This window comes from Talpa occidentalis, unplaced genomic scaffold, assembly GCF_014898055.3.
Source record: "Talpa occidentalis isolate TD23 unplaced genomic scaffold, MPIMG_talOcc4v2.1 talOcc4.7, whole genome shotgun sequence".
Taxonomy (NCBI): domain Eukaryota; kingdom Metazoa; phylum Chordata; class Mammalia; order Eulipotyphla; family Talpidae; genus Talpa; species Talpa occidentalis.
The window spans coordinates 31,320,340-31,392,428 of NW_023605083.1; the positions used below are offsets into that span (position 1 = coordinate 31,320,340).

General features: G+C 36.5%; 1 long non-coding RNA gene across 1 annotated transcript; it reads left to right on the top strand.

Annotated features, from left to right (window-relative positions):
- Positions 1-22,686: 22,686 nt before the first annotated feature.
- LOC129144813 (uncharacterized) lies at positions 22,687-43,158 on the top strand. The gene is made up of 3 exons (XR_008549473.1): positions 22,687-22,746; positions 23,592-23,678; positions 43,070-43,158. It is a non-coding gene; the product is annotated as an uncharacterized LOC129144813 (long non-coding RNA).
- Positions 43,159-72,089: the final 28,931 nt, after the last annotated feature.

The window sequence follows — 72,089 nt, forward strand, 5'->3', positions numbered from 1 at the left end:
CCTTTCTTTTTTTAAATTTCTTTTTATTTTTTATATTAATTTTTAATTTTTTTTACATCATTGTTAATTTTTAAACAATATTTGCTTCCCCCCACCCCCTCAGGTGTAGTCCCCATAGAGTTTCCTTCACCAAGGCACCCGTGCACCATCACCTCAGTCCCCTGTGCTCCTCCCTCCCTCCCTCTGATCCCTCTCCCTCCTCCTCCCTGCAGTATGTCTCTGGTTTATAATTGTCCATTTTTGCTTTGTTGTGTTTTGTATTGTTGTTATTATTTTTTTACACTGAGTAACAGGCTCTCTTTCCAAGTGGTGGTTTACTGATATTTCTGGTCATGTGATTACCTCTGTTCCTGGGAAGGAGGGTGAGTGAAATAGAAAAAAAAAAAAAGGTATTTGATATTGGATGAATTTATCTTAAAAGCTTCCCAATGGATTTTTATATCAAAATAGTTTAATTTGGTTTTTACCATGTATTTAAAATAATAGTAACAGTAAATTTTTATTATATCATTTTACTAAAAATATAGTTTTCCATAATGCAAATCCAATTTAGTTAAATGTTTACACTGGTGAGGTGATTGCAGTAGAGTCAAAAAAGAGTAAAAGAGAAAAAGAGATAAAGGGATTTATAGTAAAAGGCAGTACAAAAATAAAACACTACGATATGGTCATATGGGTTAGCAACTAAAATCATTGCTATAAAAATAAAGATATTTCAGTAGTTTGTTTTGGAACAAGAGGTAATTGCAAACAATTCATAGAGGTCAGGATTGTTAAATATAAATACTGTTGACCATAAAATAGAAAATATTCAATCTTTTTGTCCATTCATTCATTCATTCTTATTAGCAATCCGTTCATCATGCTTCAATAAAACTGCTGAAGAAAAATATTGATGTCTAAATTCTGAAAAAAAAAGATGATAAACTAAACTTAATATTTGATTGTGTGTCCATTAGAGTCTTCTGTATATTTGAATAATAACAACTCTACCACCCTAAAAATAATCAGGCCTATGAAACTGTAAAACTCCTAAAAGATAGCTCAGAAGAAGTCTACATGATATTAGGTATGATTATTCCTTTCTATATAGAAAGCCAAAGATACAATCCATGAAAGAAATAGTTGATAAAATGAATAATATCAGAATGAAAACATATATTCCCTGAAAGACAATATTAAGAGAATTAGAAGATAAGAGACTGAGAAAAAACACTGCAAAAGACACATTTGATAAAGCTCTGTTATTCAAAATATACAAAGAACTCTCAAAACTTGAGAACAAGAAACCTAAGAAACCCAATTAAAAATGGGATAAAAGACCTTAGCAGTCACTTGCAGTGTACTTCGCCAGTCTGCCTGTTTTGCTCCCCGCTCTGGTAAATTCTCTCACCCTCCCGCACTTCTGACTGTACCCACTGCTTGTATAAATAAATAAATGTATCTTTAAAAAAAAAAGAAAAGATATTCAACATCATAAATCATCAGGGAAATCTATTAAAACAACAATGAGATATCAGAGCACACCAGTTAGAATGACCAAAATCTGAATATTGACAACACCAAATGCTGGTAAGGGTGTGGAGCAACAGGAACTCTTATATATTGTAGTAGAAATGTAAAATTATACTGCCACTTTGGAAAACATTTTGGAAATTTCTCACAAAACTAAACATATGGTTTATCATTTGATCCAACAATAGTTTTTTTTTTTTTGTATTTACCCAAAAGAGTTGGAAATTTATATCCACACAAAAACCTGCACACAGATGCTTATGATAACTTTATTCATAATTGCCAATTCTTGGAAGCAATCAAGATTCCCTTCAATAAGAGAATGAATAAATTGTATATTCAGACAGAAAATATTGTTCAGTGCTGAAAATAAATGAGCTATCAACCATGACAAGACAAAAAATCCACTAAGTGAAGAAAAATTTAAAAATCCACATTCACTGATATTCTGGAAATGACAAAATATGGAGTCAATAAAAATATAGTGGCTGTCAGAAGTTGGGGAATGTTAGGAGTTGAATAGGCAGAGCACATAGGAGTGTTTTAGAGTTATGAAGGTGTTCTGCATCATGTTATAATTTTGGATATATGCCATCATATTTCTGTACAAACCCATAGACTATACCACATCAAGAGTGAACCCTAAGGTAATCTATGGATTTTGTATAATCATCATATGTCAATGAAGTCATCCTTGGGAAAAAAAATCTAGCTATCTATCTTTCTGTTGAGTGATGTTCATAATAGGGGAGGCTATGCATGTGTAAATGTGATAATGTGGGGACAGGGTTAATGAGTAATTTCTGTATCATCCTCTCAATTTTGTTGTAAACCTAAAACTGCTCTATAGTATTTTTTCAGAAAAATCCAGACCCTTGACACCAAGAATTCTTTTCTTTGTTTTACTTTTATCTATGGCTAATGTGGTCAGTGTGGATTGATATGTGCTGACTATAAGTGTAAAACATACACAGATTCCAAAGTTTTAATAATAATAAAATAATATAAAATAGCAGTAATTTGTGTGTCAGTTGTATTGAAATAGTATTATTTTAGGTATTTTAGGTATATTGGGTAAAATAAAATACATTATTAAAATGAATTTCAGTGGTTTGTTTTAATGTGGCTACTAGAAATTTAGAATTATAAATGCAACTTAAATTATGCATTCCATTAGACAGTACTCTTCTAGACCATTTTGTCCTCAAATAATATTTGTTAGAAATAATACAGGGAATTAAAATACACATATAAAACATTTAAGAGAGTTTATGATTGAAAGTGCAATCCATACCTTCTTAGGTTAGATATTGTTGGGGTAGGTGATTGAGAGGCTGTGACTACTGGTTGACCCATCTGCTGGACCTGAATAATCAGTTTGCCTCATTCCCTCCCCTTTTCTTGGAATGTGCATTACATTTCCCTTTTTCAAATTAGAATCTCCCCAAGGACATAGACTTGAGCCTGTAATGTGTTGAAACTGTCTGTATGGTTTCTATGTAAACCTTTAGCATTTGGCAGGTGGGCACAGAGATCTACTCATCTTGCAGCTGCCCCAAACAAAACTCATACATAACTTTCCTTGATCATTAAACCTACCAAACTACCAACCCCGAGTTCTTTGCAGCCTTCCTCAGTCTCTCTCTGCCCTCTGTATGGGAACCAGTTTGCAAACCAATAGCTGTATTCATAGAGTTAGTCTGATCTAGAATCTTGTTTCTTAAAGAATATTCACCACATTGATGGTGTTGACTTTGTTTTCTTTGCTTTATCTTTCCTATGAATTAATAGGACTTATAATTTTTCTTTGAGTTTCCACTATATCTCACATCATTTCATTTTGTTATCTGCCTACTCACATGTTTAAAGGATTTGAGAATGACCCCACATATGTCACTTCACATGGTAAATTCTGAGGATTTGACAAACTGTGATTCTACAGTTTGGATGTCTGTTTCTTGCTGCTGACTTGTTTGTAGCACTCCATTTATAGCCATTTATTAAACATTTCGATTCTGTCTCATCATCTACCTCTCTCTCCCTTCACTCTATTTCGTGTGAGAATGTATAGTTTGAGTTTTGTAGATTTTCAGAATATGATGTTTAAGAATGAAAACTAATCTAGGTTTTTTTTAAAGCTCTAATAATGAACAAGTTATCAGAAAAATACTGGAGAGGATTTTGTTGAGTATTAGGAACTCTTATATTTGAAATGAAGTTACATCTAGCACTATTGACAAGAATAAAGTTGGAATTGCATAAAGAAAATTCACTGAATATAAATTTAAATATGAAAAAATAATGAGGTTATAAGTGTATGAAAGATTGCCTTTGCTCATGCCCAGTAGAATTTCTTATGTGCATGGAATTATGCAACTAACTATTCCTGTGTCACTGTAACATTATTACCAAAGTTTAATTGATAGCTCTATGATTGTGTTGACTTTTTGGTGGCATTTACTATAGATTTAAGTATTTAATATTGCAAAATATTAATATACATATATGCCAAAAACCCACACAAAAATGGAAACCTTATTGCTATACCCCCAAATATAAGATATTAGTAAATCTTTAAGTGTGGAAAGTCTTTTAACTATGCAGAAATGTTAATACATTTACCCTCTACTTGTATATTTTAAATATGAATACAGTCCGAAGTTATATCACAAATATAGTTACAATTTACAATCACATATTTAGATTATGTATATATATGTGTTTCTCTATGTATATGTAGCCCATAAAGTAAGTGACAACATATATTATGGCATTATTTTCATATCCTTGCTTCTATATCTTTATATTGTAAAACAAAATTAATTTTGAGGGTTACTGACTCAAATAGTTACATTTGAATATACTACATAGGCTTTCCATCAGTATGTTCCTATATCAATGAATAAGTCCTTGTGAAGTATTCTTTTATTGCTTTATTGTTGTTCTTAGGGTGACTACTCGTTATACCTAAATTCTAGAATGGATATATTTACACTTTACCTGTCTTTTTATTCAGATGAATTTGCTGAATATATATTATTTACAGTTACTTGTTTCCATTTGCCTAATGGAGGCAGTGGTGTTGATAGTTGCTTTGTGATTGTGCATGAAGATGTTCTTGTTTTAAAGTATTTGGTGTATGAACAACCGATCAACAAACTCTCAGATAGTTTAGGACTCACTTACTTAGAAACTAAAAACAGAGCATAGTTCTGGAAATTGAAAAAGGTGAAACATATAAAATGCCTATAATAGCTGTTGTCATATAGTAAATACTCAATAAATGCTATTAAAGTTTCCTCTCTGCAGAAAGGAGAAATTTGAGAGCTTCCTCATGCAAGAGGAGAATGAACATGGAACTGTACATAAATTTGAAACTATACACTTTTACAGATACTTTTGAAGAAAATGATGGCCTAAATTTTTTATTTTCTTTGAATACTAAACAAGAATATTGAGGGTTTCACTTTAAAGCAGTGTTTGGTTTATGTTTAGAGACACAGAATTTCAGGCAGTAAGTCAGTAGATGTTGAAATGGGTTGTTAAGGAGCTTATGGGATCTCCTATCTCTACAGGTCTTTAAACTAAGAAATAATATTTTGTGTTCAGTAAAACCTATTCCTGATTTTGCCTAGAGGTATGAAAGTGTAGCGAATTATAATTCACCTATGTTCAGTTAATTTTATCTCTTCTGTTTCTTGAGAATCTGAACAAGAACATTAGAATTTTATTTTCCTCACTATGCTCTTCTTTCTCTGTAAGAATATGTTTTTTAAACTAGAAACTTATTTTTTTTTTAAAAAAAATTCCGAGGGTTACCCCTGCCAACCACCTATGAATAGAGCAAACAACACTTTAGGTTATTGCTCCAGTGCTTGTTATCACAGACACCTTTTACAGGTGCTGCATCCTTTGTAACAAGGTGGTTCTTCTGGGATTTTATAATAGTTTTATGTTACTGCAAACCACTGTCTGGAGGTCTACCCCGTGATGTCTGAAAATGCCTTTACCCAAAGTATACTTTTCTTTGTTGTGATGTACTGATACAATTTAAACATTTTAAAATCATAAAATGGTATTATTACAAAGATGTTAAGAAAACACTTTCAAATAGAAATAGAAAATATGGAACAATTTGAACATCAAAGTGAATAATGAGAGAAACAAATTATAGGTCACTGGATAAAACAGGAAACTATAAATCTATAATTATTTATAATCTCAATCCTGAAAACAACTTTTAAAGATAAGCTTTAATTCTGGGCACAGAGACATTTAGGCAGTGAGTGAGATCACTGAGTCCTAACCAACCACAAAGAGACTGGTGGAGCTTTAGAGTAATAGGGCAAGAAGGTGCATATTCCCTGAGGCATCACTCCACTTCGCTTCATTGCCCCTCCCTAGTCTATTCCACTGGCCTGGGAGTCCCACTTTATTTCTGTTCCTCTTCTCCTCAACAAACTTTTTCTTTCTCTAAACAAATCTGCCTCTTTTCTCTTGCTTGCCTGAGCATCTGCGAAGTTCTTGCTGTGGCTTTGTGAGACACCAACCCATGGCGGTCTAGTGGCGGGGACTCAGTGCTGCCCCTGCAGGCTGGGATCCATTCCTGGCTGGGAGACTAGGCCTGAAAAACGTCAATTTCAGTATCATTTGGATCACAGAGATTGTGCTCTAGGTTTGCATGATTGGGCTTGATAGTTAATTTTATGTGTCAATTTGACTGAACTGCAGGGTGTCAGAGCAGACCCTATTGTAAGGATTCAAATGCAAAATGATGTATTAAGATGGCACTCCTAGGAGAAACCAACCAGTGCTTGGACAGGGTAGGGGACTAAGCAACACAAGAGTGTGAATTTGGACAAGGACACAGAGGGTGACTTCAGCTTGATCTCACAAGGACCTCTGGAGTGTCAAGTTTGCCTAAGGGTTTGTAGGGTAAGGAAAAATGTCAGGCTTTTCTGCCCTCCTGCCATCAGGATAGATGATGGATCCTTGTGGTCCTGAATGCATGCCTGATGGCGGGCACCTGGAATAGGGTGTGGGCATAGGTAGATGGGATTCACCTGGGCTGAGACTGGGCTTTTAAGGGCAGCATCACGGGGACGCCAGCAGAAGCCGAAAGAGAAGCCAAGAGAATAGCAAAGAAGCAGAAGCAGAGATCACCGGAGAGCCCAGATAGAGTGAGGACTTGCTGGGGGCTGGGAGGCCTGCCAGCCTCCCGGTCCCCCAGCACCCTTGCCTGCTGTGTACCGGGTAAATCCCAATAAAAGCCTGCAAAAAGCCACTGAGGACTCCGATTGCTCCTTTACCCGGTCTGCATGGGATCAGAAAACCTGCACTGTGCCCATTCCTAACCCCTACAGGTTTATCCCAGCCTGAGCTTGAAAGCTGGTTTCTCCTCTCCTCCCTCCCCCGCCCCCAGGCACCCATTCTGTACTCTTGGTAAGGGCTGTGCTAGGGTTTCAGCAAGGGGGAAGTTCAACTCTCAGACACTAATGAAGCTCTGTGCTTGAGGACAAGGAGCTCTAGCATTCTGAGGACAACCTGAAGAAGAGTCACCTGTGTGGTCAAGTTGGAGACAAAACCAATAACAAAACTGGGGACTAGTGCACAGGCAGCAGAGGATTTGTGGGGTTCTGAGTAGAGCCTTGATGTTCTTGAGAACAACTGAATTTGTTTTATTTTTAATTATTTAAATTTTTTTACATCACTGTTCATTTTTAAACAATATTTGCTTCCCCCGCCTCAGGTGTAGTCCCCATAGAATTTCCTTCACCAATGCACCTGTGCACCTCACCTCAGTCCCCTTTGCTCCTCCCTCCCTCCCTCTGATCCCTCTCCCTCCTCCTCCCCTGCAGGATGTCTCTGATTTATAATTGTCTGTTTTTGTTTTGTTGTGTTTTGTACTGTTATTTTTATACACTGATGTCTTATTTGGTCCCCTATATTCCTGCTATAAGTGAAACCATGGTGATTCCTCTAGGCCAACACCTGTGTGCTTCTCTCACTACCCCATTTTATTTCTTCTTTCCCTTAGCACTCTTCTGCCTCAGATTATTCCTGTGCTGCTCAGCAGCCACAGACCTAAGGGCTGATATACCCTGCAGCTTGGGAACCAATCACATACCTAAGAAAATGAATAGATCCACTTTCTTTTCCTGGAAGGTTTAGTAGCCTGCTAGCTTAGAACCCCACACTAGAGGTTTAGGAAGGTGATTTCTGTTGTGCCCAACATCGACCAGTGCAGCCCCCAAGGACACAGACAACTGATGCAAGGGCACAAAGGAGTTTATTACGGGCTCGAGTCTGGGCCCTCGACACGCACTGATGCAATGGCAGAGGCCGAGAGCCCCAAACAGAGGAAGCAGGGGTATCTTATAGGGTCACTAGTGGCGCGGATTTTGAAAGAAGCTGGCAATTACTCATTGGCTACTACAAAGGCATTTTGGCGTGCACAGTTATAGTTTCAAACTGATTGGACGGTTAGTGATGCTGTCCCATTTATGGATAGGACTGACCTCATTGGCAGCTGGGGTGGTCTGCTTTTTCGTCACCACGTGGAGTGAGGGTTGTGACTGCTGAAACTATCTCCGGAATGAGGCTGGACAAGGACGAACATATCAAGGTGGTGGATATACAAAATGGCGAAACCTCGGCTAAGTTTGGTTCCACAATTTCATGTGTTATAATTTGTAAAACATTTAACATTTTTATAACATTTTTTAATTATAGAAACAAAGAGCAGCTTACAAGCTGACCATACCTCTCTCCTCCAGGGGAGCTGTGCCCTTTGTGTGTTCTTTGGGGCCCTCTCTTTCCCAGACCTCACTTCCTAGCTGCTCTTACCGGATCCTGGTGGGAGCAGGTTCTGGATAAAGATAAGTCACCCACTGCCATAGGGGACAGATATTATATGGTTTTCTTGCACATGAATGCACAGGGAAAAAAACAGATGGCATTCTGAATTTTGGTTTTCTTTCTGAAAGTCACCATTATTTTTCTCTGACAAATCAGATTTATGCTTTTCTAAAGGCAAATTATGTAAAGCTGTGGTCCTGTGTAGGCTGCAACTTGACAAAGAGAGACAATAGTGCTAAGCAAAGGTGTGAAGAACAATTTTACATTTTTATAGCATTTTTCACAACCATTGTGTCCTGAGACACTTTGGAGGAAGTAACAACAACAACTATAGATCCCCTTGGGGTGTGAATTCTGAAACCCAATTCTGACCTTCTAAAGTTCATTTGATGGGCTGGGAGACACTGGAAATGACATTTTTTTTTTTTTTTTTTTTTTACTTTGTAGTCCTTTGGATCTTTCTCTTTGATGTTTTCATACATCTCTCCTTTAAACAAATATTTCACATCCAGCAAATCACTAGCTATAGAGGATAAAGTGGGAAACAGATAATTTGAATTCCACTTTTGCCACTTGTTAGCTGTGTATCTAGGTTTAGTTTTCTGTAAAACAGAAATCACTTATCTTCTTTTGTACTAGGGTAATCCCTAGGGCAAGGTTCCCTGCCCCACCCTAAGGAAGGTAGAGCTGAACTGGGAGGGAAAACTAGAAAAAGGTGAGAGAAGGACTGGGGGAGAGAGAGAGAAAACCTGGCTGAGGAGAAGAGATGAGCTGTGTTGAAAGAAGACTGGCCTGGCCGAGGGGCATGGAGCAGAGGCATATGAAGAAACTGCTTTTGCTTCTCGGCCTTGCACTTGTACCAGGGACTTGGGAGACATGGAAGAAGACACTTGAAAGACACTTGAAAGAGACAGAGATGTGGGTGAGAGGCCTGTGGGGAGACTGGCGGCCACAGCCTTTATCTTGATTTTGATTTTATTCTTTTCCTCCAGACTTGCCTGGCTCTTCCGTTCCTTTCCTAAGGTTCCCAGCAGTAGGTGCCTTAGATTTCTGCAAGCTTTGGGGCTGAAGTGGGCCTGCTTTGGGCCAATCCTGTTTGGCTGGGCATTTACCCATGAGGGGATGCTTAACTGTTTAATTGGAAACTATTTTAACTATATTCTTTCTCTTTTCTTTATCACATACTAATTGTATTAAAGTTTCTTTCCATTGATGGTCTTATGCAATAGAGTATATTTGTCTTTATGTGGTGGATGGCAGAGCCTATTTAGAGCAGGCAGGTTTGGGGGTCCCCAGGTGCCCCTCACTCTGCCTGTTAGGGGGAAAAGGATGTCCCAAAGCAAATTCCATACAGGCTTTGTGGACTCCACCCCCACCCCAGGTCAAAGCCAAAGACACTGGGAACTCCAAATCCCATCACCACCAAAGGGAAGGTGCCTGGGACCTGAGGGTGGGGTTAAGCAGCCAGGTGGATACAAAAGGCAGACACGTGAGCTTTGGGGGGCTCTCCATTTTTGGCCTCTCGGCCAGCTCGCAGCGTCCGGCCAGCTCTGAGAGTGACTTTGGGTTTCCAGGTCGTCGGATCGGGTAGGACGCATTAAAGACTTTATTTCCCTATTTTCTCCCTGAGTTGTACATTTTCCTTATTTCTTTTTCTCTTGTAAATAAACCTTTTATTAACCCTTTTTGCGTGTGTCTGTAGTAGAGTATTCATAAGTCCCTTTAAAGCGCGCGGGTGAGGACCCACAGCCAGGAACCCGTTTAATATCGGGGTTGCTCTATAACATGCCCTGTAACACTTTGGAATGAAAGGCTCCATAGACAGGCCTTAAAGTAATAACTAGCTATTAGTCAATGATTAGGCTTGGAAACCATTTGTATGTGATGTGTCAGAAACTGTTCTAGGCAATATAAAAATGATACTGTTGTCCTCAGAGGGCTTTCTTTCAGTAGGGCAAAGACATAGGGTAGAAGCAGATATGTGGAAATTTTAAATACTGATGAGTATAATTAAGAAAATAAAATGATATTCAGTTTGAGGTGGGGCAGTTTTAATTAGTGTAGTCAAGAAGACGATCTCTGATGGAGGTGCCCTTTAGAGATAGGATTTGAATAATAAGAAGGAGGCAGGCAGGCAAAAATACGGGGTTGAGTCATTCCAAACCAAAGATACAAATGCTCTGCGGTAAAAATGAATTTCTCAGTTTGAGACCCAGAAAGAAGGCATATATGGCTGTAGCATAGTTACTGAGTATGGGTTCAGGAAGAGGAGCTTGAAGTAAGCTGGGTCCACAACTGCCAAGTCTTGTTACTCTGCAGGAAGGAATTTGAATTTTGTGTTAGCTATGGGGAGACACAGAATGATTCTGAGCAAGCAGGCATAGTGATTGTATTCCTAATGAATTGGGAATACAATTCTTAGTTCTGCAAGGAAGGAACACACAGTCGGGTCAAGAATGGAGTTAGGGACCAGAGTTGAGTCTCAGTGCTGATGATCCAGGTGAGGAGTAGGGATTGCTTACTCAGGTTGCTTACTGGGGTGGAGTAGGGAGTAATGAACCAGATCTGTGGTAACTTTTTGAGACAGAACTTACCAGTTTGTGTGGGAAAGAAAGTACCCAAACGAATCCAGGGTGATGGGTTTTTGTTTTAGGCAAATTGCTATGTGGTGGTATCATTTTCTCTGAGGATGAAAACTTGGATAGGGCTGATGGTTTTACTTGGGTCATGCTAAGTTTAAGATGTGGGTCACACAGCTAAAAATGAAGCTGCAAAATAGAAAACAGGTGGGTGAGTGCCTCTGCGTGGTGTGATGAGGTGGTGGGGGGGTAAGGTACTTCCTCGGTTTGCTTTTTTTCTGTGATGTTTGAAGTGGAGTCATTGGGGGGACAGATTGTTGAAAAAATGAAGGAAGAGGGGAAAGTGTAAAAAGAAAATTTTTAGAGAGTTGGGGAATGGGTACTAATACTTGTTGAGATATTAATACCCCCATATAAAAGAAAAGAACAATGCTTAGGAAGATTAAATCAATTTGTTGAAGCCCCATAGCTTCATGGACATGACAAAGCTAGGATTCCCCCACAGGTTTGTGTCTTAACTGCAGTATGTTTTCTCCTATGCCTCAGTTTTGGAGAGGCAAAAATTTGCTTCTTTCTATGAATCCTAATGATCCCTGGAATTTTTGGGTACCTTGGAATTGTTTCAAAGATCTGCCTGCTCCAGGCACTTTTAGGGAGGTCTGATACTTATTTTTGAACCTGTAGCAACACTGATTTAATTGACTTATTTTTAATATCTTTTTTGACTTATTTTTGGAAAGAAAATAAGCAATGAATGAATGTTTGTTCAAGGACTTTTATTTTCATTCACATTAATTTGAAACAGAGCACCTACTGTGTGCTTTAAAGTAACTATGTACTTTAATATATTTATGAGGGCCTATGTGTGTTTTCAATATTTATTCATTGAAATATCAAGTATTTATCATATGTGGTAAATGCTAGTGTGGGTGGTAAAGAAGGTAGATATATTGCATGGTAATAATTTCTCTGGAGATTAAGCACAGTAAGGGGGCTGAAGGAGAAACACACACACACACACACACACACACACACACAACTTGGAAGCTCTGGTAAAGAGGGAAAGTTGGTGATTCTGGAAAATGACAATTACTGGTGCAGTATTCATGATGAACTGAGAAGATGTGATGTCTGATTCTCAGACAAAGAGGTTATATATAGATCATTCACATAAAAACAAGAAGTAAGGAAACACAAGCGCAGGTGCGGGTATGTATATGTTTGTTGGGGTGATTGTCTGCACTTGGGAAGTTCTTTTAATTGCCTACATTCTTTCAACAAAATAGAAAGTTCCATAACTGAATGTGAGAAGGAGATGCCATTGTTGAAAATTTGATAATAGGAGTATAGGTATACATTTGAACAGTAAACAATTTTTTTTTTTTTAAAGATTTATTTTTATTTTATTTATTTATACAAGCACTGGGTACAGTCAGAAGCGCGGGAGGGTGAGAGAATTCACCAGAGCCAGAGCAGGGAGCAGAGCAGGCAGAAGGACCGAAGTACACTGCTGAGGGGAGCAGCGGGCGGCAGGAGAGGTCTGCGCGCCATGTGGGACCCTCCTCCGGTGGCCGGGGAGCAGCCGGGGATCGAACCGGCGTCGCAGAGGCTGCGGGCAGCTTCGCAACCCAGCGCTCAACCGTTGCGCCACTGGGGAGGCCCTGAACAGTAAACAATTTTAAAGTAAAAACTGTAGCAGCAAACAGTGCATCAAGTAAAATAAATTATTATACAATTCTAAAGCCTCTTTTTTTAATATTCATGCTAAATTCCTCATTAGCCGAACATTTTAAAATCAAAATCATATAGCAACTGAGAAAATTAGACTTCATCCTTTGTGTAGAGTGTTTTGAAAAGGTTAATGGAGATGGTAAAAAACAAATCAAGGATGTCAAATAATCCACAAAGTGATCACTCTCTCCTGAATACTTTCTTTTCAGAAAGAGATTGATTTAGTAATCTGAAACTGGACTATGGGACTTGACAACTTTTTATTTTTTGAAAGAAGCTTGAGCATTTTGCCTTATACTTCCATTTTTTTCTAAAGTGAGAAATGTTTTAACATTAATCTATGTGCAAGCATTTCTCTTATAATCCTAGGGGGTTACTGAGATGCGGGTTTATCCATCACATGGCTTTCATTTGCCCATGGGTGGTTTTACCTTGTGTATACTCAACATTTCTAAGTAACCTACTACTTCCAGATGGATAATAACCTATTTTTTTATTGATCTCCAACCTTGACCCATGTACCTTTTTCCCTGACAAAAGACCATGCCTGTGTATGATAAAGTTCTCATGTTGAAGAACATAATTCTAATTTTTGTCATTTTAAAACACTAAAACTTTAACTTCCACGGTGCTAAGGTGTGGGGAGAATAGGGTGCTGAGTCATAACCAGGTAGAAACAAGTAAGAGTGGATAAATCTAGGTGGAGAAATCAAGCCACCCACAGGAATTTCCAGAAATAGAGTAGGGAGATTCTATTTTTTTTTTTCTCCTTTTCACTTCTGTCTCCCTTTCAGCTTTGTCTATAAGATTAAGATTTGAAATTTGAGCATGAAGAGCTGTTTGCTACAGTTTTATTGTAAGTTTTGCTCATTCAGGTGAATCTTCTAATCCAAAATAAACTTTCTGGCTTTTATTAACTTCTAGCAGCCTCATTCTTACAGCCACGCATGCCCTCTTATTATAGAAGACATTAGCTTAATTTGAAAAGTACTTTCCATAAGTAGATTTGGTTTCAATGATGTATTCGTCGATTTTTTTTTAAACCTTTTTTTTTTTTCCAGAGGTGTGTGTATGTATGATTAGCAATTGTAATGTTATTTTTGATTTGGTAGAGGCTGTTCTCTGGGATGTGAACTGCTCTTTGTATGCCACTGTGTATGTTTTTGTGCTATGTGTATATGAAAAGCAGACTTATAACTACCACCTATGAAATTAGTGGTAATAGCACCTCAAATGATTTGTTTTGGTGTTTAATTTTATTTTGCATTTATATTATATATGAAAATTTTATATAAATCCTGCCACAACACATTTCAGTGGAATTGGAAATGGTATCACAGGAATAATTGCCTGGTGTGGATCAACAGGCTTTGTGGCCTGTTTTATAAATGTGCCTTTTGTTGTTTACTTTATAAATCATGTATGTAGAAAGAAGAAAAAAGAATGATTTATTAAATGTTTATGAGAAACGCCAGTACGCCCTGTTTTCAAAGTGCAAGGAACAGACAATTAGCTTAGGGATTTGTCATTCAGGTTATTGATCACCATGGGAGTCTAAATGGAGGAAAAACGTGTATTTCTCCTCAAGTCAACAGTCAGTGTAGAGTTGAAATAACTCTAATTTTGAATTCCCTTTCCTTCTCAAAAGTGTATTATCACTCAGCTCACAGCATTGATACCTTTAGCCTTTGACCGAGAGAGAGAAGAATTACTGAAGGAGACTATACTTATCCTCTTTTATCAGTTTCTATGAGGAAGGAAGACATGTTTTTGTCTCTTTTCTTGCTTAAGAAAAAGGCGGGCATAGCTTTATAGATCTTGTTTGCTGCAAAAGAAGAATAACTATATCAATTTGATTGAAGTTGTCAGAAATGTTTTGGGAAACAGCAGAAGCAGAGTTCTGAGGTGGGAAAGGTTTGACATATAGCAACAACACAGCCTGCTTTGTTTTTGTTTTGATTTAATACACCCACTGGGTTCTTAAGCATATTATGCTAGAAGAGCAAGTTGTTATTTGCAAAGCTGGCTAGAGTGTGTTTTGTGGACATTTGTCCTTGATTTACCTCCACCTTAATATAAATTAATAAATCTAATTTTTGGATTTTTTTGAAGGATTGCCTAGACTTTTCCCACCAATTAAAAGTCTTAGGCATGTTACGTGTTTCTCACTTAGAGGAAAGGGATGGATAGAGGTGTTTTAGGTGCCCATAGAGAGACTCTGTTATGTGCATGGCTGTTCCTGGAAGTATTGGCGTTTTAATGGAAATAAAAAGCTAAAAATCAGGACTTACACTAGAGGAAGTGACTCACACCCTTAATTATCTTTATATTCCTAATTTTTTCCATTTGTTTACTTTTGTGCTTTTGATGAGGCACTTCATTTCCCAGTACCTTAGTTTTCATATTCACATAGTGGGGTCCATAATGTGCTTTTATAACCCCACTGAGAGGATCAATGGGTTCCATGTACATGAAGGGGCTTAATAAATAGTATGTGATTCAAGCTTTCTGGATGAAAGGTGCTACGTGAGTATAAAGTAGAGCAGCCTCCCACAGGTAATGCCTTTGCCTGGATAACTCTGATTATAGGCTTTCTTTATCTCTTCAAAGCAGAGATTTTTCTCCTTGATTCCTTCCTGTATCTTCATTGCAGAAGCTAAGATGCCTATTTACTCAGTACCATTTCCTTTTGTGCATGCACACACTAATCAAGGAACACACTTGCAGAAAGATTTGTTTACTTAGTGCACACATGGTCAATCACATAAATGCAAATAGGAAAAAGGAACAGTATGAAAGGAATGTTCATATCACATCAAGCCCCAGATGGCTCTCAGAACCTCTGTCATCTCAGGTGGAACTGAATTTCAGAATATGAACTTTCAAGTAAAACAATTGTATCCCGGGAACACTGAATGAAGTATTGTTAGAATTGCTTAAATTTGTTTTTTTTTTCTGTTTTTTAAGATTTATTTTTTTTATATCCCCATACAATTGCACCCCCCTTATTTTGACCCCAGTCCCTCCTCTGCCCACTCCCCCCCCATAGTGTGTCTCTGGTTTACAGTTGTTTGTTGATTTTGATTCTTTCTTTATTATAGTTACTCTTTTTCCTGGTCACTTATTTAGGTTTTCTAGATTCCTGCTATGAGTGTGACCATCCGGTATTTTTCTTTTTCTTTCTGGCTTATTTCACTGAACATAATCCCTTCCAGCTCCATCCATGTTGCTGCAAATTGCATGAGTTTATCTAGAATTACTTAAATTTGACTTCATTATATTCCCACTTTTTGGCACATCTAAATAAAAGTGATAACAAGAAATAATAAATAAGTGTTTCAAAACATTTTCACAAACATTATTTAATTTGTTTTTTACAACAACCTTGTAAGGCAGGAAGGACCTATGTGCTCAGAAACATTATGTAACTTGTCAAAAAATACCCTGCTGTTAAGTGGCTGTATGTAATTTAGAACAAACACCTTCAGTGCTTTTCCACATTTCCAGGATAGCAAGTGAGTTGCATCACACATTCCGTATGGAGTCAGTATTGTGCTTAGAATTTGTAGACTATAACCATTATCTGAGGGAAGGAGAACAGTAATTGATTAGTGATGTCTGCTCTGGAGTGGGTGGAGACCCATGTCATGTGTAATGCATATCTGCTAACCCAGAAGTGCACTACAATATGTGCATGGCATATTATGGACCAAAAGTTCATGTGTGCCCTAATTCCCACGCATATATTGAAACCCAGTCTGTAATGTGACAGTTTTTGGAGGTGGGGCCTTTGGAGGTAATTATGTTAGAGTGTGCACTCACAAATGGGATTAGTGCCCTGATGGAAGAAGACCCTAAAACTAGCTCACTTTTCTTACCATGTTAGGACACAGGATTAAGATGGCCCTTTATAAAACAGGAGAGGTCACCCACCAGAACCTAACCATCTGGCATCCTGATCTGGAACTTCCAGGCCTCCAGAGAGATAAATTTCTGTTATTTATAGGTCTATGGTATGCTATTTATAAGTCCATGGTACTTTGTTGTAGCAGCTTGAATTGGCTTAGGGGGATTTTAAAAGTGTTTTTTTTTGAATAATGAATTTTTCCATAGTACTTACGGAAAATAGGTATCTCTGAACAGTTAGTACCAGGGGTGTGGATTGAGTCTGTTAATTAGCTATGGTAAGCAAACATTGATACTTGATGTAGAAGAAGTTAATTAAATTATTCCTTTTACCAAGATTTGAAATGTGGCAGGTGATTATGCTGTCAGTGTAACTTTCCTTGACCTTTCTCTCAGTCTGTCTATCTATTCATCTATCCATCTTATCTTTGCAATACTCATGCAGCATTTGGGTTTGGTAAAATCTATTTAGAAGCCTAATACACAAGAATGAGAATGTAAATCCAGTAAGTAACAAACTTCCTTCTAAATATTCATTGGTAAATGAGGAAAGAGGGGGAGATAATTTGAAATAGAAGTAAAATGACAGGGAAACTTTTTAATTTCCTGAAATTCCATTGGTGAGGTGACAATCTGTCCTTAGTATTGGTAAGGATAGCTTTGATTGCTGAAGAAAATTATCTGGGGAGGGCATTAATATTATGGTAAATAATTTAGTTCTAGCAACCACAGGAATTATCCTATCTTAAAATACACGTCAGAAGACATGTCTTTTGGCTTTTATGAAAATGATATAAGACTTACACAGTTAAAACTATTTTTGAAGCCAACTGTCCCTGCGTGAATAACTGTACTGATATTTTCCCATCAGTTTGCAGACAACTGGCCCACTTTGGTGATGAGTCATTCAGTTCCACTTTCAATCTTGGCATTGAAAAATACATAGATAACACTAGTGTGAAGAAAAGATATTTCCATATTTTGCTTAAAATTAGATTTAGAACTATATGACCTGATATTTTCTCACCAGAAGATTTTTACAAAGAAATTTTTGTTAAAATAGTTATAATATGTATTTATAATTGTGAAGAACCATTGAAAATATGAATGGGGGGGGCCTCCCTGGTGGCGCAGGAAGTTGAGCACAGCACTGTGAAGCTGTCTGCAGCCTCTACAGTGCCGGTTAGATCCCTGCCAGCCTCGAAACAACCCACATGGCGAGCAGACCTCTTCTATCTCGCTTGTTGCTCCCCTCAGCAGTGTATTTCATCAGTCTGTCTGTTCTGTTCCCTGCTCTGTCACTGGTGGATCCTCTCACCCTCCCGCGCATCTGGCCTGTACCCCAGCTCTTGTATAAGTAAAATACATCTTTAAAAATAAACAAAATATGAATTGGAATTATCACTGTGAATCTCCTGCCCAGACATACTTCTTTTGAGTTCTAGCGCATATATCCTTACATAAAAGGAGATTTGGAGTGGAATAAGCAAGAAAAAACATCATTTCCAATTCTTAATTCCCCTGATTTTACCTTAACCCATAACCATATTCCACAATTTTACCTTCTAAAAGTCTCTAAAATCTGACCATGTCATTGTAGCTCCATAATTAGCAAACTTAGGCTTAACTTTAGGCCAACCTACCAGTCTCTCCCTGGACTTCTAATGATATTATAGCTGACTTCTCTGTACTTACCTGTAGCCTACTCTTATTCATTCTTCAGAATGAACCTTTAAAATGAAGGTGGTATAGCTTCCTCTCTACAATAGTAGTATATAGGAACACTTTTATTTCTCTAAACAAATTGAATCTGCTGAAGACTCAGCTACTATTGCCTTGGGAAATTCAGTCTTGTACAGGACAATGGGTTTAGATCAGGGAGGCCAGAGTTAACTATCTGAGCCCAAATACATGCCACATGATGTTGAGCAAATTGCTTAACCTCTTAAAACCTCATATGTAATATAAGAACAATAGTCTTTAAGTTACAAGTAGTTGTCAGTATCAAATGGGATAATTTCAGTGAAGCTTTTAGGTCAGTGCTAGTCTTGAAGTAGCAAAGACTATTCCCAAGGCTGCTATGGGATCCCTCACTGCCTGACCACAAGCTCCATAGCCACTGTACTTGGCCATACCAACCCTACTCTAACCGTAGTGCTCCTAATCATGATTTGTATCGCCCACCTTCTATAGGCATCCTGCACTGAAAAATCAAGAATTGGGATTCCACTATACTTAAACTTCTCACCTTTACCCCTTCCTTAGTCTAATAAATGATAGAATAAGCAGGTGATAGAATGGGGGTAGGCAGTGCTAAGGAAAGGACAAGGAGGTGGAGATAAAATGACTATATAGCCCTTTGGATAAAAATAATTATGGCCTTTCCTTATATAAACAAGGATGGTAAAGGAGAAGCTAAGTTTTATTATTGCTATTAATAACCTTGCTTATTACCCCAAACTCTGCTTTTTTATGTCACCTAAGTTCTATCCAGGCACAGAGAATGTGCCTTAACTGTTTCTACGCCCTTCCTCTCTTCGCCTGGTTTATTTCCACTGGTCTTTTCTATCTCAGCTCAAATTTACAGAAGTCTTTTCTGATGTGCCAGGTGAGGACAATTGCATTGGGTACATTTTTTTCTGTGTTCTTCTACCCTTTACAGTGTGTAACGGTCTTTTTGATGCATGCACAAGATCAGTCTTCCACCAGATTAAAAGCTCTATGTGGGTAGGGACCATATCCACAACGACAGAAGTTTGTGGAATCAGCAGAGTACTTGGCATGTAACAATAAATATTTGCTGACTGACAGAATAGGTAATTTTTCATAAGCACTGAGAATTCATATTGTCTGTAGCACCTGACTGCCTTGGAACATTTATTTTTACTTTTAAGGTTTTTAAATCTGCAAAGGACAGCAAATATGCTATAATGTATTCTTAATTATGTTATAGCTGAAGAACAATTTTCATGTTTGGATTTTCCTGTTACCTTCATTGACCAAGCATAGGAATTAGTCATTGCTGCTTTCTGTTTTCTTCATTGCTTACTGCAAACTACTGGTATTTAGAATTAATCTTTTGATACAAAATTAGAAGGTTGCACATTGATTCACAAGTGCATATGTGGGCACACGCACACACATACACACACAGATAGGAACTTCTATTTTTAGGATATCAGTTATGAATCTCCAGATTTTTGTCTTTTCTTTCCCTATCAAGCCTTTCTCTCTCTCTCTCTCTCTCTCTCTCTCTCTCTCTCTCTCTCTCTCTCTCTCTCTCTCTCTCTCCCCCTTGCTCGCTCCACACCCCTTTCTTTCTTTCCCCTTTCCTCTCTCTCTCCCTGTCTCCTCTCCCTCCCCAATTTATAGCTGTAAGAATGGAAGCATCTTTCCATAGGTTACTTGGCTGCTTTCAAATTAAGATACATGAAATACTGAAACATTTTCTTTAAACTTACAGCTCTCCATTGTGATTTAAAAATTTGCATTATCATTTTAAAGGATTAATTTTATTTGGCATTCCTTCCAGTATCCTGCTCTTAAAATCACTTTGGGAATTAACAAGTACATTTAGTTTCCAAATCTGCTCAACTCTGCACCATCAGCTCAGTGCCCTGAGCTGCTTTCTTCACCCTCTCCTTGCCACCTTGTTAAATCAGAGGAGAAATATGTCCTCAGTCTCTCTTTCTTTATTCAGGGGGAGAATTTCATTTGACAAATTTGGCATGTGTGTTATCATGAAATGAATAATTAATAAAATATGGACCAGAATAACATTGATCTTCAGAGAACTGGCAAAACAGTTGTTTTTCTGTTAATAAGGATTCAGTGTCCACGTGAATTTTACTGGAGACTAAATATATCTGTTCATTGTCTTGTTCACCTCACTGTTTCCAGCCCAATGTACTCACTGACATCAGTATAGTCCAAGTTGCTAAGTCAGGTTTATATCCTGGGTCTTATCTTTGTGGATGCTAAGGAGGAAATAGCAATCACCATGGATGAAATGATGTTGGAGATAATTATCATTTTCATTAGCCTCTCAAATATTCAGAAGATTCCCTAGCTTGCTTAAAAGCTGCCAAACTTTAACATCAGGACATGATGTGCAGGTGCTATTTTAAATATCAACTTTATTACCTTAAGTGTAGAAATATCAGAGACAGAAAAGAGGGAAAATAAAATTACCATTATACTGCTATTCTAACACTTATGTATCATTTTAATGTTGACTTCTAAATTATTTTTTCCCAGTATTTTTAAATATCTGTAGTTACAATTTTTGAATACTGATATTTTCCTTGGTACTTTATCAGAAACAGTCCCACTTTTTCAAAGTATTAATATTATATTTCCTAGCTAATAGATATGGCATAATTTGTCTAAACATGTCCTATTGTTGAACATTTGGCTTGTGTGCAATTCCTCAACATTTTAAATAACATTAATAGTTTTGTGTTAGATACTTTCATTTATTTTCTTGAAAGATATTCACAAATTTGTATTATCACGGCTTGACTTTTGAAAGGTTGAGATTAATATTTTTACTCCTGAATTGCCATGAAATCTCAGATGGAGCAAACTTCGAGTTTACGTGATAGTTCTACAGGAACTTTATTCAGTTGAATAGCTTACAGTGCTCTTTCAACTATCTTTCCTATTTTCCCTTTTTTTGGAAGTAGATGAATCGACTTTATCTGTAGAGATATCAATGACTGCAGCAGCAACAACTCTGTACTAAGTACTTTTTTTGCATCTGTACCAAGCTCTCTGTTAAGACTAGGTTAGTTGATTCTCACAGTTCCGTAAAATATATATTATTATGTACCTACTTTGCGGATGAAGAAAGATTCAAAATGGTTAAGCAACTAGCCTAAGGTGACATGAGGTAAATGGTAGAACTGAGACTAAAACCTTAGTTCAGTGATACACTTCAAAGCTTCATTATGTGTAGTTTCTGCACATTTGAAATGCCAGTTCCATGGGTAGATGAGAAATGCTGTTTCATCAGGTGGATGAGTACTCTGCAGATACAGTAATCACTTAAGAAGAAACATTGGAAGCCAATTAGTAATGGGTATTTTCTGGGTATCTGTGAAGCTAGGTTGAAAACTTCAGTGATCAAAAAGTCAAATCTTTGTTTCACGGCTACATTTTTCATTTTTCAAGCAGCATAGTTTTCAAACAGAATGGACACTCATTTTGCTGATAGAAGACTCAACTCAGAGTCAAAACCAAATTCTTTAAGTCAACTTATTCCCACAGCATCTGAGCCGCTTACTACTGAGCCGTGACCAAGCATATCTTTAAGTTGCTCAGACTGCTTTTTTTGTTCATTAACGCTATCTCTTCGTTAAATACCTCATTGGGTATTGCAATACTCAAGGGGTTGCAAAAATCAACCACTTAGAAAAACAAAACAAAGAAAATAACTAACAAAATAATATCACTAGGCCTAGCACCTACATACACACTTGCAATTGGGAAAAAAAAACAGAAAATAATTTTAAAATTTATGGAATCCAAATTAATAAATATTTAACTAGATATATAAAATATAATAGACTATGTGGTCAAATGCAATTCCATTCAACCCTTGAAGTGCTATAAATTTTTTTTTATGGTGATGTGTAAATGTTTTTTTTCTGTTTAAAATAACATGGGGGTAGTGTAGGACAAGTGAAATTGCTCAGGCCTTTATGCTGCTACCTTCTGTGACTATCACCTGTGGCCTTGAATGCAGAAGGCACTTGGGAGTGTGGTGCAGGGCATGCATGCCTGATGGCTGACACCTGTAGCGTGGTGTGAGCATGCGTAAGAGGGCACACCTGAGCCTGGAGGTTCAGGCTTTATATAAGGCGGCATCTCACACACATACACACACACACAAGAAAAAACAGCTAGGGCAGAACGGCTACTAGAGACGAGTGATTATACAGAGGCAGGACTGCGAGATGATGCCAGAGAGAACCCAAAGAGACAGAGTAAAGATTTGTAATGGCCTCCTTGCCTTGCCAGCCTACAGGCTTGCCCTACAACAATGGCGTAGAAAGAGCAATTAAAGCCTGAAAAAAGCCAGTGGGTGCTCCAGGACTCTCCTTTAGCCGTTTCCTGAATGGAAAGAGAACCTGCTCCGTGCTTGCTGGCACAACAGGTACAATCTCCAATATTAAGAGTTCCTAAGGCTGCTAAAATCTTAGTACTGTATTCTGCTGCTACTTGGTGTGAATAAAAGACTGCTCATTAATCCTACACTTATACCTTATTCCTCTATTGAAGCCAGATTCCAGAACAATAGGTATAGTCAACAAACCCTATAAATTTATCCTGCTGCTGTAAGTTGGGGTCAGCTGTTGGCGAGCCTAAAGGAAGAACGTGGGTCTCAGCCTTCTAGTTTTATCCTACTGTTGCCGCCTATAAGTAACCTTTACCTTTTCTACTTTGTTCAAATGTATATACATTTAGATTTTCTGGAATTATTTTCTGCTTAAGAGTTATCATTTAGACTGCATCAGATACTTCATGGAGTTGTTTTACATTTTTGCATGTTGATCTTTATTCTTAACTCTATAAAAATCTGTCTTGTTGGTGGAAAACATTAGATTTTATGCATCCAGAACTCACGGATTCAGCCCTGAACATTGCTGCTTCCAGGTTTGGTCCTGGACTGGTTAGCTAGGTTTGCTATGATCTGGGTTTGTTTGTTTGTTTGTTTTTTTTTGGAATGAATAGAGCCCCAGATGCTGTCAGTTTGATTGATTAAACTTAAGCTTGTTGCTGACCATCAGTTACCTGATGATAAACTTTATACACCTGCAGGGCTAACCACCTGTTGTCTATTTCTAGACCTCTTTAATGTTTTACACTGTCGGTCTGAACTTCCTAAAGTATCTGGCCAGTCTTCCTTTAGTTTGCTGTGAGGCTTTCCTTAACAGCCTCTCCATTTGACTTTTCTGGATCCTATGGGACAGCCTAATGTATGCATCTGGTCTCTTCTAGCTTGGCCTTTTGTGTTGTTGACAACGTCCCTGGTCATCAAGCAAAAGAAAATGGTGTACTCTTGACATATGTGAGAAGCAAAAGTCGGTGAGTCTATAATATTTAAGTAAAATCAAATGCATTCTTCTAATGTTATTTTAAATCACACTGAAATTGTACATTTTTAAAAATCGTCTCCACTCCAGAATTTTTATTTATATGTGTAAAATCTTTGGTTTTAAGCAAACGGAATCATAGTGAAAACGTATTTTCTCTCTTCTTGTTTGGTGGATGGGAAGTGTGTACTTATCAAAATATATGACTACGTTTGGGGGGATAGTTTTACAGATTTTAAATATGGGGATTTGTTTTTCTGAAATAATTGCTGTCTTCACTTGAGCTTTAGAAAATCTCCTTCATTGGCTACTACTGAAGGGGAATAAGTATTGTTACTGTTAACTATATTATTTCAACTTTGCTTTTCCTTTCTTCAAAGAGAGGCAACTTCTTTCCTTGGTAGTCAGTTACTGATAATTGGTTATGGCAGGTTTTTTTTTTTTTTTTTTTCTGGAAGTGGAAACTCCTGTTTGCACTCAGGACAGTTGGGGCCAGGCTAAACTACAAGACTGGGTCTGCACATGTGTGAATAGTCTTTAGTGGAATGCCAGCAATGTCTTTTGAAAGAAAGCTTTAATTCTTAATAAAGCCAGTTTCCTGGTTTGTTTCTCATATTGTGTTTTTTATTTGGAGCCATCCATTGATGGCAGATTTAATGATTGGTAAGTTTGTGGGACTGGAATTTTCTTTGCTTCTGTTCTCATTCAGTGTTTGGCTTTACCTGACAAAATGTAACAATTTCTCTCTTGGATTTATATACATGCATCTTCTTCATTTTCTATGTTTGTATGGGTGCAAAAACACAGCAGTCAAAGTATGCAATGTGTGGTGAACTATTTGGCTACATGTGAAACCTTTTCTGCCATCCAACAACTTTCAGTATACTGTTAGGATAGAGTCTACTTTGTGGTTCCAACCAGCTATATTTCTGTTTAGGAGTCATAATAAGCCGAAACAGAAAAAAGTATTCCCTTTAATCAAAACTGCCTAAAACTATGGTTGCCCTTACTGTGTGGTGTCTGAGTAATTAGCTAGTGTGCTATTATCCAAACACCAGTTGCTCAGCCTGAAGTGATTGAGATTTAAGGCAGAAGTCGTACCCCTCTGTAATAGTGGCTATTTGATCAGTGATCTTAACATTTTAAATATTGTGAGTGAGAAGATTCAGTTTTTAAGATTTCCCTTTAAGGTATTTGAAAATTAAAAATTAAACTCGTTGAATATTGTGCATTTATAAAAAAATTCCAGATGTCATTCTAGTCATTAAAAGATAGTGTTCCCTTTCCAGCACCTGACATGCAGTGTGTACCAGCTTAGTATTTTGATAACACCTTGAAAAGTTAAAAATCTTGTCAAATATTTTCAAATAATCTCACACAGCTAACGGGGTAGGAAAGTAAGGCAATCTCTGATGAATGGGTATTGCCAATTAAAAAGATTTCCCCAAAGTACTCTATGCTTCATGAAACTTTCATTGGCAAGTTATATATTAAGCAGTGAATCCTAATTTTCTAATACATCATTTGAATTATAAATTTTACATATGGAATGGCATGTAATTTAGAGTCTATTTGAATAGTGTTTAGACTCAGATTGAGAACAAAACAATTTTCTAATTAAATGCTAATTTAGGGCTCTTTTGAGGACTTCTGTGATTCCATTTTCCTGTCCATTATTTTGGTTCCCATCCCCATTCCAAAGATATTAGTGAGAGGAGAAACATGGGATATTTGGAATTAAAAGGATATGAGGTTGAATTTTATCCTTGGTTCCATAATAGGAAGGTGACTATGGGTAATGTTAAGACTCTTTCACAGTAAATTTTTTCTCACAATGTCGTTTTAATTTAATCAGTAGTTAATAAATGTTAATTCATTTAAGACAAGTTATAAATAACTACTTTAACTTTCACTCCATCACCATAAGATGGATATTGTCAACTACATAACACCTAAGAGGAAATTGAGTATTAGTGAAGCTAAGTGGTAATTCTTTCAGTTTTATTTTGTAAGTACCAAGAGTCAGTATTGAAACTCAGGCTTCTAGTTCCCTTTAAGAGCGATATAATTAAATTTTCTTGTAAGAATTTTGTGAGAATTTAATGAGATAAAATCTGTTTCCATGCACTGTATATATGCTCTATAAATGTTAGAATCATATTTGGACCTCTCTCTACTTCTACTCATCCTCTAGTTCATGCTTTTTAGATTTTTTAGCTTTTTTATATTTCTCAGTGTTATTGTCCTGACTCAGGACATTATTACCTTTTTTTTTTTTCTTTTTTTTTTCTTTTTAATTGTCTTTTTACTGTTTTCTAGTTTTATTCCATAATGTTTTGGGAGTTGTGTCATTATTCAGAATTTTTATTTTTTAAAGATTTATTTATTTATGCATACAAGAGCTGGGGTAGAGGCCAGAGATGCGGGAGGTGAGAGGATTCACCAAAGACAGAGTGGGGAACAGAACAGGCAGACTGAGTGAAATACACAGTGGGCGAGCCAGGAGAGGTCTTCTGTGCCATGGGGTTTCTCCCTGGGTGGCTGGGGATTGAACTTGTGCTGCAGAGCCTTCGGATTGCTTCATAGTGTGGTGCTTAACCCCTTGTGCCATCAGGGAGGCCCTATTTGGAATTTTTTTAAAAAATGTTTTTTAGTGAGGTAACATTGGCTTACAACATTGTACTTTAGAGGGTAGGATCCCCCTTCAGGTGTTGCTGCCATAGCGTACCCACCATGAGAGCACCCATGGCCACCATCATAGTCTGTTGTATTCTCTCCCCACTTCATTTCTCACCCGTCCCTCTCCCCAGTATCTGTATCTCCCTCTGGTTACCTCTGTTCTATACTCACCTTTCAAAGGTTAGATTTTTTTTAGTTTGGCTTTATCTGACCCTTTGTTTGGCTTTCCTATATTTCACATGTGATGCCATCTGGTACTTGTCTTTCTCATTCTGACTTATTTTGCGTAGCATAATCCCTTCCAACTCCATGTTTCTGCAAATGGCAACAGGCATGGGAAAGAAATGTTCATCATCATTTATCAGAGAAATGCAAATCAAAACCACAATGAGTTACTACTTTACATCTGTGAGGATAACCCATATAAAAAAGAAACAAATGGCGGTGTGCATCTGGAGATAAAGGAACCCTACTATTGTTGAAAATGTGGACTGATCCAGCCTCTTAGGAGAAAACAGTGCAGAGGTTTCTCAAAGATAAAAAAATGGATCTGCCTTATGACCCTCGTTTTCACTCCTAGGTATCTACCCAAAGAATACATAAACACTAATTTGAAGGGAAACTTGCACTCCCATGTTTATTGCAGCACTATTTATAATAGCTTTGGAAACAACCTAAATGCTCCAAAACAGATGAGCAAAATCAAGAAGATGTGGCATACATACACAGTGGAATACTACCAAGCTATCAAAAAGATACACTTTTTTTTTATTATAAATTTTATTTTTATATTCCCCATACAATTGCAACCCCCTTATTTTGACCCCAATCCCTCCCCTCCCCGCTGCCCACCCGCCATAGAGTGTCTCTGGTTCATAGTTGTTTGTTGATTTTGATTTTTACTTTCTTATAGTTATTCATTTTCCTGGTCCCTTATTTAAGTTTTCTAGATTCCTGCTATGAGTGAGACCATCCAGTATTTTTCTTTTGCTTTCTGGCTTATTTTACTGAGCATGATCCCTTCCAGCTCCATCCATGTTGCTGCAAATTGCATGTGTTTATCTCAAAAAGATACACTCTTAACATTATTACTGTTACAATTCTTTGAAGTGTTTGAATTGTTTTCCCTGGCACTACTTCTTAGGTACTTCATCTCTTTTTCCTTCCCAATACTTCTCAGATATCCTAAATATAAGTTTGGTTATACGACTACCTCCATACTCTCCTTCTGAAAACTTTCAGAAACTTAGAGTCACCATGCCTTACAAAGCAAAGTTTTAATTAATTTCCTTCTTTCAAAATTAAGTGACTTTATTAAAGAATCAAGTGATATTTCACTGAGATAAATACTGGATGGTTTCACTTATAAATGGAATTTAAAGAAACTGAGCAAAAGGTCCAGAAAAAGACAAAGCTTGCAAGCTGATCATGGAGCTGAGACATGCGGTAAGGGATGTGGAGGAAGGAGCATCAAAATGGTAGGGAAGAGCACAAGGGACCATGATGGATGGTTCATGGGTGCTGTGGTGGCAGGAGAGCTATGGAGACTTCATCTGAGGGAATGAAAGAGTGAAATAGTTACTGTACAAAAATGAACGACAATGTAATAAAATAAATTAAAAAAAACAAGAGTGAGGATTTGAGCCCAGGAAATAGTCCACAGTCCAACAGATTTTGTGCTGTGAGAGCTCTTCCAATGAAAAACAAGTTTGAATTTAGATGATACAGTTAGGAACACTGAGTCATTGACATTAAAAATGTTAAGATATTTTGATGCTACCTATATACAGAGGAAAGCAAAAGCTGGAGTTGATACACCTTCCTGATTTCTAAGGATAATCCTGTGGAGATGCAAATTCTTGGTACCCATTGTTAAAATCTTTCTGGCCTCTTGGTCATTAGTGTGGATGAAAGTCTGTGTTAGTTTGACTTTTAGACCTCTTTCCCCAAAGTGGCCATGTATTACTTCTCAAAGCCTAGCAGCATTATTTACAATAGCTAAGCTATGGAAACAACCCAAATGCCCAAAAGTAGATGACTGGATCAAGAAGATGTGACACATATACAATGGAATATTACTCAGCAATCAAAAAAGATAAACACATGCAATTCGCAGCAACATGGTTGGAGCTGGAAGGGATCATGATCAGCGAAATAAGCCAGAAAGTAATATTTCTTGGCAGAAAAATTAACTAGTCTCATTAACCCCGAGCAAGGGTGTGCGTGTGTGTGTATGTATGTATATGTATGTATTTTGCTTCTCTGTTATTGCTCATAATACGATTTCCATCTGATAAGATGTGTCCCCTTGCCTGCCTTTCCTACTCTTACTGTGTGTTGTCATTTCTACCCACAAGTCTCTTATGGTCAGTTGAAAAATTGTCTTGCATAAAACTTTTCTGGCTTTTAGTAAGAATCTCCCTTCTGCCTTTAATTTCTAGAACTGTGAAACTCTGTTGCATTGCTTATAATGTTTCCTTTGTGTTCAAGTTAGTATGGTCACATCACCTTCAGAGTTAACTCCATTGTCCTGCAAGATGAACTCCTTGCTTTGTTTATTATTTCATTTCTGTCACCACATATAATAGCTAATGCATAGTAGAACTTTGATAAATGGAATTTAGTTGAATAGATGCTCAAAAGGGAGACACTTTGGAGTAGGGAAGAGAACAGGATTTGGAAATAGGCAGAAATAATTTATCTGCCACCTGAGAGTTTAGTTAGACCTCAACATTCAATCTGTGAAGTGGGTTAACAGTATCTATCTTAGATGATTATTGGGAAGATTGAGGTAACATATACATGTAGCATAGATGAAGAGATAACATTCCAGTGGGTGATACATATCAGTCTCTGTCCTAAGCATTTTGTATGTATTAATTCAGCTAATCCTTTTAATAAAGTTATGGAATAAGTGCTGTTATGATCTTGATTTTAGAATGAGCATACTGGGGTACAGAGGTATTGTCTTCCCTCAAGTCACACAACTAGGAAGAACAGAAGCAAGGATTTGAATCCTGTCAGTTAGGCTCTAGAAACCATTTGTGTAAACACACCACCTTATTAGTTTACTTTCCTTTTTTTATAGATTAAAGATGTTTTTTCTCTATTAAAGAGAGATGATTATGATTCATCAAGTTCTTGCATTCCATGTCCTGAGCAGGATGTGGCCTTTGCCCTTGAGGAATGCTGAGTATGATGAGGGAGTTGAGCAGATAAGCATGTGACAAATTATGTATAGCCGTATTCACAGTGTGCTATGGAAGAACAAACATTCCTATTTACCCCAGCTTCTGTCCTAAGAGTGTTCTTTTAAAGGAAATTTCTTTGTATTTTTGATGCCATAAGAGTGACGTGATATAGAGAAGTCTTATAGGAAGCATAGGAGTATGGACCTTAAATAGTTTATGATTTCCAAAGTGATATTTACAGATCATTTTTAGTTACTTAACCTCTTTGACTTTTTCAAATCAGATGGGCTACGGCATGGACTTTTTGGTCTGTAGATAAAATTAAGCCTTCGGGAAAATAGTTTTGAGATGTTTGCTTTCATATCCTTGTGAGGAGGTTTCTCTACTTAAAACAAAATGTGGCAGACAATTCTGACTCCTTGGTGTTGTGTTCTAAGTTGAATGTCCTCAATCGAGGTGAGAGAAATAGCCATATCACTATGAAATTTTGTGGGACAGAACTTAATGTCTTTGTTGGTTCATATTAAGATTTTTTTTTTTACTACTCTATCCCCAAATTATCAGAATAGCTCCAAAATAACAAGAAACAAATATACACATAAACACAAAAAGTATATTTCAGCAGCACTTATCTAGTCTAATTTAAGGTAAAAATCTTTTTTATATATAGAATACTTTCTGGCAAGCAGCCAGCAACGAAGTACCTGTTGGGCAGGACGGCTCATTTCCTTTCAGAATGTGATATGTACAAAAATAAACTTTGAAGGAGGAGGTGAGAGCTGGGAAAGAGACTAACTAAAGAAAAAAGGTCTTGTTTAGTATAGGTACATCCCTCAGAGCTTGTCTTATGCGCTTGCTTTTCCTTTTTAGACCACCAGTTTGCATATTTATCATGGCTCTAGGCATATTGATTTGCAATTTTCACACTCAGTCTTTTACATTTTTTTAGTCTATAGGTGTTCTTGTCAGAGTGAGGAGAATTTGACTTGTAACAGGTTTCTGAGAATTTGCAACAGACTATTTCCTGATATCTTAGGAGTAGAGGTTTAGATAAGTCAGAATTATCTGAAAGGTACCCCAGGAGGTGTGGAAACCCTTCCCAGAAAGATAGTACTTATATTTAAATGTTGTTTTTATATATAAGGCATCAAAAAGACAGAAAAAGTCTTTCCTTACTCCTCTTAATGTGATGTTTTTGTTCCTCAATTCCCTAACTCCAGGTTCAAATATTAGATATGATTTGATGAGCTGAAGGGCACCATCACATGTCTCAATAGACAGTGGTATCTAAGAGGAATATTAGAATTCTTTTAGATCCTTCTGGAAAAAAAAATTGGGTCCCCAGCCCAAGTAGATGGACTATGTAGTTTTTAAGAGTTTACCTGGTGATTTAATGGTTAAAAAAATTACATTCAATTCCACTGTGCATTCAGGAATGAGAAGATAGATGTAGGGGTAATGTATAGACTGGTACAGGCATTGGATTAAATTAAAGAGATCTAAAAACCAGAGGAGGGAACCAATATGGAATCAGTGCTATATAAAGCCCTTTCCTTCTTTAAAACTCTTAGGGTCTAAGCAGCACTGAAATCCATAACCCTAGATTTCATTTATCACCTGTCTCCATCAATCTATGATGTGTGTTTGAGTTCTGCCTTGACTGTATTAGTGTGGTTGTCAGAGAAAGGGGAAGTGCCAGGACATGGGCAGATAGAAGAGTCTAAGGGATGCCCCTGATTGTCAAAATTGGGTGAGGGAGAGAGGCCTTGGGAAAGGACTAGAACAACCTTTTGCAGAGCGAATATGTGTCAAGTATTCTGCCTGATGTACTACTACTATGAATGTAATAATAGAAATATCTAATACTTTCAAGATGCTTTTTTTCTGTTCCAGGCACTGTTCTTAAGGACTCATTGAATCCTCACAAAAATCTTACAAGGTTGAAACTGGTAGGTTTCAACTGGTAGCTTCTGAGGGAACAGAAGCTCAGATAGGTTATGTGACTGGCTCCAAAATCACAGTACTAGATAGTGACTGAGTTTAAATTCATGTTATAAATGTACTTCCTCCCCAGGTCCCTGCTATTAACTCCTCTCTCTCAAAAACAGACTTGAAGTTTCTAGAATTTGAGTAGATATGGATGAAAATAAGATTGAACTTCTTTTTGAGGAATACGTGGAATTCTGGACATTGATAGTGATCACATAGCTCATTAGTGTGTCTCTCCAGTGAATTCCTTTCAATAAGAAAGCAAAGTCATGGGCAAAGACATCAGTCTTTGTGGCTAGAATTGCAAACTCCTTATTTAATTGTGAGGTGCTTTGAATTTATTAGTGACCTGATTTATTTCCCGTTAGTCATCATTCTTAGTCCATGTACAAGTCTCATTTTAGACATTTGGCTTTCTTGTTCAATTTTCCCCTTCCTTGTGCTATTTTTCTACCTATCACCTCAGGCAAAAATATAAAAAGGTCAAACAAAAAAAAAAAAGAACTCTGTGTGACATCTAGTGAAAACAATGAAACTGTAGAGATCTGTTTTAGTATTTCTTTATGGCACAAAATGTATTCATTTTTAATATCTCTAATTTGCTCATCTGTCTTCGGTCATCGTGGGCTTGCTGTGATCATCAGAGTAAGAGATAGGCCTGTTTTAGTGTATAACTTAAGCTCCAGCTGGCTAGTAGCCTGTGTCTTTTAATGTTACAAAGAAGCAGCAAACCACTTTTGCTAATGTAATATTAGTAAAGGCATTTGTGTACTTCAAGATTTAATTGAGCATTTAAGGGCATTAGAAGTTGGTTACGTTCTTCCAGCACTGTAAATGCATTGCATTTCCATTTCAGACACCCCTATTTTTAACATCCCTAGGCATTTCTGCCACAGGTATTTCTAAATGATTATCTTTTTCTAAGGGGTTTTAGCTTTCTGCTCTCTGGGTAGGTAGCTTCCATTCTTAGATTATATCACAGCTACCCAAATCCTCATTTTTCGCTTTTACATTTTACCATGTCCATTTTCAGTTTCTTGGTAAAGCATGCTGTGAGGGTTTATGACATGACAACCCTTCTTTTGTCTACAAACTGGTGGACTCAAATCTACTAACATTAATGTTCCTAGAACAGGAATGGCTCCATTCCCAAAAGAAAACTGAACACATTTCAACTGAGAGTGAAAGAATGAAGTGTCCTTCATGAAATGCTTACATTTTCCTCTAGGTTATGAGAAATTATGGAGACTGTTTTGAATTACTTTTTTTTAGAGAAGAGGATGCAAGTCTCTTAGTGGCCCACATGAGAAATGAAAAGTTATAATTAAAAGTTGTTCTGTACAGTTGTCTTGGTTATACAATATTATCAATTGTAGTAAGTCACCTCACTATGAGGGAAAATTAGGTTCATGGATCCTGACTGCGGAATGACTTTCCATCTTAAATTAGAAGCCAGGGGCTGTCACTCTTGAACTTTTATATCCAAAAGGAAGAAGTTTTTACCAGTATTGCTGGCTTAGGTATGTAGGTAATACCTAATTATTCTTTAACATTCTTTTGAATAGAAAAGTAAAGAGACTTTATTTAAAAACCTTTTGAATGCTATGTGTGTCTTGGAGTTTTAAATCTCTTATTCAGTGCCTTGTAAAAGGAACCTACTAATTATGGAGGACATTGGCAAGGAGAAATCTTCCCTGATATTTGGCCAAGCATCCCTAAAACTTTCTTAAAGTCTCGTACTTGAAGTCCAAATTATTTTTATCTTCTGAATTTCTTCCATATCTTCCAGTGTTTTCCCTTTTCACATCACAATCACCCATCAAGAGGTTTTGTGAAAGAAAAATTCTATTGTTTGATTCATTGTGTGGTTGTTTTCTATAAATACGTCTTATCCCTCACTGCATAGGGTCATACTACATTGCATGACATTACATCGTAAACTGCAATCTCCCGAGCCCACTTTTGTTTCATTAGTTGTAAGCCTCCTTTCTTTCTCCTCATTCTCTTTTTATTTTTTAAATTTTTTTTAATTTAAATTTTATTTTTATATTCCCCATACAATTACAACCCCTTTATTTTTACCCCAAGCTCTCCTATCCCCACCCCACCCCCCAACCCCCGTAGAGTGTCTCTCGTTCAGTTTTTTGTTGATGTTGATATTTTCTTTCTTATAGTTATTCTTTTTCCTGGTCCCTTATTTAAGTTTTCTAGATTCCTGCTATGAGTGAGACCATCCGGTATTTTTCTTTTGCTTTTGATTATTTTGTAGCACTTTCCTATCCTATTTAATTGTTTTCATCTGAAAGATCAGAAATCCTTATTAGAGTATTTTAAGAAATACTTGTTGAACCAAACCAAAGTAAAATGTGAACAAAGGAAATGTAGTTTCAACAATGAGATTTCAAAACAGAGTTAAAGGACAATTAAGGATCAAGGTTTCTTATCAAAAATGCTCCATTTTGTGAAATGCACTAAGTGGATTGACTTCATATCTTTGTTAAACAACACAAACAATAAGTCTTAAATAATAGACCAATAATACTGTAAATTTTGTGAAAGTGCATGAGGCATATGATTTTAAAAATTATTTTAATCATAGTAAATAAGCCAAAGAAAATACCCTAGATATAATTACCCCTGTGAACATTTCTCTTCGAATTTGGTTAAAGTAACTATTCCTTCAAATAAAAGGACAGGTTTCACTGTTTTATTTCTTTATCATGAAATGACAAACCGAATGCTATGAATCATCTGTTACCACCTTTCTTCTTCCAGGCTCTTTGATGTTCTAAAATGTATTTGCTTCTTTGTGGTTATCAGAATAACTACAATATGCTTTTTCCATACTTTCTTGTTAATTATATAAAGTACATGCCAAAGATCCATATACAGGCAATATATATTTTATACATAAAATAACTGAAAATCCATAGTGAGAGCCTTCCAAATTTCTGCTGGACTGTTGACACTGGCTTGGTAAATATCTTTTATTTTTTTTCCCACTATGGGTAAATATATTTTTTCCTCCTACTCACAAGCTTTTTCTACATGGGGAAAAAAATAAAATATGCAGTGTGTTAAATAGGAAACAGTAGAATAAGATTCCATGAGGCCAAAACACCAATCCTCATACTAAAGCCAATCTGCCCTAAAGAACTGCTAAATATTTTACCATATCCCCAAAGTAAAATAATAGTAGGGCAAAGCTAGGTTTAAAATGACAGAAGGATTTTGAAAAGACTCGAAAACCTAGAGAAAGGAAATGTGGTTTGTAAGCAGCAATGATATCTCTAAGTATGGATAAAGCATTCATTTCATATATGTAATCTCTGTGTGTACGCATATGTTTCTACAATGTTTTACTCCTCACATTATTATTTTTCTTTAGTGTGTTTCCTCCTCTCGCTTCCTTAAAATACTGTGAAAAATAGGAGCTTTTCAAATTCAATGAGTTATGAGTTCCATCCTTTAATCACTTAAAATGTAAACAAAATAATTGTAATGGTAGTAATAATAAGAATTAATACTGGAACTCATTTAGTAAATCTTTCCCAATGAATGTCAGGTCAAGGCCCAGATTTAACAGGAAAATAAAAATGCTTGAAGAGTTAACAAATACCTCTTCAAGGGAATCTCCTGTCTTGTTGCAAATGAAAACAGGTTTAAAATTCTGTGTTCAGAAGTCAATTATTGCCAATTTCATGGACTCCTCAAACATGGGGTTTTCATTCAGCAGAGCCAACTTTACCTGCCAAAAGCCCATAAAATGGCCCTTTTCCATCTGGTAAATGTTCCGCAATGAAATTAGAGCTGCTGGGAAATAATGGAAATCTATGGACATATGTATACTGTGACTGAAATGTGAAAATTTATCAGTGCTATCTGTGCAGATTACTTATTTAAGGAGCAGTGTTAACTCTTTCAGATGGTAAAGCTTGAATTTCTATATTATAGCTGATGTAATTTCCTACCTTCAGGTAGAAATAATTCAAATACTTCTACAGCAATGAGCCCCCACACTGCCAAAAAATGGGTTCTTAAACATGCCATTTTGAAAGATCAAATGAAAACTAGACACTCAAGTCAGAAACTAGCCACTATGCAAAGTATTAGAAACAACTTGAACAGTTGGAAAAAAAAACAAAAACAAAAACCCTGTTCCAAATACTTTTTGAAAGCAGGCTCTAGTAGGTGCCTTAAAAATGCATTTAAGATTTCTTAAAATAATGTTCTTCCTTAAGTCCAACATACAGTTTTCAGTGATTTCCCATAGGTTTATTTACCCAACTTTATATCACTGTTTTTTTTTTTTTTGCTTTTAATATTTAAATGATTTCTTTTTTTTTTTAATTTTTTAAAAAATTTTTTTTTTAATAGAGGCATGTTTTATTTATTTATTCATTTATTTGTTTGTTTGTTTTGTTTATACAAGCACTGGGTACAGTCAGAAGCGCGGGAGGGTGAGAGAATTCACCAGAGCCAGAGCGGGGAGCAGAGTAGGCAGAAGGACCGAAGGACACTGCTGAGGGGAGCAGCGGGCGGCAGGAGAGGTCTGCGCGCCATGTGGGACCCTCCTCAGGTGGCCGGGGAGCAGCCGGGGATCGAACCGGCGCCGCAGAGGACGCAGGCAGCTTCGCAACCCAGTGCTCAACCGCTGCGCCACCAGGGAGGCCCTTAAATGATTTCTTATATAATTTTCTACTGCTCCATAAATGGGCCACAAAGGACATAGACCAGGTAAAAATGGTTTGCTTTTGTCAATGTATTCAGAAAAGACTGTAATTAAATGTTTATATGTGCACACTTAGATGTAAATCAGAGAAGGTAAGGGGGCATATATATAAATATATAGATAGATACAGATGCAGATACAGATATAGATGTAGATAAGAACCTGAGGGGAATATATTGTTGTTAATATATATGAGTATGGTAGGTCCCTGCCCACTACTTCCTTCTGAAAACACAACAATTGAACCCTTATCTTCAGAATCATGAGAATTTTTATTTTATGAAATGTTCTTAATTGAAGCAAAATGATCACCAAGGGCAGAAAGAACTTTCTAAAAACTCTATCCTAGAGTTTTTTCTAGGAATATGGGGATAATGGAATTATTCTTGGCAAATCTGAGTTGTATGGAAATGATTAATTCCTTTTCCTAAAATAGGAAATAGGTCCTCAGAAGATGCTTTTGGAGATTTCAATCTGGTTTGCATTTAGTTGCTCTGCTTGTTCATAGGTCAGTGAGTCATAAAGTGAGAATCATTTCTGAAATGATTCTTTAGTATTCTATTTTCTAAATACATTGAGGACAGTGTCAACAAAATGTTATCATCCCTTATTTAAGGCACTGGTTTTAAATGGTGATGTCAAAGAGAAGTCCTTTCAGATTCCAGGAAATCACAATGTGGATTGCATTGAGAGCTTCAAGGAAGATCATACTTAGCAGCATACCCTCAATATCATTTCTTCTGGTTCACAGAGTAGGGAATTCCAGCTCATTTTGAAGACTGTTCAAAATATTCTAGTCCAGCTATTTTACAACCAGGCCAACTTATTTTCTGATCTATCCTTAGTTATCTTTGATTGACAGAAAGTCTTTGGAAAGCATTGAATTCTTACGGTAGAAGGGGCTGAAATATTATCTAAGTTTTTCAATCTTTATTTGGAGACCAAAGGCACTATGTCAAAAGACTGGTAGATACCTGTACTTGCAACTGGGACTTCAGTGGCAGATTTAGAATCCTTGGGTTATTTGAGGTTTCCAATTTAAGACATATTAGTGAGAGGGACATGGAGAACATCTGTAATATGGACAATGCAACTATAAATTTTTTTCCAGGAAATGAGAATATCCTCTAGATCTGTCATAGTTAATACAAAAATAGAGTAATACAAATGAAGACTTAAATTGATGAGGCACATGTGTAAATTGATAAAGGAAATTCGGTGCATCATAACATTGAAATTTATCTAAATTCAATATTGTTAAACATTCTTAAAGATCAGATGAATTATACATGAAGTATATGGATTATTTGTCCCTGGCAAACAATGGTGACATTTCTGTCTGTCACTTAGTATGACAAGGTTAGCATGTTTTATTCAAAACTTTTAAACAGTAAAATGATTTGTATGCATTGCTCTTTCTTTGGAATGTCAGGGAAGGCAGAAAGCAACACAGTTATTCTATGACATTGAGTCAGCATGTGCATAAAAAAATGACAGAATGGGATTGTCTCCGACATCTATAAATCTCATACTTAGGTTTTCTAATCATCTGGTAGAAAAACAAAGTCATAAAGATGGAAATATTTCCCTTCCCCCCAGAAGACACGTACCATTTTATATTGAAATCTAAATGTGATATTTGAATGTAGAATATTCATGAATGAGATTAGACCCCTGAAAATAGTATACTTTGGGTGTTAAGAAAATTTAATGACAGTAATATTTTTTTCAGCAAATGGGATGACATTCAGATTTTCTTGTTCTTTCATTGTTAAAATATTTTAATGATGGGATGGGACAGTAATTTATGAGGTATTGGGATCTTGTGCTCTGTGTGTACAGGATTGGCATTGAGAAAGAAATGAATAGTAGAAGGCACAGTTCAACTCCTAGGTAGAGACAGGATTTTATTGACTTGTCTGCAGTTTCTGTCCTAACTCTCTGGCACTGGAGGGTATCAAAGGTAAATGCTAATGGAGGAGTCATGGACACGATGTCACTACTCCTGGGGTAGCCCTAGCATCGCCACCCCTTTGCTCTCTTTCTTTTCCTTCAGCTTCCAGGACACACAGGAACATGCCCTTCACTGTTGCTGTGGGTTTTTTTTTTTTTTTTTCCCTCCTCTCATGAGGTTGTAAAGACAAAATGGATTTTGGGGCTATTTGGTTGGAATAAGGTAGGATCTAGGTCTGATACAATATTATCCCCTGGTATAAGGAACTGAGACATTTTATTTTGTCTTTTGCATTCACAAGTGGTTTAAGGACTTTGATGGTGTAGCAGCCATTCCACAAAAAACAAAACAAAACAAAACAAAAACATTCCACTGACCCATTGACAGTTTTTGAAACCATACTGTGAACCAGTGATTGCCAGCAATAAAGTGATGAGCAAGGCAAACTCCTGCCTTGAGGTGTTAACGATAGAGGAAGACAGACACATTAGTGAGTGAGCACAGCGGTAGTACAGGTGCATGGAGGCTTACTGCACAAGGTGAGAGGTAGAGAAGTAGAATACAAAGGGATGAGTTTGCAGACCAAACTTACTGGATCTTCTTCTCCATATTTGGGGTTAGCCCCAGAGGAAGATGTTTTATTTCAGTGCCTTCAGCAATATCTCTACTACAGCTTCAAAAACCCTAAAAGTCCATGTATCATACATGCATTTTGTGTTTTCTACAAACATGCTGTCAGAGCACAAGAAACTCATTCCATATTTCTTTGGTTCATCTCTGTCTGGATGTGTAATGAAAGCAGAATCAGATAGGTTAGCAAAGGAAAAACTCACTTTAATCACATATGTATGGAGAATTTACATTTAATCTAAAGATTAAATGAGTTGGCCAGGAGCATTTAACCTGAAGAGGGTGGGGGCTTCACATGACAGACAGGAAGGGCGTGACCGCATCCTTACTCTGGGAGTAAAGAGAGATACTTAGAGGGTATGTGTTCACTGATAAACCTAGAACTGGATAAGACAACCAAAGTACATTCTCCTTAAGTCAAAATGGAGAGCAATGTTTGCTTCTCCTATTAGGAAAAAGACAGAAACTTACGACATAATGATTTATTCTTCGATTGGGAAGAAACAATGAATTAGGCAGGAACTAAATAAAGCTTCTTCTAAGCTTCAGGGCCCTCACTGCTCTCAAACAAAAACAATCTGCATTTTTTAAGTAATTATAATATACCTCCTGAGGCTTACAGGCCTGGATTGACTTCTAGTCCCCATAGCATAGTGACCAGAGGCCTACTCAGGGGCTAGTGAGAAAAGTCTACCTGACTGGGGAGACTGCCTAGCACCTGGACAAAAGTGAAGGCTTGAGTGACTATATTTGATGATAGTCTGTTGAAGACAAATGAGTGATGTATGCATTTTTTTCTGGAATGATTTAAGTGACTCTTAATAAAATAGAAGTTTTACTATATACTCCATTTTGGGGATATATACTTATCTCACATTGAAATTGAAACCTAGTGATGTTAATCTATACCATACCAGCTCAAGGTAGATAATTACTGATTGCACTGATAATTACTACTGTTTTACTTTAGTTATGCACAGAAACTATCCAACCTATTTTAATCCTTTACTTCCTCCCCCATCTTTACTCCCACCTCACCCCCCAGGATATTCAGCATCAGTGCAAATATTTAGAAGGATTACTAGCATTCAGAGAGATTTTTTTCCCTAAATCAGTAAGCAAATTTACAAAGGTAATTTAAAAGCAAATAATAAGCAATTGTCAAAAAGGAACTTACAGGTGACACCAAACTTTTGGGATGCAATGCAGGCTTGCTGGGCTGTCATTTTAAGAAATGTCTCTCCAAAGGAAAATGTTTCCAGAAATACTCTGACCTTTCCATTTTTTAGCATGAAAGTGAGGTGATCTAAGAGGAGCCATCTTCCAAGTAAACGTGGTAAGCCTTTAGTTTGAAATATTCATCATGTTTCTGTTGTGAATAGCCAAACCACTGTTGAAATTCAGTTTGCTGGTCTATTCAGCTTATTCTTTTCATGCAAATCCCAATGTGCATGAAATGAACAAAAGACTTCCTTTCTATTTGTATGCATTGTTAGTTTTCTATTCCATTTTTATTCCCAAACTTGTTTTTCTCTCTGTCAGTATTAGTACTTTATTCATTTTTTCAACAAATATTTGTACTGTCCCTACGCATGAAGAGGCACCAAAATGAATGATACCATCCCAGCATGGTAGTCTCGGTATGACCCACAAGTTTCATTTTTAAATGCTTTTTAGATACTATTTGAGGATTCTTCAAGATTTCTTAAGGCCACATCTGTGATGAGGAGGAATGAATGATCTGCTCAATTACCTGTGTCTGCGATGAGCATGACTTGGGGGCTCATTGCCTTGCTGACTCGGACTGGGAAGTGTTTACTTGGGAGTCAAGCAGATACAATTTCTTGTTCAGCTTCTTGTGAGCTCTAACCTGCGGCAAGTTACCCTACATTTTTGAGAGTGTCCCTATATTTCTTAAAAGAAGTGATCATCTTCCGTGTCTTTCCTAGAACCTAGAGTCTTACTGCATAAGGAAATGGGTGAAAACTTTAATAGTAATGGCAGGTGAGCTAAAATAATTCCTATCACTGAAGGCTCAGAAAAATTTTTATGGGATTTCTTGGAGAACTTGGTAAATTGCAGACTTCTTCTTCTTCTCTTTCTAGTTTTATCTTAGATATAGTTCCTATCATGAGAGTTTTTAACTTACGTAAATTCAACTACAAATGCACAATGGGGAAAGAGAAAGAATGACTGTGAGCTCAAATAGCACAGGTGATTACACACGCCTTTCCACGCACAACGTGCTTCTGGCATGACTCATCCTGGGATTATCTCCTCGTACTCATTTTGCTCATATTGTTTTAAAGACATATGTCTTATACTCATGGCCCCAAATTAAGACCCGGTCTATTAATTCATTTAAAATATGCAGAAAAAAGCCAATTTTGTTAGACTTACTGACAGTTGGTATGTTTCTCTTCAAATTGCCTTTATTTAGGGGTATTTTTAATTATATATGATTATTAACTTTATCGTCACAACCTCACTGTACTTGTTGCTTTTATTTTTTTTGAAATTCGTTTTTTCTTTTACTGACCACGAATATCTAGATTTTCTTTTTCTTTTTCCCCCACATAATCTCTATACATCAGTTTGTTTCTTGCAGAGGGTTACTAAAATGTCAGAGCCCGTGTCTACAACTCACAACACTGTGTGTAGTGTCAGTAATAAATCTTGGAGCTTCAGGCATTGTTTTCTTAGGAATAACTGATAAAGTGTTTCTCTTCCTGGAGTTGTGACAATTTTGCAGGTTAGAGTGAGTTCAGCAGTGTTTTTAATGTTACAACAATAGTGTTCTCTTTTGCTGCATGACCCATGTCTATTTTTATGCAGTTATTTCTCAATTTCTGTGGGGGCTTGATTTCAGGACACCCACAGATCTCCAAACCTGTGAATGCTCAAGTCCTTTACATAAGATGGTATGATATGCACATCCTCCAATATACCTTAAATCATCTTTGTTTACTTATACCTAATCCAATGTAAATGACATGTAAACAGTGGTTGTACTGTATTGTTTAGAAAAAAAAGATAACAAAAGTGTATATATATATATGTTTAGTACAGATGCAGCTATCCTAGACCTAATTATATATTTTTGATCTGGGCTTGGTTGAATGCCTGGATGCAGAACATGCAGACCACACTGCACACAAAACATCTTCAGACTGTTAGCACAGTGATCCAAATCTCTCATCCACAGTAAAATGCAAATGCCAGAGAGCAGAAAAGTCCTTTATTCGTTTTTTATATCTCACATGAATCAGGTGTGATAAGGGCTAGAGAATAAGGCCTATGGACTCTAAGCAGGTTAGAAGATGCCAGCCTCTGAAGAGGCCTGGGACTGAATGTAAGGACAGCCTTCTGGCTTCACACCTTTGCCCAAGTACTGCTATTTAACACCAGCAGACATTCTCACTCTAACCCACCCCCATTTTAATGTCTGTCATTTTTTTTCTCTTATTCTGTCACATGTGATTTTAGTTTTCAGTTAATTCCTTTCAGAAGACTTGTTTGAAGTTGTTTGTGCCCTTGTATATTAATGTTGAATATTGTTTATTAATTATGACACCAATGACTGCATGAAGAAGATGTATTTAGGGATACAAAATTTACAGACATAATTTTCATGATTCTGTAAGGAAAGTACTTTCTTTCATGTTAAAAAAAAAAGTCTCTTACCATATAATTTAGCAAATGACAGAGCTGGATAAGATTCCAACATCTACTTTGTCTGTCATATGCTGCCTTTGTTTGTACACTATATATGTTTGCAAATGTTGTGTTAATGTGCAAGTATGAGTGTATGTGTGAGAGAGAAATTATTAGTCGGTCTATACATACATTTTCTTTAAAACCATGGCTACATAACAGGTATTTGCAATGCCTGAAAACCAGTGTTGTCAGGTCTTTCACTCCAAACATGGTCTCTAACATCCTACCCCTACCCCCTGTGACTTTTGCAGTTTATACAATCGGTGCATTCTTTCTTCTAGGATACAGTTTCTGAAAATGAAAGAGAACTTTATACCATTTTATTTTTCAAATAAAGGATTTCCAGGGCTGGCAATTGCTTTGCTTCTCACTGACTGGTCTTGGAAGGCAGTAACACTATTTTCTTTAACATTATTTGCTCCTTCAGATAAGGAGCAACACCCCTTTCATATTGTGGTCATTGAAGCAGTTTCTCATTTCTGAAATTTTAGTGCCTTATAAGATGGGAAGAAGAGGCAAGGAAAGACCCTGTGGTGATTTAAGACGATGATTCTGGATTGAAGCATCTTGATACTCAGAGGAACACCATATTTCATACTGTGTTTGCAGAAATGCTTCATGGCACAAACTCCTATTTCATGTCCTTGAAGGCCAATGGAGTAACAGAGTTTCTGTTTCAGTGCCTATCTGATCAATAATCCTGTGACTTTTCAGATTGGCTATCTGTCATGATGTATTTTTACTGTGGTGTGACTAATACCTGTATGTATATATTTTTAGTCTCTTGCAACTGTAAAATATTTAAAAATATTTCTATTGATGCTTAAATTTAATTATATAAAACATTTGTCTTGATCTTATTGAAGAATACATAAATCAATATCAGTGGAAAATATATTTAGAATTTATTGCAACTTGGCTTTGAACTCAGCATACAGTAATAGTATTAGCCATGAGGCACGTAATTTGCTAGGTACTGGTTACAAACATGAATAAAACATGGAACTCTGCCTTTTTATAGTTCACAGGCTTCAGGCTTGAAGTGGTGATTAGGAGCTTAGATTTTCTCACCAATCTGCCTTAGCTTGAATTACCCCCTTACCATTTATTAGATGGCAGACAAATTATTTTATTTTCTGTGTCTCAGTTATTTCATCTGTAAAATGGGAACATTGATAAATGTTACTTCAAGACTTATGTAGGGATTAAATGAACTGATATCTGTCAGGCACTTAGAATGGTACCACTCATGCATTTGAAAAAAAAAATTCTGGGCAGTATCAAAAGGAAACAAGGAAACATGATCAGCTATCTATTTTATCTAGGCCAGGGGTACAGGGGGTGAATGGATTCACCAGACACAGAGTGGGGATCAGAACAGGCCAATCTACTGAAATACACTGCTTAGGGGAGCAGCTGGCAAGACAGGAAAGGTCTGCTGTGCCATGTTGGGCAGCTGCCTGGCTGGGATTGAACTTATGCTGCAATGGCTGCAGATAGCTTGATAGCACTGAGACTTCAACCCCTGTACCACCAGGGGGGCCCCCAGATATCTATTTTAGAAATGTTACCCTAGCAACAGTGTAAAAGGATAGATTAGAATGATAGCTGAAGAAAGGTAAGACTTGAAGCTAGAAAACATTTGTAATGGTCATATGTGGTCTGATCAGATCCTGTAAGAGTGTCTATACAAAAAAAGGAATATATTGGAGATTTGTTTCAGAAATTGAACTGCTAGTTGTTGAGGTTCAGTTGGCTGCATGGTGTAAAAGAAGAAAAGAGGAATTCGGAATGTCTCAGGTTGATGTTCTGGAAAATTTGGTGGGTGACAGTGTAAACAGTTTTGAAGGGCAGAACTTAGGTAGTGTGGAAAAGAAGGATGAAATCCAGGGAAGTCACCATCTTCTTGTGAGCAGTGGAGAAAGAACCAGAAAACAATATACAAGAATTGTACAAGAAGGAGAGGAACCTGGTATTATAGCATCTAAGGAGAAAAAATTTATAAAGAGACTAGTTAAAAAAATGAGAACATTATTAGTGATCTTAATGAATATATTGTAAAGATATGAAGAATGATATGAAAGTGAAGACAAGTAAATATTGTTGAGTGGTGTTGCATTGACAACACCGCACTGACAAACAGGAGTCATGGAGCAAGCTGTGCAGTGCAAGATGCTGCCAAAGAGCAAGATCCTGGCCTTCCTATTGATAGAATAATCATACAGCATCAATTACATGGGGTAGGAGAAAAAAGAGAAAAGGGGTAGGTAAAACTGAAAATGTGCTTATCTCATCTAGGGCTTCAGGGTGACATGAGTCTGTTGATCTTATATTTTCATCTGCTTGACAACCCATGTTGTAATGGGAACCATACCCCAGACCCCTGGCTATGATTCCAATCTTATCAACAAGACATTCCACTGTTCAGTCTCTGGGTCACATGATCAGTCAATGCCCAGCATTGACTGATGGACCAATTCATGCCCCCTGCATTCCTGGTCATACCTCGTGATGTATACCCATTGTTCCAGGGCCATCATGTATCCTGCTCTTGTTTAATTTGAAAGGAGCTGTGTAGGGTCTGGTATATTACATTCTTTTAGATTATATAACTGATTAACTGGGCTATTCTGACCTTGTATTGGGATTCAGAACTGCACTTAATCAAAATGGTGGCTGAGCAGGCCGTTTAAGTCTAGCATACTCAGAGTGGCTTGAGTATGAAGGTACACAGAAATGAGTTTCTCACCCATAGGGAAATGGAAGAAGAATTCCTTTGAGATGAAGATGGATTTGGAAGCACAACATGAAAGAATCCATTTCAACACAGAGGAGTCCTGTTCATCTATAGGGAAGGCAAGCATGGAGTACCTGGGGAAAGATTGTGTCTGGATTAGGAATCTGAGAGGGTTCACATTTAGTGGTTGTTTTTTTTTTTTGTACAGTACAAGGTCATAAGTAATCAAAGTATGCTCTTTTTTCTCTTTTATATGATTATTTTATTGTGCTTAATTCTAACCATAAACCAGATAGTAAAAGAAATAATACTGATTTTAAAGGATATCCAGATCATCTAGGTTTTGTGGTATTTCCTAGATTTAATGTGTGATTTTTTTTTTTAGTGACGTTTTATCAACATGGACTGTTTGTGCAAAGATAGCTTCTGATGTTTTGACCCTATACCTCCTCTTCTTACTCTTTTTATTTGTTTTAATTGAGGGGACTGCTTAGATCTCTGAGAGCCAACCATCATGTTAATTTGGTCAAGGTCATGCATGTACTTTTTTCTAAGCATATTAACAGAGGAAAGAAATTACCTTCACTATTTGGATTGACAGTATCTGCAAACTGGGTGGAACCTGGGTGGGCATGCCTGGTTCTCCCGCCAAGCACGCCTCATACTTTCTGGGTGCTTGCTAAAGGACCACCCAAGCAACATCCCTACTTATTTAAGAATGATGTAAAAAAATATTGAATTAATTCAGATGAATCCACGGTAGATTAAAGGTGTCAAGTATGTTTCCCAGTGTTTTAGGTGGGACTGTTTCAAAATTCATTCTTTGACAAGTTTTTAACCCTATGGTTTCAACACAACTTCTCTGTCTAGTCCCAAGCTTTATACTGTTTGAGTCCAGTTTTGTCCTTTGCAGTAAAGCAAAGTAATTCTACCTCTTTTTCCAGAACATCATTAGAAATAATTCAAAATGATTATAATTGTCATTCTCTTATCTCTAACTCTGAATCTTTAACTCTCTGATTTTCTCTTCACAGGTGATCTTTTGAAAACCCTTTAAAGTCCAAGTAGTCTCTGTAAATAAGCTTTGGCCCCCATTTTATGAAGCAAATGCTTATAAATAGGAAATGACATTAAACTTGAATGGTAGAGGCTGAGTTCTGTTTCAGCCAATTTTATAATTTCAGACTTGAACAAGACAATTATCTTTTGAATGTTCATTTTATTCATTGTGTCAATGAGAATGGCATCTTGGGTGGCAACAAGGTTTTGTCTTTCTAAGCAGTCTTATTGTTTCATAGTTAACATACCATCAAATTCACCAATTTAAAGTGCACCAATTTAAATAAAATAGCTAAGTATTAAATGTTCAGTATTTAATGTTTATAGTATTGTATGAGGATCAGCAAAATCTAACTCGAACATTTTCATCACACCCCATAAACATCGTATCCACTAGCAATCACTATTCATTACCTACATCTTACTCTCTACCTCCAGCCCTGGGTAAGCACCAATGTACTGTCTTTCAGATTTGTTTTGCCTATGTGTGTATTTCATATGAATGAAATCATATAATGTGTGGTCTTTGTGACTGGTTTCTTTTACTTAGTCTGATGTTTTCAAAGTTCATGTGCATTCTGGCATATAGCAATCCTTTATTCCTTTATGTAGCTAAATAATAATCTGTTGTATGGATGGAATATATTTTGTTTATCCATTCATCACTGATGGATATTTGGATTGTTGCCACTTTTTCACTGTTTTGAATAATTTTGCTATCAACATTTTTGTTCAGTTTTCATGTTCTGAGTCAAATTCTACAGTAGAATTACTTCATATGGGAATTTTGTGGTCATGTGGTAATTTGAACTGTAACATTTTACAAACTGCCAAATTTTTCCAAAACAACTGTATTATTTTAAATTTCCACCCACAAAATTTTGATGAGGACTAAGAGATTAAATTAGGAATGAGTAAATGCTAAAATATTAGTCATTGTGACTTTCATTATCTTGTTTTGTTTAAGTCCTCTCAAAAAGTAAGCAGTAAAGAAATACCCAACATGCATTAGAAAAATTCAAGGTGATCCTGTTGGTTTCTTTAGATATTTCCTAGACTTGATGTCTGTGGTTTATGAGACACTAGTTTGGCTTTAGTGAGACCAAGAACCACTAAGAAGCTGGTGTATTCAAGTTAACACTGTATTTAGCTCTTTGTGCTCAGGTGGCATTTCTAATCCTGGACAGTTGTCTCTCAGGGACATAACAGTGATAGACATGTGATTCATAGATGTGTGATTAAGACCAGAGTTGTGGTCAACCTAAGCCAGAAATGACTGGGAAAATAAGTTGCATTGTTTTCCCAGTGACAGAGGTGATTGGTGTTGTCTTATGGGTAGTATTAATTAAAATGCCCAAAGTGAGGAGTTCTGGGGAGTTGATAATAACATAACTCAGAGAAGGGGCTTAGTTACCATTTCACATAAGACTCGAATCTTGGGTGACAATCTTATAATAGTGCTGTCTGTTTCTTCAGTGCTTCTGTATTGCCTGCTACTTAACACAGTCATTAAATAATCAAAACAGGATGTCTTATTCTTCAGTTCTATTTATTTAGAAGGCAAGGAATTACTATTTCTTTTTTTTTGAAGATTTATTTTTATTTATACAAAAGCTGGGGTACAGGCCAGAGTCACGGGAGGGTGAGAGGATTCACTACAGACAGAGCGGGGTGAAGAACAGGCTGACAGACCAAAGGCACTGCTGAGGGGAGCAGTGGGCAAGACAGGAGAGGTCTGCCTTGCAATATGGGATTCTCCCTGGCTGGCTGGGCATCGAACTGGCACTGAGGAGACTGCGGACAGCCTCACAGCGCCGCTCTCAACCCTCTGCGCCACCGGGGAGGCCCTTACTATTTCTTTTTTTTTTTTTTTTAAAGATCTATCTATCTATTTATCTATCTATCTATCTATCTATCTATCTATCTATCTATCTATCTATCTATCTATCTATCTATCTATTTATACATACAAGCACTGGGTACAGTCAGAAGCATGGGAGGGTGAGAGAATTCACCAGAGCCAGAGCAGGGAACAGAACAGGCAGATTGATGAAGAAATACACTGCTGAGGGGAGCAGCGGGCATGGCAGGAGAGGTCTGTCACGCCATGTGAGACCCTCACTGGCGGCAGGGGATCAAACCGGCTCTGCAGAGGCTGCGGACAGCTTCTCAGCTCAGCGCTCAACCACTGCGCCACCAGGGGAGGCCCCCTTACTATTTCTTAAGTATGTATCATTTCCATAATTTTTTCTTATTTAGTGTCCAATCTAGAAGTATTGTTTCATTCTTTTTTTAAATTTTATTTTTTTTTATTTTTTTAATAAAGTATTTTTATTTTTTTTTTAATTTGTTTGTTTGTTTTGTTTATACAAGCACTGGGTACAGTCAGAAGCGCGGGAGGGTGAGAGAATTCACCAGAGCCAGAGCGGGGAGCAGAGCAGGCAGAAGGACCGAAGTACACTGCTGAGGGGAGCAGCGGGCGGCAGGAGAGGTCTGCGCGCCATGTGGGACCCTCCTCCGGTGGCCGGGGAGCAGCCGAGGATCGAACCGGCCCCGCAGAGGCTGCGGGCAGATTCGCAACCCAGCGCTCAACCGCTGCGCCACCAGGGAGGCCCTCATTCTTTTTTTATAAATGAATAAACTGAGAACTCAAATCACTTGCCCATCCAATATCACTAAGTTTTGAACTATTATGCCAAAATAACACTGAAGAATACATAGTAATAACAAAAATGGTTCCAATTTAATATTTTTTGTTGCAGGAAGTTATTCTCAGAGACATATTTTCTTTATGATCCAAGATTGAAAGGTTTATTTAGAATCACTCGGATATAATTTGAGCTTTTTATAGCTCATTAGGGTTATTTTGAGGTTAGATATGGAGAAAGTAGTTTTCTGCAAAGAGTGATTTAAGATACTCACAAATTATGGTTTGGGTATGCATAGAATCACCTGGGAACTTTTCCTCCAAACAAAATGTATTATACATAGTTCAAGGCCTTAGCACAAACCAGTTAAATAAGAGAATCCGTGGCGTTCCAGATGTGTTTGGTGCACAAATGAGCAAAATAAAAACTACTCAGATCATTCATGTTAAATGCCCTGCTTAAATGTCTGTACTCTGAATTTCAAGCACCCAGCCTTAACTTCTCACCTAACTTTACTGAGGTTTTCCTGCTCTTATCTTCCTGGTTAGAATTCTTTTTGTTCCCTTTACAGAATAAGAAGAAAAAAAAATTGTTTTCAATAATAAATAGGTTGGTATAAGGGTAGCTAGTCAGAGGAAGACTAACGAGGAGCACAAATGCTAAATTGTACTAAGAGTCAGAGCGGACTTGTTAAAAGAAGGTAAGGAGACCACAAAATATATTTGTGATTGGAAGTGAAAATAACAAGTTAGAAAAGCTCCACTTTAAGGAAACTATCAGAAGCATTTGAATGACTTAACATCTCATTAACCTTTTTTATTTTTTTTTCCTAAATATTTATCCATTTATGCATACAAGAGCTAGAGCACAGGCTAGAGGTGTGGGGGGGCGAGAGGATTCACCGGAGACAGAGTGGGGAGCAGAAAAGGCAGACTGACTGAAACACACTGCTGAGGGGAGCATTGGGTGAGACAGGAGAGGTCTGCCTCACCACGTGGGTCACTCCCTGGCTGGCCAGGGATTTAATTCATGCTGCAGAGGCTGTGGACCACCTCATAGAGTGGTGCTTCACCCCTTGCGCCACCAGAGAGGCCCCAACTTTTTTTATTTGTAATCATAAAATACATGAAGAGAAATTATTATAAGATGTAAGGTAGTTAAGGCTTCAAACAGTGAACACCAAGCTGTTCTAAATAAATTCAGTTAGGGGAGACGGTATGTATTTTGGAAATGAAAATAAAAATGAGAGAAGAAAAAAAAAACAAAACCTTGGTAGAATGACCAAAATTATGCATAAACATTTTTGTGGATATATTGTACTCTAGCACCTGATTTTAAATTGTACCTACCTAACAAAGGTTGGGAAAATCCAAGTGCAGTAGGAATTCTTAAGAAAAGAACAGGTCCTTGAGTTGATTGGAAGGTCAGTGTAAGTTTACAGTAAGGCCATGGGTGCCACAATATATATGGTATGAATATAATGATCTAGTAATAACTCCATTATTATAGCTATACATAATTTTATTAGTTACTTTTATTGCAGTTCTCATCCATTCCATTGCAGTAACTTAGCAATATTCAGGACATCTCCTTGGCAGAGGTATGTGTTCCAAGTCCTATAATTCCCTCTTCGAGCTTATAAGGTATTAACTCTAGCAAAGCTACACCTTCTCCTTAGAGGTCTGAGTTCTAGCTATCTCCTACTAGCTTCTGAATTCTAATAGTTCTGTCCTCTTCATGTATCCCCCAGTGACAGGGTATTGATTACATTAACTAGTATGTGCTATCTTGGTGGTGTTCCATTTTGCTTTTTCCATTTCCTAAGATCTTGGTAACAATTCCTTTGATTGGATTTTCTGTATTAAAATAGCTTTTGAATTTTCCATCTGTTGATTGGTCTCTGAAGATTTCTATCAGAGACAAGCAGATCATGAGTACTGGTAAATAATAAGTCTTTTGAAGTATTAAAGGTATGCATGGGGAAAAATATATCAGATATACTTTCCAGTCCTGATTTTTGCCTCCTTAGAAATTGTCTGCTTCTGTATACTACTATCATAAACAGTCAAGTTCTGGAGCACATGACCTAGTTCTACAGCTAGAGTTGATTTGACCGGGGTGGTCACTTTACTTAGGGAGAGTAGACTGTGGGCTGATTGATTGCCTATTGACAGGGTTTGTCCTAAAATGCTGTGCCCAAAGATAGATTAACTGAGCCAGTTGGATTCTTTTGGAACCCTGAGCCAGGAGTCTTAATTCAAAATTGGGCCAAAAGAAGTAATGTAGGAATTCCTGCCTCGGTGTTTTTCAGGAACATTTGACCTGTGAATCCCTCTTTTCCACTCTAAGCAAAAGCATTTTCATGATAAAGACTGGGCTTACTTTGTGAGATAGAAATATCCCAGTCATTCGAATGTACAAGCAGAGACTAGATATTGTCAACTTTTAGAGAAGTTTTTTTTAATGATAACTTTTTGTGTTAGAATATAAGATATGCATGCATTTCTGGGTTCTGTTCTACGTCTTTTGGGAATATCTCAAAAATGAAGTCAAGTCATACATACTAAAAATAACAGCGGCAATGACAAGAGTCCCTCCTCCATGTTAGACTGAAAGTGCTCTGTAGATTAGTCAGATATGGAAAAAATAAGACAATCTGTTTTTTCTGCCTATCTATAATGAATCACAAACTATCCCAAAACTTAGTGTCTCACCATTTTTTTATCATGTCCATGTCCTTGTGAGTTAGGAATTCAAGCAGACTCTTCTGGGCAATTATTGTGCATTGTCTGATATTGATTAGGATCACATGGTGATATGTAACTGGAAACTAATTTTCTGTGCAGTATGCAAGATGGTTCACCCATAGACCTAATATCTTGCTAGGTATAGCTAAAGCTTTCTTTCTCTTCCTATAGTTTCAGGCCTTCTTGCATTCTTTCCAACAAGGCAGTGGAATACTTCATGTAATAGTTTGGCATCATGAGGTGTTCAGGGCTCTTACAGGCAAGCCAATTCTCATAGTTTTCTTAAACAGTAGATCTGGATCTGGCAAACATCACTTCCACTGTTGTCTGTTGGCTAAAGCAGGAAGAAGCCAGCCTAGATTTGAGAGGAGGGAAAACAGACCCCACCTGTCAATGAAAGAAGAGTCCAAGTGTTTGGACATCATCATCATGATGACTTCTTATTGTAAATTATCAGTCAAAATCCTTTGGAGATGGTATATGAGAAGGGCAATTCCAGTGTCTGGGAGCTTCATCAGAAGACAGGCTATGCAGGGCATGTGTAGGTAAAGGAATGACTTTCTTTACTAGAGAAAGCACATAGTGACGAAGGACAGTCCAAAAAGAATCATTAAAATTACCAGAAGCAATTTTATTTAAGACTGTTTCTAATGAAAGCAGTTTACTGGAATTGGATGCCAAAGAATTCAAGTCTCTAGATTACTGGCGGGTTGGAAGTAGGTAATATTTGCTGAATTCTCTCCAAAAGTATCCCAGTAAATGCAATCAATCACTAGTAATAATGATAGTAACTATTAACTCAATTTGTCATTCTTTCAAATTAATGTGAATATACACATTTTTTCCATTGCAATAATTTTTGTCTTTTGACAGAGAAGGAAAGAGGAGAAATGTTTAATTAGCATTTCTCTGGATTTTTAAAAGGTATCATATAACATAATAAATAGAGCCATTGTTACAATTTTTCTTGACAAGTCAAGCTGATTTCATTTCTCTTGTAACTTAAGTTTTCTGAATTGCCTTTCTTAAAGTTATAACAACTTACTGTTTTTGAAGTATGAAACATGCTGTGATAACTTGTTTTCCTCCTTTATTATTGTGAAATATTTTCCCAAATTACATTTGTGAGATGTGAAAATGCTGTTGGTGTTATTTACACTTGAGAGCAGATTAAACATGTTTTTGTTTATATTAATTATGAAACTGAGGCATTTGGGATTACTATTTGGTTTTGTTTTTCCTTTATTTATTTAATTTTCCTCTTGCTAGGGCTTAGTTATTTCCTTCAAAGATGCTTTGTGACTCAGATATGAAATTGATATAGACTATTCAATATCAAATACGTTGATTTAAATAAACAGCACAGAAGAGAATTTTAATGAAAATGCAATGTCATTTAATAAATGAATATGTGGGACAAACTCAGCTTAAGTTGACTTAACAAAGTTGCTTAAAGTTTCATTTTGTTGAGTCTATCAGTAGTCTCCCAAGAAAATAATACTAAAATTCCAAGAGCAAAGCGTTATTCCCCTTGCCACCCAGCTCCTTAGGTATATAAATCTCCAAGTATAATACTGTGTTCCTGACAGTTATTCTGTTGGTGACTTGACAGATTGGAAGAATAACTATCTCTTATAGAAAGTCATCTATTTCATCCATGGAAGTTGATTAATATGGACACATTTTGATTGTTGTTTTAAATCACCTGGCCATACTTTCTATTCTAACCACTTATTGCAGCAACTGATTTTTGCAGGTTCCCAATGTCATTAGGCAGGTGAATCTCATGGCACCTTGCCACTGCCTCTCAAAGCCTCAAAATCAAACTAAGTGCCTGTAACTTCCTGGATATAACTTCTAATATCACATCATGGGCGATTTATGGGAACTCCTTTGTTCTCAGGCATGTACAATGTAGAAGGGTGGGAGATAGAAGCAGATGGATAAATGCCCTGTCCTTTTTAGTAGAGAGATGATTTCTAGACATTATTTAGCTTTTAAGATGATTATTGAAAAGTGAAGTGACCAGTTTTCTATAATACTAAATGATATTAGTATTGCTTCTCCTTTTTTATTTCCTCTCATTCTCTTGTTCCTCAGTCCTGATACCTGTGATCACATTCCCAAATAAACTGCTCACACATAAGCCATTGTTTTAGATTCGCTTTATTGGAGAGGAGGCAAGAGCTAAGACAGGACCTATAAAACTTGTTTCTTCCAGTTAGATTATCAATAATGTGTTGGAATTTAATTAAAGCATGTTTCCTCAAAATTGAAACCTTGAAACCAAGAGTACACCAATATGTGAGACAGTGTTCAGCTTGTTGTACCTTCTATCTTTATCTTGTTTTACTCTTCTCTGCTGGTACATCTTGACCTTTATTTTATTGGCACACAGACAAGAACTCCTGGACAAACACTGTTGGCTTCTGAAGTTAAATGTTGGAGAGAGATAGCTTGAAAGTTTTAATGAAAATTTTTAGTTAATTTTAATTCCCCTCCCCAACATTAGAGAAATCATACAGGCCTCCCTGGTGGCGCAAAGGGTTAAGCACTGCACTATGAAGCAATCCACAGCTTCTGCAGTACGAGTTCAATCCCTGCCAGCCAGGGAGCGACCCACATGGCAAAGCAAACCTCTCCTGTCTCGCCCACTGTTCTCCTCAGCAGTGTATTTCAGTCAGTCTGCCTGTTCTGATTCCAACTCTCTGGTGAATCCTCTCACTACCCTGCATCTCTGGCCTGTATCCCAGCTCTCATATGCATAAATAAATAAATCTTTAAAAAAAAGAAAATTCATACAATGTTTTCTCCTCTTTGCAATCCTAAATATTATAGAGAAGGGAGATAAAATTAGTTGAGCCAGAATTTACATTGGAGTTGGCTCCAACTGCCAGCATACAAACCAGAATAATTTTATTCTCAGACCCAATATTGCATTTGTTCAGATTAGGTCTGTATCTTGTAAATTCAAATTTTCTCAAGTGTTTTATATAAAAGGTACCTTTTCTAGATTAAAAGTAATTTTGAGTGCACAAATAGTATATATGCAATTCACTGCAATAAAGCTTCTTAGGAGCCTGCCTAAGTATTTAAAAATTATGTGGTCTCAGGACAATATATCATCGTTACCCTAATGAAATCTGGGTAGTATTTACTTACTCATTTTTGAAATGTTACATTTAGTTTGGTAAATTTTATTAAATTTTTTCACTTATTTTTGTAATTTTTTCCATTATTATCTCTTATACCTCTGTCCCTTCCTCCTCCCAACCCCTTTACTCTAGAAGCCTCACTTTGTTTTCAGTGTCCACTAATTTTTATTAGTATTTTGCTTTGTTGAATCATCTGCTCTGTAAATGTCCAATATGTATCTTTGTCATTTTGACTCGGTTTACCACCAACAATTTCCTTGTTCCCCTCTTCTTACTATTGCTTTATAGTATAATTTAAAATCAGGCAATGTGATGCTTCTATTTCTTTCCTTTTTTCCCTAAATATTGCTTTTGCTATTTGAAACCTTTGATGATGGTTCTATATAAATTTTATTTTTGTTCAATTTCTTTGAAGTATATTGTTGGGTTTTTTTTTAAAAGACATATTTATATAAGAACTGGGGTACAGGCCAGATATGTTGCGGGGGGTGAGACAGAGCAGGAGACAGAACAGGCAGACAGACCAAAGACACTGCTGAGGGGAGCAGCGGGAGAGGCAGGAGAGGTCTGCCGTGCCATGTGGGTTTCTCCCTGGCTGGCCAGGAATCAAACTGGCACTGCAGAGGCTGCGGACAGCCTCACAGTGCAGTGCTTAACCTGCTCTGCCACAGGGGAGGCCCATAATGTTGGTATTTTTTGGGGGATTGCATTAAATTTATATGTCACTTTTGGTAGAATAGTGATTTTAACTATATAGAGTCTCCCCATCCATCAACACGGAATGTGTTTACATTGCCTTATGTCCTTTAATGTGTTATAGTTTTCATTGTATAGGTCCTTTACATCCCTGGCTAGGTTAATTCTTAAGTATTTGAAGTGATTGTGTATGGAATTACTTAGTTTTTCTTCTCATTCATTGTTTATATATAAAAATGCTAGACATTTAATCCACATCTTTCTTATTTGTTTCTAGCCTATGCATTTCAGACTTTCTTCTATGACTTCACTTCTGTTGTTATACCTCAGTAGGAGGTAGTCACATGAGAATTTTGCTATGTTCCTGTACCTCATCTGTTACCCTGTCTATACTTTTCAACTATCCTATGTACATTCTGTTTATTTAAAGATTTATTTTTATTTATTTATGAACTGGGGTGTAGACCAAAGGTGTGGGGTGAGAGGATTTACCAGGGAAAGAGTGAGGAGAAGAACAGGTGGATCTACTGAAATACACTGCTGAGGGGAGCAATGGGTGAGACAGGAGAGGTGTGATACTCCTTGTGAATGAGCTCGCAGGCCGGGGATCTAACTCAGGCCATGGCTGTGATCGCGCACAGACTTTAACCCCTGTGCCACCAGGGAGGCCAATGTTCATACTATTTAAAGCCAGCAGTGCTGCTCTGGGACCAGTCACATTTTTCCTGTACACAGGGGCACTGCTCTACCAATTGTCCCCCACTTTTTATCTCAAGTTCAGATACTCATTAACTTCCACACTGCTAAATCTAGTGGTTAGTTCTAAATTTGCATCTCACTTGGTGTGTTAGCAATATTAGAAGTAACTATCTGCTCCATCCTCTTTGGATTATTAAGCTTCTCCTCTTGCTTCGTCAGTGAATACTTTCCTGTTCTTTTACTGGCACCAATACCTCCCTGGTTTGTAAATGTTGGTATGGAAGGTTCAATATTTGAATATCACTTCTCAATTTGTAATCACTCTTGATTTTTAAAATCAACAGTCTAGATGAGATTCGCAACTTTGTTCTGATGACTTCTAAATTTTTATCTTCAGGCAGGATTTCTCTTTCATAGCTAATTACTTAATATACACTCTTGCTTATTCAATGAATATCTTAAAATATCCAAAAGTGAAGTTTTGCTCACTTTACTTTCCCTCCCAAAAACCTTATGCCTTTGTGAATTTTCCTTCATTTCACTAAATGTGCTGAAAAAACATTTGAAGTTTTCCTTGAGTTGCAGAATTCTTATATCTTACCACATGTCCATTTGCTAATCATGCTTTTATTGTCAGTATATAGAGCTCAAATGCCTTTTTTATACATTATTCCATTATTTCTCTTGTCCAAGTCACTGTGATTTCTTGCTTGGATTATTGCAATAGCCTCCTAACATAACCATCTGCTTTGACAGACACAGTAAATGTTTAAAACATTTTTCATATGACTGAAAAGCCTTCTATGTTATTATTCATAGTTAAAATGCAAATCTTTACAATGACAAATAAAATCCTATATGATTTTTCTAACTTCATTTACCCAACCTGTACTTGTCAATTGCATTCCAGCAACACAGACCTATTGAGTGTTATTGAGCACTTTCCTCTTAGGATCTTTGTAATTGTTTTCTTCTATGTGAAATCCTGTTTTTCTGAATGATTTCATGTTTAATACTGCTCTTCCCTTGGGTGCTGCCTAAATTTAACCTTGCTTTTTAACACTTTGGATCCTGGTTTACTTTCTGAAAAATATTCTTTGCCACATAAAATTTTATGTTCTTTTATCTGTTTTTTTTTTTTTAATTTTTTTCCTTTTGTCATATAAGCTGCATAAGGGGAATGGCAATTTTGATTTTGTTCTTTACTCTAAACCCCCTCTCTTTTGAGCACTACCTGCATTAAATATAGTAGAGCAGAAGTTTTTTTTTTTTTTTCCTGAAGTGATATTTTGGTTGATAATAAAATTAATAGCCATGTTGGTTCCTATCAGGTTATTATTTTGGTTCAAAGGGAACATATTCTTTTACACCTTGCTTTCCCTGCAGTATTTCTGTGCTCTTTACCTTTTTAAAATGTATCACTTCTGGGCAACATAGTGTATATGTATGTATTTTATGAAAAGTCTCTGTTCATAGCAAAGTTAAGAAAAAAGATAGAGATTTCCTATAAACCCCTGTCTTCATGTCTGTTTATTCTCCCCCATTACCATTGTCACTCAACAAAATGTTACATTTTTCACCAAGGATGAACCTATATTGGCTCATCATGATCATCTACAGTCCCTTGTTTACCTTAGGATTCATTCTTCATTTGTACATTTGATGGATTTGGACAAATATATGACATATGTCCACCATTATAATATCATACAGAGTATTTTCACTGTCCAAAATATGTTTTCTGCCTATTCATCGTGTTCCCCAATCAAATCCCTGGAAATCACTCATCTTTTTACACTACCTAAACCTTTTTCAGAGTATATATAGTTGGAATCACATAGTATGTAGCCTTTTCAGATTGACTTCTTGCCTTTAGTAATAATCATTTAAGCTTCCTCCATGTCTTTTAATACTTGATTTAGAAATACTTTTTAAAATTCAAACTGAAAAGCATATTTTATTAAGTGTGTTTAGTCTTTATTTACTGTAATTAAAGTTTATGCTAGGATTTGTTTCTATAATTCTTTTGATGATTTCTATTTATCATACTTTCTGATTTTTCCCCCCATCATTACCTATAACAAAATTTATCCTGATCTTAAGGTTATGTATTATATTATAGACACATAATTATTTATTTTTATCAGTATTGTCCCACACAAAATAACTCCTTTGACCCATGTTGATACGTAAATTTTAGAACTCTACTGTGATTTCTTGTTTAATTACTGTGAAGATTATTTATGTATTCTTATTTGTAATGTATCTTTTAAAGAGTCTTTCAAATTAGGATAAATATATGTACAATTTCCGAGGATTTTTACGCTGATAATTTGTTCTGCCAAATACGTGTTTTCTTGGACTACATTTCCCTTCCCATGCACCTCCCAACCCTTGTGTCTAGGTATATGTACATTACTTCAGATAAATATTGAAGCAATGGTTCAGTTTTAATTTCCTTCAACACTTGCACTTGCACAGGTGCTCCTATTAAAGAGACGTCTTTTTTTTTAATTTATTTGCATTTAATCTGATTTGGACTTTCAGTGGTGAGAATATGTTCTAGGTGTGACTGTTTTTTGATGATCTCAAAACATTGTGACTTCTGTGAGTCAGACTAGGCTAACCTATAAAAATCAACTCCAAAATCTAGGCTTCCATAATCATGGCAACGTGGATGGACACAAGGGTTGGGGGCTGGGTGGGAAGGGAAATGTAGTAAAAGAAAACATATATGTATATTATATATATATATATGTGTGTGTGTGTGTGTGTGTGTGTATATATATATATATATTTGGCAAGACAAATTCTCACCATAAAAAAATCCTTGGAAATTGTTTCATATTTATCCTCACTTGAAAGATTGTTTAAAAGATATATCACAAATAAGAGCACATAAATAATCTTCACTGTAATAAATCACAATATAGTCCTAAAACTCCTTACAGTATCACATGAATGGAGCAGGAAGGGATAATCCTAAGCAAAATCGGTGGAAAGAGAAAGACGTGTTGAACATTTTTTCATATGCCTGTTGGCCATTTGCATTTCTTTTTTGGAGAAATGTATTTTAAGTACTTCTGTCCATCTCTTGACTGGATTGTTTATTTCGTTTTGTTGAGTCGTGTGAGTTCTTTTTATATCTTTGTGATCAGTCCCTTATCAGTTGACTGGAGTGCAAAGATTTTTTTTCCCAATCAGTGGGGTGTCTCTCTGTTTTGGTTAATGTCTCTTTTGCTGTGCAGAAGCTTTTCCAGTGATGAATAAGACATCAGTGTAAAAAAATAACAGCACAAAACACAACAAAGCAAAAACAGACAATAAATCAGAGACATCCTGCAGGGGAGGAGGAGGGAGAGGGAGCAGAGGGAGGGAGGAGCACAGGGGACTGAGGTGATGGTGCACGGGTGCATCGGTGAAGGAAACTCTATGGGGACCACACCTGAGGGGGTGGCGGAAGCAAATATTGTTTATAAATGAATAATGATGTAAAAAATTAAAATATATATATAAAAAGGAGAAAAACAAATATTGGATGGTGTCACTTACATGTAGAATATAGAAAAAAAAACCAAAAAAAACAAAATAAGAGATCAGACAAAACCAAAGTAGAAAACTAAACCTTGAAAAGCTGTCTGTGGAATGGGGGTAACTGGAGGGAGGGGGGAAGCGGGGAGAGAAGGGGTGAGAACAGAGAGAGGGAGCGCAAAGGTCTATGGTGCTGGATGAACTGTGGCAGCCAAGTCTGAAGGGGGAATCCTACATTTCTGTAATGGAAACACCTATGTAAACCAATATTAACTCAATAAAAAATATTTAAACAAAACAAAACAAAACAAAAAAAAACTAGGCTTCCAAAAATCATTCACAGTATCTCTTCTCTCACCACAGTTTAATAAGCTGAGTTGGCAGAGAGTTGTAATATTTGGTGGGTCAGGTACCTGTGTTTCTGTGATCCAAAGTTAGTTACTTACCTCCACCTAGACTCAAGGGTTGGGGCGGGGGGAGTGGGTGGGAAGGGAAATGTACTTTTCCAGTGTACCAGGAGGTCATCGAAACAACTTGGTGCAAGTAGAAAACTATCTCTGTCATTGAGTCCTGTGAATTTAAGTCTCAATAGAAAGCCTTTTTCAGTTTTGGAAAGATTCCTAGCTATAACTTCAACAACCATTTTTGCCTCTGTCTACACTCTTTTTCTCTTGGCTTTTCAGCTCAATAGCTTTAGACACTTCTGTTTCTGTCTTCCAATGTTGTCTTTTTTTCTTATTTTTTTGTTTCTTAGTTTTCTACTTTTCCTCATGCTTCTGGGAGAGTTCCTGACCCAGTATTCCAGTTAACTAATAAAATTTTGAAACTATTCACTCTATTGCTCCATTAAATTATTTAAAAAAATCTTTCAGGTCCAAAATTTCATTCCAGAAATACCCAACTGTCTTGCTTCATGTTGCAAATATGGTCCTTTTTTTTCTGCTTAAGTGCATTTTACTTGTTCCTTTAACTTATTTTAATTTCTGTAGCATCTCTTCTTATCCCTCATTTTTTGTCCATTTGTTTTGCTATTTGTTGTCTACTAAAATAGTTATGTTTCTTAAATGTCTTTTGATTTTTCTCTGCAATTCCATATTTCCTGGAAAGAGAGGAAATGACAGATGGCATGGAGTAATTAAAATAGAAGTTGGGTATTTATATTCAAAACTCCCATATCTTGCTACCATAGAATTCTTTTCAGTATCTCTAACCAAGCGTTCCTCTTGTCCTAGGGTGGCACCTTTCCTTTTTTTAATTTCCCAGTCTTAGTGTGAAGAGGACACTCAGGGGCAATCTGGCTTCTGCAATCCTTTTCTGCCCTTAATGATATCCTACATCCTCCATGAAGCTATCTAGACTCCCTGCCTTGGATTACTAGCATGATTGGCCGTGATTGGGGAATAAGGATTTCAAAGTATAGGTAGAATTGATTTGACTATTTTTAGAAATAACAGTGGCTTTGAACTAATGAAGCAGTATGGTACAGTGAAAACATCTAAGATTGAAGCAGAGAGGACTCTGCGTCCCTTTGCTCATTTTTGTTTTTTTGTTCCTTAAGCATTCATTCATTCATGTATCTCTCTCTTTTTTAAAGATTTTTTTATTTATGCATGCAAGAACTGGGGTATAAGCCAGAGGTGTGGGGGTGAGAGTGGGGAGCAGAACAGGCAGATCTGAAATACACTGCTGAGGGAAGCAGAAGGCAGGGCAGGAGAGGTCTGCTGCACCATGTGGGTAACTCCCTGACTGGGGATTGAACTCATGCTGCAGTAGCTGGCAATAGCTTGATAGTGCTGTCTTTAACCCCTGCACCATCCGGGAAGCCCCCATTCACGTATCTCTTTATTTAGCAAACACCTGTTAAGGACCATAATGGGCCTGAAACTCTTGTATCAAAGTTAGATATAAGTATACAGTAATAAAATAGAAATAATTATTGCCATTACAGCCTGCTGTTGGTAGAGATAGATAAACCTATGTATAATTTGTTGGGAGAGGATAGATGCTTTGAATAAAAAAAAAATGGTTATAGGATAGAGAATGTCAGAGGCTAGGGAGGCAAGATTTGAGCAGAGACCTGACTGAAGGCCATGTATGAGTAGGTCTCCTTAGTCTCTACCACTATAAGCCACTTGATTATGGGTAAGGTTTGTTGTGCAGAATTAGTGGGACAATATATGTGAAGGTCTTATTTCATGGCATTGAGTAGGGACATAAAAAGTGTATATTAATGTATATTATATATATATATTAATGTATATTATATATATATATATATATATATTATATATTAATGTATATTAACTAATATACATTATTAAATTAGATGAATAATTAAAATACTGCTTTAGCATATATTTCTATTATTAAAAAAGTCTTGAATTTGTTGAAAATCCCCTTCAAATTTGCAACAAACTATAGTAATTCATATTCACTTTGTTTTTATATCTAAGAGTGACTGGTCATAGTCTTAACTATGAACAATGAAGTTAAAAGATTTCATGTGATGGATTTTAAATTTCATTCAAGGAAGACTATGAATTAGTGAAATCTATAGTGATGGAATAGCTAACAAGGTTTGCTAAATTCTCTTAAGTTACTGAGAAAACCCTCTCAACTCTGTCTCATTTCTCTCTCTTGCTCATATGTTAAAATAGCAGAAGATTTAGAATAATTTGGCTATATAAACATTATAAGCAAACTCTCCTGCTCTACTGTTCAGGATTTTCATCAGTATAAATATGTGAGCAGTGCCTAATGACACCCTTTCCATCTTGCAACTCTCCCCGATGGCCTTCATCCACTTGGGAATTGAACATCTCATTACTTTATAGTCACATTTGATCAAACATGATATTAATTATCCAGCTTAATCTACCTTGAACATCAGAACTGGTCTGAATAAATTCACTGCTTTGTAAGGCTGTCATATTTTAAGAGTTGAATATTTTCCATCAAAGAGTAAAATAAAATGTTTGGACCATCTTCTCTAAAGGCATTTTGCAGAGAACTGTTCAAAATATTTTGAGTGATTGCAACACTACAATAAATGTATAATTTTCAACTCTACTTTAAATGAAACAGACTTCATTTAAGTGACCTATAATTTTTAGAATTCAATTATTTTATATCCCAAAGGCAATTTTATTTAGATCATTATAAATGATGGAAAACATATATTTTCTTGTTGAAATTTGGTGGGCGGTGATAGTAATGGTGAGAAGTCCAGATGCCATCTGATCAGTTTTCTGCTGATGTGCTGGGGGAGCACCCAGAGTTACATGGAACACTATTTGGAAGCCATTAATTTAGATACATGAATTTTTCAACTCTTGTTTTCAGGCAAAGAAGAAAACATGCATGTGACAGCTGCTCATTCTTTCTCCATACATAGTCTTACCATGCCCATATTAGCTTGCTATCTCCTATTAAACATTTAACTTACAGATAAAAAAGTCTAGTCACCCATTGTTACATTGAAGTATTTTATTTATTTATTTATTTTTAAAGATTTATTTATTTATACAAGAACCGGGGCACTGGCCAGATATGTGGGAGGGTGAGAGGATTCACCAGAGACAGAGCAGGGAGCAGAACAGGCAGACTGACGACGTACCCTGCTCAGGGGAGTAGCAGGCATGGCAGGAGAGGTCTGCGTGCCATGTGGGACCCTCCCCAGCTGGCAGGGATCGAACCCGCATTGCAGAGGCTGAGGCCAGGTTCACAGTGCAGCACTCAACCACCTCGCCACCAGGGGGTGCCCATTGAAGTATTTAAGTAGTATGCACAGCTTCTTACCCATTTAATAATCTGGTAAGAAGGAACAGATTTACCTGAAATGAGAGTAGCTATGAGTAAAGAAATAAGATGCATCTCTGGCTAGGTGTTTGCTTAGGCATAACAATTTTACAATGTTTCAATGTTTTACCTATGCAAAATTAATTGTATTATCATTTTCCTGTCTTAATTCATTTAACAAATAATTAAAAAAACAAACCTTATATACACCAGGACCAGTATGAGGACTTGAAGCCAAATTAAAAAAAGAAAAAGATAGTGTCTCTATCTTTTGTCACTCACTTACTTTATACTTTAGCATTTACATTATGGAGGAAAAGTAACTTTTCGCATTGAAAGCTATTCTTTATTTTAAAGTTGGCTAGAATTAACAGAAAAAAATGCTAAGTTAGAATATTATTGAATTAATGATATCGTTGCTTTAATGATGTGTTATTTTTTAAACATATGCTAGTTTCTACTTTGAAATTTCTAGGGACAGAGGGCTGCAGGGTAAGAAAATAACTTGTCCAGATAAATAAATATTTCATATCATTTGTTGGTGCCTTCATCTGCCTAATTATACTGTCTAATGCTTTTAAATACAAAAAGAAAATTAGGTTGAATTTACAGAGCCTTGTGTGAGACTTGGCATGGGCATTTCTCAAAGAAAGACTGGAACTTTTCTTTACTAGTTAAGCTAAATGAAATCCAGCTTACTTGAAGACTGTTGTTTGGCGAGATTAGCTATTTGTGGAAAGCAATCATGTCCTCTGCATTGCCAGTAGCACTAGTACCAAGGTAAATAATTGGAATCTAATACTTGTATTGCTTGGCTAATGTTTTGAAGCCTTGCAGATCCTACTAAGAGGGCACTATTCAAAGAAGCATAGCTTGAGGGTCCTCAAATTCTACAATTTTCACTATTACTTCAGAAAGCAGATATTATGCAAAGGCATTCTGTATAATTTACCTTCTGAACTTTTGCCAAAGAATATGATTTCTTTCTAACTCAAATGCTATCAGTTCCAGTAAGTGATTGTTCACGAATGCTTTCTTCAACTTACTTGCACCCATGGTTTTAGGAGGGTGTACAGTTATCCTTAGACTTGGTTCTAAATTTTTTCAAGGATGTGGAGATTTGCTATCTAAGATGACTTGAATGAGGATACTTAAAAAAAAAAATATTTATGCATACAAGAACTGGGGTATAAGCCAGAGGTGGGGGGCGGGGTGAGAGGATTCACCAGAGTGGAGAACAGAACAGGCAGATTGACCATGTAGTAAGAAATACACTGCTGAGGGGAGGAGTGGGTGAGACAGGAGAGGTCTGCTGTACCATGTAGGTAGCTCCCTGGCTGGGGATCAAATGCGTGCTGCAGTGGCTGTGGACAGCTCCACAGGTTGCATCATAACCCCTTGCGCCACCAGAGAGGCCCTCAAATGAAGACACTTAAAGACGCGACTCAGTGGTATTAAAAGAAATTCTGTTATGTTAACTGGAACACAATTTTATTGGCAAGAATATTCCTTTTTTGAATTGGTTGTTGACATTAGTTGACAGTATTGCTATATGAGACCCATTCTTATATCTGTTCCAGTGCTATTGGTGTTTATGTGGTGTGTGCAAAAGCAGTAATACTTTATTAGCACTGATCTTGCTGATTCATTATTTGTGATAATTTCCAAAGAAAATTGGCTGAAATTTACTTATTATTATAACCCAGAAAATAGATTGTATAGCTAAATAGTAATCTTAATATGATTTCAGGAATGACCTTGTGTATGACAAAACATATATGCATTTTTAACACTTGTTAGGCTGAAAATTGATATCAAATAATTTTCTGTGTATTTCCAGTTATTGGCTGTGTGATCTTCATTTTCTTGTCTGTAAGATAGTAATAATAATAGCACCTAATTCTTGGCTTCAACCCCTTTATCTGTTAACTGGTTGCACTAGTGGATCCTACAACATGGATTTGTGAGTGATAATGGGTAACTACTTATGAAATATTCTTAAGTTTTAGTTATTTTTGAAAATTAATGTTAGCAGTGTATTCACTATTATTTGTTAGTATTATAAACTTTATTTCTGGGTCTTCACTGTCAAAGGAGGAATGTAGTCTATTATATCTGTTATTTATGACTTGGATCAAATATATACATTCAACAGTAACATAAATATTTTCATGTGTACATTTCATTAATGGAGCGTTGCCTTGGATTGAAATCTCCCACCATATTCCAATTCTCAGGATAAAATCCTGAATTACCCTCCTAACCTATGCCAAATATTACTAGATTATACCAAAGCACCAGTTGTGTGCTGGAAAGCATATCAAAATTGTTAAAATTGTGCTTTATTCCTGATGATTTTTCTAACTTCCTAACTTTTTTTCCCCCAGTGTGCTTCCCCTTAACTTTAGTAATACCTACTGTGAATTCTTACTGCAGGTGGTATAAGGTGACCTATTAAGCTTGTTGCAGGCAAATGTTTCCCTTTAACCAACAGACATGCTTCCTTCATCTGATACCAACACTTGGCTTTATCCTCTGGGCATAATAGCTTTACTTTGAGATAGAGTTGTGATGTCAAATGTTAAAAATGTACCTTATCACTCCCTAATTTTTTAAAAGTAAATTTCAGGAATGGATGCCTGGGATTATAAATTTGAGCAGACACAAATACTAAAGTTGATAGTGTTCCTTCATCAACATTTGAAGAGACAGTTATTAGTTCCCTTTACCTAATCACTGGCACTGCTCTTGTTTCTGTCCTTCCCTTTTTTTTTACCTACTTCTTTGACTTTTGCCATATTTTCTTTGCCATATTCTTCCTGTAAGGTCCTTGATGATGCTGATGATGCTGATGATGATTTTTAAGTCAGGGAGAGTTGACTTTTATTGCTTACAGTGAAAATCCCTGATTGGTATAGTCCCCCCAAATTGACTGAGTTGGTGAGGAAACTCTGGCTTCAAAAATTTATTGAATGCATCTTTGTTAAAATTACTGAACTGGTTATAGCTGAGTGTTTTCTGAAAATGAAAGTGTTTGGGTTTCTTGATTTTGAAATTTCATTCTACATGATAACAAAATGTTGCTGTGATAAAATAGAATATTAAAGATAGAAGCCCTCTGAGCAAACTACAAGTTTACATACATGAGGCACCCTACCAGGTCCATATAAATGATTAAAATACTCTTTTGCTTTCTTGTTAGATCAAGGAAATGGAGAGGAAAAACATTTGAAGGAATGGTTAAAACATTAGAGCATGGCTATATCAGATTAAGTAAAAAAGATGGATAATTTTCCTTCTGAGTGGGGGAGAAAAAGACAGCAGGAAATAACACTGGCAGGAATAGAATCTCACTGCTTCTGAGATTTTTTTTCTCATTCTCTAGCCTCGAACATAAGTTGTAAAAGAGTAGTGAGCAAAACTTACCAGTTGTCTATGCAGAACAAGAGCATGAAAGGTGGGAAACCATCCCTGAGCTGCCCATAACATTGGCCTCTAAAGTTCATAATTTCATCAAATCATTTTTTGTTTTAGTATTTTTTACCATTCCAACTTATTTTGTTGTCATTTTTTAAAATTGTTTTCATTTTAAAACCCATTTTATTGAGTTAACATATAAAAATCTTTATACATTTAACATACACAACTCAGTGTTTTTGGGGATAGGTACAAACCTATGAAGCCGTGACCATCATCCAGGCTATAAGCCTATCCATCACTGCTCCCAAATTTACTCTTCCGAAGTTTCTTTGTCTTTCCTTTTATTTCTGTAACTATTTTTCCCCTGTGGTTAGGACATAGAACATTAGATCTATTCTCTTAGCAATTTTTAAGAATATAACACAGCATTGTAAGCCAGAGACAACATTTTATATAGTAGAGCTTTAGAATTTATTTTTATATTATGTAAGTGAAACTTAATATCCTTTGATTTTCACCTCTCCATGTCCCTTCCCTCCTGCTCCTGACAGCCATCTTTCTATTTTCTGCTTCTTTAAGTTTAGCTATTTTAGATTCTGCACATACATGAGATCATATGTATCTGCTTTTCTGTTTCTGGACTATTTCACTTAGCATAATGTACCCTAGACCCATATGTATTGTGAAATCTTGAAGGATAGATATATTTTTTTCTTTTTAAAGGCTGAATAACATTCCATTGTTGGTTTATATTACCTTTTCTTCATCATTATGGACATTTAGGTTATTCTCATATCTTGGCTATTGGAAATAAACTGCAATTAACATATACCTCTCTGAAATACTGATTTCAACTCCTTTGGCTCAATACTCAGTGGGGGATTGCTAGATCATAAGGTGTTCTATTTTTAACTTTTTAAAGAACCTTCATATTCTTTTCCATAATGACTGTACCAATTTACATTTCCATTAACGTGTACTGAATTCCCTGTTTCTCTCCTCACCAAGATTTATCTTTTTCTTTAAATAATAGACATCATAATATAAGTGAGAGGATGTTTCATTGTGTTTTCATTTTTATTTCTCTAATGATTCATGATGCTAAACACCTTTTAAAATGCCTGTTGGCCATATGAATATCATCTTTGGAATGATGTCTATTCAATTCATTTACCTGTATTAACATCAGACTTTCTATGTTTTTGCTATTGAATAATATGAGATCTTCATGTATTTTATATATTAACCCTTTATTTTCACATACATGATTTTCCATATAACTGTGTCCCTGAATGTATAAATTTTTTTTTATCATTATGTAAGTTGTATTTTAATTTTGTTCTTGGTCCTTTGCTGTGAAAATCATTTTAGTTTGATGTAATCCCACTTACTTGTTTTTGCTTTTATTGTCTATACTTTTGCTCTCATAGTTAAAAAATAAATTCAAACCAATGTCAGAGAAATTTCCCATATCTTTTCTCCTAGAAGTATTGTAGTTTCAGGTTCTACAGTTAAACCGTTAACTTATTTTGAGTTGATTTGTTTTTGGCATAAGGATCTGGTACCTATTTTCTGCCATCTTGCTTACATCACTGTTCAAATTGTGGATAAGTGTTAACCACTCTTGGTTTTGACATTTATCAATTTCTGTGATGAGAAAGGAAATTATTTTTTGAAAATCCAAGTTGTTACTTAGAGTTTCTAAATGAAAGTTAGATTATTTGTCTTTTTCAGGGATGGAGTGGGACTGGCAGGCATGATAGGAGTCCTTTTTCTAAGATGCATCTTTAAAAAATGCATTTAAAAAAATCTTACAAAAGTATCTTACCATTGGAGGTAGTATTTATTCTGTTTTTTAAGCTTTATTTATGCAGAAGAGCTGGGATACATGCCAGAGGTTTGGGGGGTGAGAGGATTCACCAGAGACAGAGTGGGGAACAGAACAGGCAGATTGACCAAAGTACACTGCTGAGGGGAGCAGCAGGCCAGATAGGAGAGGTCTGCTGCGCCATGTGGGTTGCTCCCTGGCCAGCTGGGGGATCGAACTCGTGCTGCAGAGGCTATGGACAGCTTCATAGGTTTCATCTTAACCCCTTACACCACCACGGAGTCCCAGTAGTATTTATTCTTAGCCATAACTTACTGACTTGCATCTAATAATCGCTGTTGTATTAGGAAATGTTCAGCATATTAATATGGGACAGACATATATAGCCATAAAGCTGGAAAATATATTTAATGTACTGTTATGCATGGAGCAAACTTTGAAGTTAATGCATGTTTTTAAAAATGGGAAATTAGCATGTTTATGAAGTAGAAAAAGTTTCCAAAAATAGAGCTAATGGAAGCTCTAAGTCAAGGAATCTTACTGGGTTCATTTGCAGCAATATCCTAGAAGTGAAGCCATGGTTTGTAAGAGTCATGATGTACTGACTAATGCTAAATGTAAGTCAGTACTTAAGTCTCTTGAGTCTCTTGATGATAGTGATTCAGCCATATTGATGTTGTCATGTTATCTATAGTTTATAAATGATGGCCCCATTATATTTTGTTTTCTCTTTGCTGGGATTTCCTAAATTTTTTACTAAAACAGTATTTATGTTGTAATGTAACTGGTCTCAAACAGATGCATCTTAGAGTTTGTTTCATCACCAAATCACAAAAGAATCGTATTTTAAATCATTCTTTTCTATGGGTAAGTACCATAGTAAAAGCACAGAGGGCAAACACTTAACAAGGAATCTATGTTTAAATGAGTGTACTCATACTGAAATACTATTTTTTACCTAATTATGCATTTTGAGAAGATATTTTTTCCAAGATTTTGGATACCATAGTTTTGGAAGACTTCCCAATTTAGAAAGGCTTATATTCTTCCCTGACCTCTCTCATCTTGCCCCACCCAACCTGATTTTACCTACCCCTCCACTAAATTAGGAAAGAGAAGCTGAATTTGAATCTACAGTCCTTGAAGTGCCAGTGTAGTATTTTCCACAGTGGGTTTACTAAGACACAAAATATAAGAATATGCGTGTAAGAAAAAAAAAAATTCCAGTTTTAGAAGAAAAACTCAGTTTCACCTAATTGGCTTAATTGTAAATGAGGCAGAGCAGAAGGACTGCATTTGCTTTCAGCTTCCCTGTGCTGGAGAAGAGAAAATCATTCTTCCTTCCTGCAACAAACCCTTGGAAGCTTTCTCAATGCCCCTTTTTAAAAAAAAAAAAATAAAGATTTATTTATTTCTGCATGCAAGAGCTGGGGTACAGGCCAGAGATGTGGGAGGGTGAAAGGATTCACCAGAGACAGAGCAGGGAACAGAACAGGCAGATTGACCAAAGTACTGCTGAGGGGAGTAGCAGGCGAGTCAGGAGAGGTTGGCTTCACCATGTGGGTTGCTCCCTGGTGGGCTGGGGATCAAACTCATGCTGCAGAGGCTGTGGATTGCTTCATAGTGTGGTGCTTAACCCCTTGGGCCACCAGGGAGCCCACCCGCCCTTCCTCGCCAGGCCCTTTTAAATGCTGGTCTTGGATCATCAGAACACTGACTAAATCTTTCATATCCTCAAATCATTCATCATTGATCTGACATTTCCTATATATAAAGAAAAAATATTAGAACTATGGAAAAACCAAAATAAATCCCAATCAAAATTTTCTACTGTGCTTGACATCTTATTTAATACAAAGATGAGTATCTAAAGAAAAGGGCTCCTATCTTTGTTTTAGGAGCAAAATAACTACATGACCATAAAACTAATGAAATCAACATTGCCTAAGAATGAGCTGGGGCAGGAATAAAAAAATCTGCTTCCATAAACTCAAAATCTTGTCACAGAGCCATAAAAAATGGTGCTCATTATGAAGATACCAAGATGCTTCCAGATCAGAAATAATACAGAACTTATTAAATGTTCTTTCTAACATTTTCAATTAAGCAAAGGAGGAGACAAATATATTTTAGAATGATTTGGGACTCAAGATTGAAACACAAAGAATATTCTGATTAATTTTCAGTCAACCAGATTGACTTAGTACATAAGTATGTTTTTCTGGATTGCAGTAGGAGAATTTACTTATGTGTTTGTTTTTTTTTAAGATTTATTTATTTATGCATACAAGAACTGGGGTGTAGGCCAGAGGTGCAGAGGGGGAGAGGATTCACCAGATATAATAGGGAGCAGAACAGGCAGATTCATTGAAATACACTGCAGAGGGGAAAAGTGGGCAACACAGGAGAGGTCTGCTGTACCATGAGGCTTCGCTCCCTGGCCAGGGATCAAGCTGATGTTGCAGTGGCTGTGAATAGCTTCATAGTGTTGAGAGTTAACCCCTGGCACACCAGGGAGGCCCTACTTAAGCATTTGAAAGGGTGATGCTATAGTAGGAGATAACTTAAAAATCTCACCTCTGTTTCTCATTAATGAGTGATCCTGGGAAAGGCACTTGATATTTCAGAGTCCCTATTTTCTTATCTATGAAATCAGTGGTTTAGACTATAGTAGTCATTTCTAAATTTAAAAAAAATTATAATTTGGAGCACTTTCAACATCATCATAATCTTCTTTGTGTTAGAAAATCTTTCTGCTTTATAAACTTTTTTAAGAATGGACCTGTGAAAGTCCTTAGTTTTTATACATAGAGTAATGCTAATGTAACAAAAGTATAGTCTAGTTCCTCTTGTAATTAATTTAAAATTGCAAGGCACCAAAGATTTTTCATTTTCTGTACTCTAAACACATTACTATTTTTCCCTATGTTACTAAAATTTAATACTTTGAACAGAAAATATTATTAAAATCATTGAAAATTTTCATGGTCTATTTACCAAACAGAAAAAATTAGTTTTGTGTGTACAAGGTAGCTTTTCTTCAGTTGTGCTATTGAATCTTCTTAATTTCATGTTATTTATAAATGTAATCAATTAAAAATCCTAAAATCCAGGGAACAGAATACTTTATGAAGGGTAATTACAATGCTATTAATATGAAACCCAATATTAGACAAAATAATACCTTCATTTA